Source organism: Macadamia integrifolia, chromosome 13, assembly GCF_013358625.1.
Source record: "Macadamia integrifolia cultivar HAES 741 chromosome 13, SCU_Mint_v3, whole genome shotgun sequence".
Lineage (NCBI taxonomy): Eukaryota > Viridiplantae > Streptophyta > Magnoliopsida > Proteales > Proteaceae > Macadamia > Macadamia integrifolia.
In genome coordinates, this window is record NC_056569.1 from 26,741,614 (window position 1) to 26,812,879 (window position 71,266).

Below are 71,266 nucleotides of genomic sequence, written 5' to 3' on the forward strand. Positions count from 1 at the left end.
TTTTTCTATTTCTTCTGGGGTTCACAGAGAAAATATAGTTTTGAAAGAACATTGAATTTTGAGTGTGACACATTATGTCCTTCTTTGAACATAGAGGCATAGTGATCACTAACCCCACAATCTCTCTCTCTCTCTCTCTCTCTCTCTCTCTCTCTCTCTCATAGTGAAAGTAATTCAAACATAAATAAATTATGAGAGAAAGTATAAGGGCCATGACCCATCCTTATTCTTTGTTGGGTTTAGTGTGGCCTGATGGGGTTGTTTGGGTATTTGGGTGGAACCCTAAAAAAAAAAAAAAAAAAAAAAAACCCCCTTGGTCCTGGTCCCTTTTGGCTACATGGATTTAGGTCATGTTATCAGTTATGGTATTGGTAGCAATAGATATCGATATCGATATTAAACTAATATGTATTATTCATATTCATTCAAGAATCATATTCATACCATAATGATCAATTCATATCAGTCAAGTATTGGTATTGATTTCTTACCCACATATCAAATTTGAATCTAAACGTATTATTTCAAATGACAAATTAGAGCTTTCAAAATAATAATAATAATAATAATAATAATAATAATAATAATAATAATAATAATAATAATAATAGTGGTCAAAATCCGAACAAACATGTATCGTATGTACATATATGAAAATGCAAATCAATTTACGAGAGTATTAGATTGAATTTATATTCTAAAATTTAATGCATCACACTATTCTATACCATGTTATTTCTATCTAATTATAGAAAAAATAAATAAATAATCACATCATTGGTCCACATGACAAAATGAGAAAAGGTCGCAAAAGAATTCTTTGGGTTGTATAAATGAATTTAGGTTTTTTTTTTTTTTTTCAATAAAGCTATCTCTAAAGAATTTTATTCTTTTATACAACATTTAAAATCTTATCCACCTTGATAGGGTTTTGCTACATGAAGATTTTAAATAAGGATGAACACGAGAATTCATGTAAAAAGATTAACAGATTATGACTAATTATAATAAGTGTCGACTGTTAATCTAACACACCACTATAAATTAGTCATAGACTTATAACGATATATTATAATCAAGTATTGAATATCTACCTAACATATCATATAGATCGATCAAATCAAAACGTTATACATTCATTATATCCGCTACTAAAGTAATCCATGAAGAATGAAAAAATAAATACGAAAGATTGTGTCTCCTAATTTTATTCTTCTATTTTAAATATTTATTGAGTGTCAAGTTCTAAATACCTGCAATCATTCAGTCGCGTATCATAAAATAAAATTAAATTAAGTCACATCAGGATCATATGATTAATCACATACGACAATATCAACCAGGTTAGAAATTGAGTGTTGGAATGACTTTTGTCGCAACCGTCTGCCTATGTCAGTGAGATAGTGCTCATTGCTTTTCAACTAATCGGGCGGTTTCAATTGAAATAGCCCATATTCACATGTTTCTAAATCGTTACCTTTTGGAAAGGACTGTGGATAAGGTCTTGGCGTCGGCCAATATTGATAAGATATTGATACAAATTGATGGAAAACATATCAGACCAGTATTAGGAGCAATTTCATATTTGATTAATTTTTTATTGATAAATTCCTTCAATTTTTAGCGAAAGTATACTAGAGGTGAACGTGTGGTTCTGATAATTTGAGCCCGACTCAATCTTGACCAAGGATTGGGGGTTTTTAACCTTAACTCACCATCAAGTCTAGAAAACTTGACTCAAGTCCTATTCAAATTTAAAGTGATATGAGTTTATATAAGAATTTAGAGTTCCTATTGGTATTTTATTTTTTTATAATTTTTTAATGTATAAGATATGAGTGGTAAAAAAATGTCAATCAAAGTTAAACCAATCATTGCAAAAGCCAAGGTCGGGACCCGACCTTGATAAAGTCAATTAAGGCCGGGTTGGGTTGGTTTGAACCCGGTAGGGTTGGGCTTAAACATGAACCCGACAGGATTGGATTGGACCTGAGTTGAAATTTAGGGACCTCGGGTTGGATTAGGGTTTTAAGAAACTCGGCCCAACCTAACCCTGTTTCACCCTTGCTAAATACCCCGTATAAATGATTCTAAACAAACAAGATGAGTCAAACTCAAAACCTCATGCTTTTTAAGATGAACGTTTCCTTACCAACGTAGCTACCCTTGAGATTTTTATAGGTAAAGTTGAGCTCCATTACCCACTTTACAAAACAAAAGGATTAACTAAAGAAATGATATAAGAAAGAAATTCACATTATAGAAAAACAGTTTAAACTTTTGGGACCTTTTTTGCCTTTTTGTTCTTATGGCTCTATTTATTTCAAGGGAAATAAAATTATCATGAGAAATCAATAAACAAAATAGAAATTCTTATAGAAATTTTAAATTTGTGTAGTTTTTATTTTTAAACAAAGAAAAGCCAAAACGAAAGTATTACAATTTTAGGTCAAGTTTTTTTAAGTCACGGTGAATGGGTCTAAGTGTACCGCGGTTCATTGAAAGCGTACAATAAGAGGGGAGGGAGGGAGAGAGATAGGGAGGGAATCACATCTTGAACCTGCCGTGAAAAAGTTTGCCCAAAATTTTATATTCCTCCTTAAATATTTGAAATTTATAGTTATTTGATTGAAGTTATATTACCATTTGAAACTATTTTGTGGAGTTTTGTTTTACTTGACAATTTTCCTGGAGCTGAAATTTTACAAATTTGAATAAAAAGGTTGACATGAGCTACACATTCGCTAACCCAAATTAACTTGCAGTATGGTGGTAAGTATATCTATGTAGTTAATCTTGGTAGCATGGACCACCCACCAACACATGCAGCCAAAGTGATAGCCCTCGTTTCCAAATTTAATTGAGCCTTCTTAAAGGTAATCCCAAGTTGGATTTAATAAGACAAACTCAATTATTAAATCCAGCATGCAAACTAATTTAAACTAATGTTTTTTATTATATGAATATTAAGGTTTAATTAGATTTTTTGCTTATGGTGTCATGTGATGTTTTGTCTATGGCCTATGCAAGAATTATCAACCACATAGTAGTTTTTTTCTAAATTTCACATTTTGCCTATACCCATTGGTAAGCTTCTATTTTAATGGATTTTGTTACAATTTTTTTTTGTTTCTTAATCAAGGTGTCTGGGTCAACTCATGCGCACCTCGACTAATCCTCGGGGAGACTAGCACAGCAACCTACTGCCATGATCTCCACTTCAATTAGAGATGCAGAGATGAGAAATCAAACCTGAGACCGTGCGCCTAATTCACAAAATTCTCAGTTCACCGTAACCATATGGGCAAACCTACGGGTGGGTACAAAATAAATAAGAAAAACACACACAGACTATCCTAGTGTTTGTTGATTTTGCTATATATAAATGTAAGAAATTTTCAAAAATTAGAAATAACAACTAGTATATCAGTGCAACTATTTATTTGCCCCAACTAGATCCTATATTAATGGGAGTTAATGCATTGTTTTTTTTTTTTTTTTAGTGCAACTCTAAATTTACTAGCTAGATTAACTCTTTCTTTAAAATGTTTTAAAAATATGTGATGAAAATCATTACAAAAAAATTGAAATTTATTCGATGATTCTTATATTTTTCAGTCTTCACTAACATTTTACCACTTATCATTGCTTTTAGTGCTTCACAACAAGATCCAGCATAAAAACTATTAAGATAAGGTTATCTTGATGATCCACTTTGTAGTGTTATGTGCTAAGATGATATTGTATTGACCATATTTTTAGTTTTTTCAATATGAATACGATATTGATACTATAGTGATAGTATCGATGCAAGGAAGGATAAAATGATGAAAAAATTTAAGATATCAATATTTTGAAAGGTAAAATAAACCAATCCTGCTTGATATGGCCGATCTATATCAATATTAGTATCAGCATCTGTCTCCGTATGAGTATGAGTATCAAAGTCCAAACTGAAATACCTAAGACTGATAGTTTTGAATTTTTAAAATTTGTTTTGCCACATGGCCAATTCTGAATTAGTTGAAAAACTTGATACAACATTACAATTATTAGGCCAGTGAGATATGTTCATGTGGCAAATGTTGCTGGTGACAAGATAAGCCTCTCAAGGTGGGTATATTTTAATTAAAAAAAAAAAAAAAAAAAACTATATTTGTTCAGTAGTATTTCATTCCATTTATAAATGCTCACTAGAGACAAAGATTTGGGGTTTCAGTCCTTCAAGATTTGTTCAACTTGCAAAAAATCTTTCTAGGGTGTCATTCAGTTTCAATTGTTTTTAGCAATTTGCAGGTTTAATTTGAACATCAAAGCTTCAAATTCACATCCACGCCTCGATTGACGAACTAATTTCCCACAAATCCTTCTGAAATCTGTTTGACTTTGGTGCAAAGTGAAAAGAAATAATCTAATTTTACCATCTCAAATTCAACTTTTCTTTTCCCTTTCTTCTTTTTCTTTTCCAATCTCTCTTTCTTCTTTAAAATCTAGTCTTATCTCTTGATTTCGAATGGTTTTAATATCTTACTTTAACGATTATTGTTTCTAATATCGTCTGGGATACTGTGTTTTCTCTTTCCCCTGTTTCACTCTCTTGGATTCTGGTGATGTTTCTATCAAAAGAAAAATCTTAGTCTTTATTGGATTCTGTTCATGTCTGCTACTACTGTTTTAGGGTTCTGGTATTGCTTTTAAGGGACTCGGGATCTGGGTTCTGAAACAATTCACCTGAAACTCTTGGAACTCTTAATTTTTAGGGGTTCTCTTGGATTCGTCTTCAGAACTTGATTTTCGGTGTTGGGTTTCAGGAATTAGTTTGAAGTTGTGAGTATAGTCTTGGATTCTAGGTTTTTCAAGTTTTGCTGTTGGATTTTGGTATTTGTAACTTAGGGTTTTCAGTTTTGTTTGTGATTCAGTGTTTATTGGTTAGTTACCATGGCTTCCTCAAAGTCGTTCGTGTCTCTGTACGAGAACTCCCCTGTTGTTGGCGAGCCCTTTAGCCAGAGACGGGGTCTTGCCCTCCAGAATTCCGGCAGCTTATCGGTGGGAAATGGCGTCCATGAAAGGGAAGCTGTAGTAGCAGATTCGGAAGGCTTCATCGGTGTTCTTGAAGTTTATGTACATCAAGCTAGGGATATCCATAACATCTGCATATACCACAAGCAAGATGTCTACGCCAAGCTTTGCCTGACTAGTAACCCTGAAATTACTGTGTCCACCAAGATCATCAACGGCGGAGGGAGGAACCCAGTCTTCAATGATAATCTACAGCTCAAGGTTCGGACTCTGGAGTCATCTCTCAAATGTGAGGTCTGGATGCTAAGCAGGGTGAAGAACTATCTTGAAGATCAGTTACTGGGTTTTGCATTGGTGCCTCTGTCCGATGTCCTCGTGGGGAATGGGAAGCTGGCACAAGAGTTCTCCCTTTCTTCCACGGATCTCTTCCATTCTCCAGCTGGGTTTGTTGAATTGGCGCTCTCCTACAGTGGAGCATCACCGGATGTCTTGGCGATTCCGTCTCCGGTGGCCTCTGCGAATGCGAAAACCGCCAATGCTCCAGATTCTGAAATACAGGATTCAATCTCCTCTGAATTCGATAAGATCGAGTTCCCAGATCCTAAGATCGTCAACGAAAACCAGCTGATGGTTTCTGAGTATTATGGTCTCCCATGTAGCCCCTTGGACTCCCAGAGCTCTGAGAGCTTGGCCACTTCAGAGACTGGTAATCAGCTTAGTTCCAACATTGGTGGTGGTGCTGCTGATGTGGTGGAAAGCTTCTCAACAGGTAGCCTGGATTCCCTTGAAGTTCAGAAGAGTGATACTCCTCCGAGCAGCGTTTCGACTAATGGGTCTCCCTCTGCTTCGATTCCTAGAAGTTTTCAATCCACTGATACTGCAGGAGCTACAAAATCTGCAGATGAGGAGCACCAATCTCCTGTGAAAGAGAAAGGAACAGAGGTCGGAGAGGCCGATAGTGAAGCCTCAAGTGGAGTGACAAGCGGCAAAGTTTCGAAACCTCTAGTCAGTGTAAACATTGAACCAGAGCCAACGATGGTGCAGCAGGATATTGTTGACATGTACATGAAAAGCATGCAGCAATTTACAGAGTCTTTGGCAAAGATGAAGCTCCCTCTGGACATTGACAATGAGTCTACCAACTTGGGAACTCCAACTCCCAAGTCAAACTCCGATCAGAAATCACCAGCTTCGAAGGGCACTGGCTCCAGAGTGTTTTATGGGAGTAGGGCTTTCTTCTGAACTTTGAGTTGGGTCAGTTTGATGGATACACAGGTGACTTAGATTTTAGAATCAAACACTAGTAGTAGTAGTAGTAGCAAGCTTTGTACTTCAGTTTGTAGTGGAACCTTACTTTACCTTACTTTTGTATGCTGGAATTCTCCAGGTGACGGGGAAACATCACTTGTATCTGTTGTTACGAACTTTGTTCTTATCACAGTTGCTGTCAGTATGTATTTGATTAGTCTGTCATCATCTTTCCTACCTTTTCTGATGATTTGGTTACTTTTGCATTATCTGGATTGTTATTTGTTTTGATTCAGAAACGTTTAAACCAAATTCTGCATATCGAAATACTTCCACTTGGATCCTGAAACTCCAGTTCAAATGATTATGAATGTCTTAAATCCATCTAAGCTATGATGGCTCACATGAAGAATGCAATAGAAAATCAGACTTGGAAAGGCCAAGCATAAAGGGATAATTAGCTTTCCTTTATTCCGATATATTTAAACTGAGGATACAATGGAGTCGATACAAGTTCATCCAATTCCCTTCAGATCTTTCTCTGGTTTGGCTAAATTTTTTTGTTTGGATAGAAACTTGGAATCCTGGTTATTGAAATACATATCCAACAGAAACTTAGTAGGCCTGAGAAACGAGGGGACAGAATGAGGTTCTTTTATTGGATATACTGCCCTGCCCTCTCTTTCAAATAGGCACTTCAGTTACTTCATTTGCTCTTATTTGCATATGCCTCCTACAAATCCATGCAATCTGCCCATCATCTATGTATCTCACTCTCCAGAGGCCAAACTTCTCAGCAATCTGTCTTCCTGTTGTGCATCCTTGATCCTTCAAGAAATCCACAAGCCATTGCTGCGCCATTCTTAGATCTTGTTGGAAGTCCCTTGAGTTTTGTCCACCCCTCTGTCTTGCACCCTGCACCCGTCCAATTGCAGCAGCACCCATTGCTCCAGCTGCCATCACCCCAGCTGCCCCCGCCCCCGCCCCAGATGCCCCATAAAGAAGTGAAGAGTCAACAAGGTGAGCAACTTCCCTGCTCAAGTCGGGTATCAACCCTCCCATCCCTGCTGCTAAATGTGCTCCTATCTTTAGGGCAAAAGTTAATAGTGTCATGAATTTCTTCATATATGGAACTAAGCACTTTACAGCACTGTTATCAACTTGCATCAGATCGCACCCTATCTGATCTTCGACCACGTGCATTTCTCCCCTGTATTCACATAGCATTTGAAGACGCAGTGCTGACATGCCAGAAAATATGCTGGTAACAAGTCTCCTGGAGTAGTTCTCTGCTTTTACGAAGTAGAACATATGTGGAAATTTTCTTTCTTCAAGTTGAATATTGTAATTCACAATGTAATTCACTTTGCGATGAAGCTCAGTCAGTAGTCTGTGCTCATAATATCGCAGCCCTTGTATCTCCTGTTTTAAGTCTCTGATTTCCTGCTCAATTATCTTCAGCCTCTGAAGAACTGCTTCAACACCCTTAGCAATTCCACCAAATGTCGGTTCCACTATGCCATCTGGTTCATCACCTGCCGCTGCTGAATTAGGGTCTGGATCATCAGGGTTGTTTTCTGGTGTGATTGCCAATTCCACAGCAAGGTGATAGAGGTCATGATATCGTCGATGCAGTACTTCTCGGAAGTCATCATCTGATAGGAGATCCCTGGCATAGTCGAACCCAGCTCCTAAAATGGGTTTTCCTCCATCTGATACTGAACTCCAAGTATGCTGATAATCGTACATGCTATCCGCAGGAACTGATAGCAATGCCTGTTTTAACTGTTGGAGAGGCACGAACTGTGTTTTCCTGTATCTGGGAGGTGTCAGATATTTCACACATTCTGGCCGGAGAACATTTTCGTTCAAGGTCACACCTTGGCAGAGACTCTGGATTGTTGGGATTATGAGCTCCCTGAATATTTTGAGAGTTTCTGTTGGATTCTGTGTGGAGCATGCAAGGACATCAATGAAGTATCCCAACTGCCCTCCAAGCTCCACTCTAACATTTACTCCATTGATGGTTATTGAGATGAGGTACTTCTCCAGACTGTAAGTTGCACCATGCTGGTTCCTTGACCCAACAATCTTGTTGTGGAGATGCACCTTCACAAAGCAGATGAGGTTTGGGGGGGAAGAAAAAGTGAGTATATCTGGCAAGCAAATGAGATCAGCTTGAATCTACAGTTCACTAAATTGTTTCATCCATTTAGTTTAGTTTTAGAGGCACCAGGCTCCTTCAAGGAGAGTCACAGGGGAATATAAATTAACCTTCAATTGAAGTTTTGACCAAGATACGCACCCAATTTGAAGGTTGAAGCTAAGCAGCTTGAAATGTAATATATTTTCAAAAGCGGTGATAAAAAGGAAAACAGAAAACCTGTCATCCCATATAGCAGCAACCTAACAGTTTTGTTCTTTAGTGGCACAACAAATTCCTAATTGAATTTGATTCTTTTGTCACATTATGATATTTCAACCACTCGAATAGACCCCCATTTGAGAACAATTGGATTATGACAAAAAAGATTGGGTCTCCTAATTTTTCTTGCTATTCAACCGTGTATGAACAGTTCTTTAATGTTGGATAGGTGATTGCTGAATTCTTGCCTTGAAATGAAAAAGAGATCTGATCATGCCTTAACAGATCGGTCGTATCAGCTGATTCGTATTGGCATTGGCCATAGCCAGTACAGATACTTGATCGATACAGATCAGCCAATATGGCACAGATGTATTTTTGATACTTGATCGATACAGACCAGCCAATATGGCACAGATGTATTTTTGATGAAAATTTCTGTTTCCTCAACTATTGATTTTCCTAACTGTACCTATCATATGTTATAATGTTCTTGTTTGAGTAGAACTCACTTCCCATGGTTATGTGGAAATGTCAGAGGGGAGGAAAGGAGGGGGGGGGGGGGTGGAGGGAGAAGAAGGCTATTACCTGCAAACGGGGAAAGAAGCCTGGTGTGAGAAACATGTGGCTTGAATCAACACACTCCAGATGCCTCCCCACATAAATGCAGCTGGGTGTGCTTAGCTGCCATCGTTGTGATCTTCCCCTACCCTCTTCAAGAATAGAAGGAATCAGAAGTAGAGAATTTGGATCCCCTGGATCTTGTTCATAACACAATTCAAGTTTCTGCATCATTTTGACAAGATCACTGGCCTCCAAATTATCAAAAACCTTTGAACCCATTCCTGGAATGTAACTCTGTAAACTAGTTTTAAGAATCTTCTCCAACTCTCTTCTGTTCACAAATCCGTTATTCTCAGTTGAGCCTTGCCTTCTTACATCTAATTTTATCAGTTGGCCAAGAACCTCTCCACAGAACCACTCATAATCTAAGATTAAAAATCCTAGATCTTCAAAATAGATCACCTCACCAATATGATGAAGACATTTTGCGACGGCCCGCCTCCTAGTCTCCACCTTCTCCACATTATCATGCCTTGATCTGATTCTTAATGCTGAAACCTTAACCTGACACAGATCACAAAACTCCTTCCACTTCAATGCTGGCCTGTTGTAATTCTCTGATCTCCAATCTGATAAAATTTGTATCAGATTGTTGCAGAGCTCATAAACCTGAGGAACTCTTCGGAGTATGGTCTTGCTCGTCTTTCGAAGGTGATGAGCAAGTTTACTCACTGAACCAGTTGATCTTGCATCAATTGTAAATACAGTTGGATAGAACTCGACGAAACCTTGGAATCTCTCTCTCAATCTCTGAATTGAACGAACGGTGACCTGCAAATTCTCTGAAGGTTGAGTGATTTTGTCGAAGTGAGTGAGGACTACGGTCACGTTTGGTAGCATAGATTGTGGCCCAGCTTTTCTTGAGTTTGAGACTATGAACCTGAGCCAATACAAGAGGTCTTCTTCTATCTCTCCAGAGTTCTTTGGTTCTCTGTTGTTGGGCTTCTTAAACAAACTGGATATGATCAGAAAGAAGGAAGCACTTCCATGCCCAGGAAACATGAGATCGTGGAGGGCATAGAACTCATGCTGACCAGCCAGATTCCATATTGAAATCTTGGTATCCTCATCTTTGAAAGTCTTAATCTTGATTCCACCTGTTCTCACAGCTTGTTCAACTGGGTTTACGAGAGTTCTAACCTGGTCCAAGTAAGGAAGCTTTGAAGAAGAAAAGTTCTGTGATACAGAATTACAAAGTGTAGTTTTACCTGCAAATTAGACTTGAATGAGTTTCTCTGTTTTTCCTATTGAACTTCCAAAATCAGGACGGAGAGAAACAGTTTTTTCAATAAACCATTTCTAACCAATTCGAATGGAACGACAACAAAATTCGGTAATTAATTATGCTTGAAATTGAAGTATGCTAAATTTAGGTTTATCATTCAAATCTTACCTGCAAATTCTTGCCCACAGAAGAACACTCTGCAACTCTTAGGTGCCATCAATTGCATGTCCTTGAGTAAATCAATATCTTGTTCCAACTTCCCGTTCTGGCCCAGTTTCTGATAAATCGTGTCAGCTTTCCCAGAATTCTGCAGAGGTGTCCTGTTGAGATTGATATCTTCTATCCAAGGATTAACCTGTAATATCTCCATTATTGTCTGCAACACCAACTCCCCTTGAACCCCTTTGCAACCCTGTAATGACAAGAATCTCAGAGTAGCATTTGTTTCCAAGCTTTTAAAGATTCTGATAATATCTTCTGGTCTCAAGCTCGCATCATCATAAATTCCCAAACGAACTAAGCTTTGGTTGGTTGTGAGCATTTGCAAGATTGCAGAGAGCCCATCTCTTCCTATCCTGGTTCTCCCTCCTCCAAAAGTTACTGACTTCAGTGTTGTGTTTGCTTGGTATTGCAGAGCTGAGAACCTGCTCAATGGGCAAAGCAAATGCTCAACCCCTACTCCACTAAACCAATTCCCATCAAGGTATAAGCTTTCCAAGCTTTGGTTCTTGAAAAGCCCAGCTGCAACATAGACTACTCCCTTATCCTTAAGGCAAGTGTTTGATAAGTTCACCTCTTTGAGACTTTGGTTCTGTTCTAAAACCCATCGGAACTCCTTAGCCCACTTCGATTTCAACCAAATTCCAGTCATGTCCAGGGACTTGACTGTTGTGTTCCACCCCAGAGCACAAGCAACCCTGCAAGAGCCTGATGGGTCAAGCCTGTAAATGCGAAGCGTGCTGTTCTCGGGTACAAATTCTACAACCTTGTTGCTTTTTCCTCCGTTTTCTCCACTCCAGACATGAACTTCCATTGCCCTGTTCCTTGCTAATACAGCAGAGATCAAGGGGGTCGCTGTGATTGAGCTTGAATCAAGTATTATCAAGAGCTTCAGGGTCGAATTAACCTCGATCATTTTCGAGAGCTCCTCAGCCCCTTTTGACCCAATTGAGTCCTCCCATAGCTGCAACTCTTCTAAGGTCTCATTCATCTTCAAAGCAGAAGCAAGGAACCCAGCCCCCATGGATCCAATAGCTGACTCAGATAATATGACTTCTTTAATTCCTCCATTGCTCTTTAGCATTTCAGCTAGCTCCATTAGACCCTCCCTACTGAACCTGTTCCTCCTGAACACCATTTGCTTGATGTTCAAGTTCTTCTCAAGCAGAGCATGGAGACTTTGAAGTTGTTTTAGTTCCCATTCAACTCCATGGAATTCCAAGTTCCTGAGAGATGCTTGGGTGTTCCTTCCTTCCCCTATTACTATCAGAAGCTGTGAGAAGAGTAAGAGGCTGTCTTTGTTTGTTGAGACGTTTATGTTCATGGAATTGTCTGTTTCTTGGTAACAGTTTGAAATGGGCTGAGAAAGAAAGAAGGAAATGCTGTGCAGGTTTTTGCTTTCTGACTTGATTGATTGGAGAGCCCATTGGAGATCTCTGAGGTTGTTGTTGGATGCCATTAAACTCTTTGGGTTCTCTTAGCAGACTGAGAGGGCAAGAGCTAATTTTTTTCTTGCAGGAACTGTGGAAGTAGCATAAATATATGTCAAGTGTTCTCACTTCTCACTACTATTGATTTGTGGAATCTCTATTTTCCAGAGTTGTAAGTTATCCCTTTGGGGTTGTCTGTTTCAAAGGTCCAATATTTCTGATTATGTTTGAACTTTTTCAATGCAATATGTCGGTGTAGATTCCTACTTTATGCATCAAGAAGCCCATTTCACATTCCAGTAGAAAGAATCTGATTTTAACCAGGTTGCCTTACACAATTATGTGAATAGCAACACTTTCTATTTACTCATATAGCTGTTTGCCACTTGGATCCTTTCATAGAACCCATTGCCATAAAAGTCTAAAAGATAAATTGGGTTATTATGGGGTCACATGAGAGAGAGAGAGAGAGAGAGAGAGAGAGAGAGAGAGATTCCCCTTATCTGAACTTTTGGGCTGTATGCTTGTATGGAAGAAATTCCTTCTCTCTTTTTTTTTTCGTTGCCAAAGGAACAAAGAATCCTATAAAGCAAAATGAAAGGTAAATGAGTGGAAGAGACAAAATGGCTAACAGTTTAAGGTATATTAGTTGAGCAATCAATTATCTTGATTGGGATTAACAGAGAAACATGCAGTGTTGTGTGCGTGTGTGTGCTCACGTGTGTGGCTGCGTGCATGGTCATGGCACATCTCTCCCGATCGAAAGGTAGTAGAAAGGGGAATTGGCCCAAAAATTGAATAAGGAACGAGATGCAGCCGGGTGGCCCAGGCCACGGTGGCTGACTCCAGTGCCCCTCAAATTGTATGAATGATCTCCTATTACACGATTCACTAACTTTGCATGTGTGTACATGAATGCGCTTTCGACTAATCTCCTCGTGTGTATGCAACAACACACACATAATTTCATCTCTATTTTTTCTTTTCTTTTTTTTCTTTTTTTTTTTTTCTTTTTTTATCTCTATTGATTTTTATTGCATTATGTATGGTAATTAAGTGGATTTGGGATACTCGTTTTTGTAATTCTAAGTCTAATCCGAATATTATTAGGGATTTGCATTTAATGTGGACCCAAGTGCATGGATTCCTTATATTTCCAGCACTTTATGTATTACATGGTTAAATTTGATAAGTTCTATCAATAAGATATCATTTAATTTTTATAATGACCTAGAGGCAAACAACAGTTAACCATATCTTTTACTAGAGGTGCCAATCCATCAGACTTGATCACTTTCTATTGGGTCTGATAGGTCTCACCATTTTGTTATTTGAGCCTCATAGGTTAGGCATGAACACATACATTTATATTCATTCTCTCAATTATCTATCCATAATCGGGTTCATATTAATTAGACTATAAATCCAATATTTGGGTTAATCCGGGTTATAAGCAGTCTACTCAAACCATAAATAGGCTAATTGAAATATAAATCTTATGGATTATTCATGCGCTAAAATTAGTATCTCATCTTAATCATATGACCCATATATATTAATTTTTTTTCTCCATATTTTCAATGATAAAAAAACACGTACATTGTTGAAGTTGAAATTTTAACTAGTTTTTACAGTTTTTGTTTCTCCATATGAATAAATTGGATCAGACCGGACCTTACCATATTAAAAGATGATTACGTTGACAGATACCTCCACAAAATTTAAGTGACAATGGTTTCGCCACGAGAAATATTGAACCATTTTGATTAGCATAGTAGAGTAGATTGTTCAAGAAAACTTGACATAAGTAATAAGTACCGTATTTTTCTTTAGGCGCGGTCAAGGGAGCATAGGTGAAAGGATTTTTTTTTTTTTTGGGGTTAATCAAGGTGTTCGAGTCAGCTTACGCGCACCTTGACTAATCCTCGGAGAGACTAGCGTAGCAACCCACTGCCACGATCTCATCTTAAATCGTAGATACATAGATAGGGAATCAAACCTATGACCATGTGTCTATCCACACAATCCCTAATTCGCCCTAATCAACTGAGCAACCCACGGATGGGTGCATGGGGGAAAGGATATTCTCGCCTGATCAAGAAGAATGAGATTGAGGGGATATCATGCTACAGATGGTTGTATGGTGGTGAGGTTTCGTTTGATTGTAAGGAAAAATGAAGTGAAATGAAAATTTTCAAACCTAAAACAGATTAATTGGTGATCATCATTTAAAATGATTGTATAAAATACTTAAATTTGTTATCATATATATATATATTCGGCAAGAGAACTCTATCAGTAGGTGGCTATAAACACTAAATTGAAGGTATCGTACTAAGAATTCAAGGTTTGTAGTTGTCCTATAAATATAAAATCCTTGTTCCCAACCTTGATTTCCACTTTAGTTAGAGAGAAATATGGCTGACAGCAACTTTGGAACAAAAACCCTTCAAAAAATCGTGTTTTCTGAAAAATTATCCATCTTGGCCATTATAAGACCGATACGTATCGATACTCACCGATACATACTAATATATATCGATACTCACCGATACGTGCCAATATATACTGATACATACCGATTGATACATATCGATACTCACCGATACGTACCAATACATGCCGAAACGTATATTTTACCTCAATTTTATAATTTTCATAGTCGTATTGAGGCATATCGTATCGCATCGATGTGTATTGGTGGTGTATTGATGCATATCGGTATGCATTGTAGGATATATATCGATACGAAAGGATTTTAAAAATTTCATGTATCGTATCGATGTGTATCGTATCGGTCGACTAAATTTAAGATACGTATCGGAGGGTATCGTATCGGTATCGAAGATACTTAAAACCATGGTAGGTGCTGTCAATGGGAGGGTACACTTGAACATATTCAGTGTTAGGCAATACAGTCTTTTCACACCTATTGTGTCTAGGTGTAGACAAACACTAGTGGATAACATTCTTTCTTTCAAATTTTATTTAATTTTTCAAATCTAAGAAATTTAGATGCAAATTAAAGTGAATTTTTATAATCAAATATGAAATGATTTAAAGTTAATAATATAATAATTATGATTATAATTTATTTTTTTTTCCGTAATACCTTGATCCAGTAAAAATCATAGCATACATCCAAGGATTTAAATCATGATATTGAGATGATACCAATATGGATCATCCGATACAAGCCATATCTGGCGGTTTTTGCCCCTTTTTTTTTTTTTTTTTTCTGGTTTAGACCCTTTTGCCTTCAGGATGGACTGATACACCATACCAACATCAGTATCATATCATATCAGATGCAAGTGATACCGATACGTATCGACTAATATGTTACTTATACCTTAACCCCTGTATAACCATTTGGGGCACAGGCTTGCTTTAACTGGGCCCTGCCATCCCTACTCCAACATGAGGCCAAAAGGAGATATCCAAAGCTTCCACTCCTACGGCCTAACCCCCAGATAGGTAAATAAATAAATAAAAGGCTGGGATTGCTATCTAAGCGTGTGGCCATTATTCCAGTGTGGGAACCAACTAGGAAGTAGGGTGGTTTCTTTGCTACCCTCATGTTAAAGTGTTATGATTTCAACTACTGGTATCGGATCGGCTATATTGGGTGATCTGTATCGTTTTAACAAGTCTCTGATATCGATACTTAGCCAATATCATATCAAATTAAATGATACGAATAAGGGGTAAAATGGTCAAAAAATCATCGGTTCTTTTTTTTTTTTTTTTGGTCTCATATAAATGATACGATATCAATACATTCCAATACCATATCGGGCTTGAGGATAGCCAATATCGATACCATGCACTAAAACCATATTGGGTGTAGGAGTGCACAATGAAGTTACGTTATTTTCCCTAAGGGTGTCAATCGGTTAGGGTCTGAGTATTCGGTTCGATTTTGGTTTGGTTCTAAATGATGATAAGGTAGACCAGAATCAAACCAAGAATCGACTCAGTTCCGTATTTAAATACTCAAGCTGATTCAATTCAGCTCGATTCAGTTTATGTTCTAATTCGGTTTTGTACCGTAGTTTTAATTCGGTTATGAAAACGGTTCCGCTTTTGGACCATGACTGTGATTGACCAAAAACCATAATGGATTCAAGTTATGGGTCTTATGGTCATTGCCAACTCCAAAATTGTCTTAGTATGAAAATATGTGATGATAAATTACAAAAAACACTTACCACCTAAAAAATCTCTCTTAATGATACTAGGATTTTTTTCATTTGTTCGATTTCAGTTCGAACCGATGGTTCTTACACCCTAAATCGAAATCGAGCCAAATCAAGATCCATATTCACATATTCAAATCGAATTTAAACCGATTTGATTTAGTTCAGTTCAATTAATTCGGATTGATTTCAGATTCGATATTCGATTTCGATTTGAAATTGACACCCACACCCTTCATTTTCCCGATCTGCCTGGCCTTTTTTCGGATTCTCCCATTGCATCGTCTAGGGTGCGATGCGGACACCACATTGCCAGGTAGGGTTTTTTTTTTTCATAAATAAATAGCTAAAAATCCAAGGGGTCAATCACAAGTCAAAAGATGGAAAAGATTTTCCACCAATTCCGGGGTTGGGTCAGCTATTTCCAGACCGTCGTTGGCCGATCACCAAGTGTCCACAACTTTTTTTTTTTTTTTTGGTGGGGGTAGGAAAGTAGTCCACAACTATATAAGTGAAAAAGCGCAGTGGTAGGGTCATATATAAATAATGTCACCATTGGATGTGACCCAATTCCTCTTAGGCTCCTACAACAGATATGTGAAAGTGAAACCAAAGAAGATCCACCACCAACATGGCACCATCAATACTATTCCTTTTTAGTTTGTACTGCCTAAATAAGAAACGACATTATGGAACTATGAACAGAACAAATCAGAAAAGTTGGAGCAATTGGTTGGTGCCTGCCATTACGGTGCAGGCTCTTAAGGGGTCATGGGTTTTACTCTATTTTCTTTACCTTGTGTTTTAAGATACATGATTTAGGCTATGTTCGGTATGCGTTCTTGGAATGCATTCCAGACCTCCAGAGCATTTCGAATTGTAAAAAAAGTTATTTGGTATGTATTTTGTTCTCAAATACACGAAATGTGGACAAGAATGCAATGTATTCTAGAATGGGTATTTTTGTTCCCATTTCACGTTCTCATATGTTAAAGATATATGATTTAGGCTCCTAGGAGGTCATGGGTTTTACTCTATTTTCTTCACCTTGTGTTTTCATTCTCGAAATGCATTCAAGAAATCATATCAAACACAGCCTTAGTTGCAAAAAAATCCACTATAAATTTCCAAATGCTTTCAAGGCTGTTGTATAGTTCATTATCTTTAAACCATGGTTAAAAGTTGAGATCTTTAGGGAGTAAAGTGCTCACTACCCACAAAATGTTGAACTAAAGAAGATGAGATGACAACTATACGTTAAATAAATAATGGATCCAAGTGTTTAAGATCATGGGTGGAAGATTAGGGGCCCATTTGATAATGTTTCAAGAAACGTGTTTCTATCGTTTTTGTGTCCAGAAACGGCAGAAATTGAACAAAAAGCATTTGATAAAAATATTTCGTTGCACTTGTTTTCAGAAATAGAAATAGAAATTTATTTATAGTTCAAGAAATGACCCATGCGAAACAAATAACTTGTTTCACCGTTTCTGGAAACGACTCGTGGCCATTCTTTTCGCTGGTTACTATCGACTTCCAGAAACATGACTATCAAACACCTTCAATTCTGTTTCTATTTCTAGAAAAGAAAATTTATGTTTCCATCGTTTCTTGAAATAGAAAAGCAGAAACGTTATCAAACGGACCATAAGGCTATATTTTGTGTATGATTTCTTAGAATGCATATATCAATGGTCGATTTTGATACTTGACCAATACCATATATTGGTCTTGTCGAACCAAGGAGAGCAAAAATGGTCCAAAAAACCTGTATCAGTATTTTTTAGGGGCAAAACAGTCCAATCTGGTTGATCCGTATCAGTAACGGAAATGGAAACCGATACCGGTGCCAATATTGTGCACTAAAACCCTGTTAAGCACACCCTCTTCCTCAATCCCCCCTGAAGTCTAATGAAAAAAAACAAAAAAAAATGGAAGGATTGATCATAATCCAGTTATGCAGATAAGCACAAATAACAGTTCTGAAACTAAAGTGGGGAACACACCAAAAAAAAAATCAGATGCAAAACTGAGCCAGTGTTTAATATCTTCCAACCTCAAAGCATAGGAGAGTGAACAATTTGTAAGTGGCAGTCAATATCAATCTCATACACAAATTAAGTTTTAGCCTTGCCAAAATGAAAGAAGATTTTTCCATAGGAACTGAATCAGAATATTTGGTAACTTATTATTGGGGCCCCATATGGGAATCCCTCAAAAGTTTCACACTAGTAATAAACCAGATCCTCTGGGACAATCTGAGAAGAAAACCCAGAAGAGGAAAAGAAATGAAAAGAAGAGGAAACATACCTGACAAAAACCAACAACTTTGCCAGAGACATTACAGCAGAAAAAAAAAATTTAAGAAAAAATAGTCTATTGAATACGTATCGCTGCGTCACGAGATGCACGATACAGTAATTGGAACCACTCTTTCTGAATACATCCCGCAACTGATTTTACATCTCAATCAAACCCCAATAAGGAAAAGAAAACCTAAATTAAAAACTCAAACCTTACACAAAATCCCTTGTAACAGCTTCTTTCTGAATTCAACTTCTTCAAAACAGCAATCCAGTTAGCTCTAGATAATCAATTTCCTTTTTACTGAAATATATTAACGATGGAGATGTATGAAATTCACAGTCATTCACCTGGTTCACCGGATTTCCTTCACCTACAATAAGTTCCTGACATCCAAATGACAATACTCCTAGGCAGCAATTCCTGAAGCAAGCAATGACCAAAATGTGTAAGCACCATGAGGTAGCACTACCATTGATCACAATTATGAACCAATGTGAAGATCAGATCATTCACAAAGTGCACATTAGAAGAAAAAAAAAGGGGGGGGGGGTTATCATGAGTACATTTTACACTCAAATCCCAAATCCCAATGGAGCTCTTTATTTCTAATATTTTTTCCTGGTCAGTAACCTATCATTGAACTGGTGGCACAATCACAAGTCCAGAACAAGTAAACCTCACCCACAGAAGAAATTTTTTCTTTGGGTGGACAGTCTTTATACCACTATCAAACAAGGTAATCCTTCACCAAAAGACCAAGAGACCCCCATGTTAGGAACCAGTTGAACAACATTAAGGTGGTAAGTGTTCACATAAGATGCAGATCCACCTCAAAGAATTCTTATCAGACACACATGGACTAGTTCTGGTAGAAAAATATCTTTTAATACAGGCGGCGATGACAGATAAGAAAACCAGCCAATCTAGAAATTACATGACCCAACCAACTGGATGACAGCAAAGGTTTATACATGTATTTGAATTTCAAAATCAAGTGAGCTCATTGTTGGTGCAGAATGCACCCACCTACGTCTCCTGAATTAGTTAAGTTACAACTGAAAGAGTAGGTTTTTTTTTTTTCCCCCCTTTCCTTTTTTTATGGGGTGGGGGGTGAATGACTGAAAGTGAAGTTTCACATTGGTTTATTACTGATGAGGTACTACCATAAGAAATAATGAAATAGATTAGACATCAATAAGGGTGAGGTCAAGATATGAGTGTGGCATCCTTAGCATTGGTCTTTTGAGGCCCGACTGTACAGGGTGGTGCACAAAATGAATGAAGTTAGCTCTAATCAAAGGCTGAATTGTCATTTTTCATGTCCTAAACAATTCCAATATTCATAACCATTTAATCAAATAGCATGGCTTTAGGTGGACAACAATGAAGATCTTATATAGAGTTGAAGGGAAAAACAGGATCCATATAGCCATTTCCATTTGGTTGGGAAAGAAGTCCTTGATGAGTTGATGTTAATCCAATAGCCATTTACTTTCTTATATTTCCTTTTCCTTTTGATGGACAAAATGGAACGGTAGCATGGTTGCAGTTCCAAATGCCAACCTCAATTGCCTACCATTGAACAACCAACCAATGAGTCAACATGTACAAGAAAATGGTCCAATGTAAGGCTTTCAGATGGTTGGATTATAGGATTGTGTCACACGAATTACATGATATGGTCCAGGTAGAGGACATCTTGTATCACATGTCAGGCAAGGACTCAGAATCCCACAACTCGTTATGTATCAAATAAGTCTACAGACTTGAACATGTTTTTTTCTTATTGAGATTGGTTTTCCTTAATGTAAATAAAACCAAAATAATTTTTTTTTCTGGAGGGGTGGGGGGGTGTCTGTGTTAAAACAAAGATAGTTTGCACGTACACCTCTTTGAATTTAAAACATGAAGACAACAAAGAAGAAGATCTCTTACCTCTATTTGATTGTCTATTGGTAACACTGTAACTACCAACATAGCCTGCAGAATTTTTAGTGGAAACATCTGATGCTGCATTGCCAAGCCCATAACCAAACGAACCCGACACATCTAGCTCTGAAGATGCAGACCGCCAAGTGGGGTCTCCATAAACTGAACTGCCACCATAAAAGTCTCCATATGCTCCATCATAACCACCATTTGATGCAGCATAAGATGATGTTGGGGCCACATTAGTTCCACTGTTTCTTCCATATCCTCCCCCACCCAAACCATAGCTGCTATCCCCACTTCCATAACCAAGATTCCCACTAGAATAGCCAGAACCGATCCCTCCACCTGGAGCCAAAATAGAAGGAGATGAACCCCAATTTGCTCCAGTACTATTGCCAAACGAACCTCCTCCAATGCTACCACTTCCAGATCCCATGAAAGTACTAGAGGTTGCAGAGTTTGTGGCATAATTAAGTCCTCCATTACCCCACACATTTCTACTAGTTGAATTAAAAACAGAACTGCTTCCTCCATTGCCCCCGCTAAAGCCAATAGGACTGCCAAATCTGTTTGAGTTCCCACTGTAATATGGATTCAATCCCCGTCCATAGCCGAGACTGTTACTGAAGCTTGTGCTGCCCCCATAGTTGGGGCTCAACCCTGGCTCAAAATTCAAACCCATTCCATAACCAGGAGGACCAAATGAGGGAAAGCCACTCCGACTACCAGCAACTGGACCAAATCTACTATCCATCCTAACTCCATAGCCACCAACTGAGCTTGGATTATACCCCTGATTGTATCCAGTAAGGAAGCTATTCACCCTACTCAATCCATAGTTATAACCGCCGAGTGGACTACGACTAGGCCCTGGGGACAACTCTTTGGGAACGGCCCTCTTGACCTCAACCATTTTACCATTCAGTTCATGAAAAGTTTTCAGCAACACCTTCTCTACTGCTTCCTCTGAATCATAAGTGATGAATCCAAAACCTCTTGGCCTTTGGGTGTTGTGATCATACATCACCACCACATCTGTGATTGTCCCAAACTGATCAAAGTACTTTTTAAAGTCGCTCTCTGTAACTGTGGATGCTAAACCTCCTACAAATATCTTTTTAGTGCGGGCAGGACCTGGTGATCCATGAATGCTACTGTTGTTTCTATTCAGAATGTGTTGATCATCCCTAGGGACAGCCTTCTTTGCCTCAACCTGAGAGTTCAGAACCAATGAATACACTCTGCATATTTCTAGTTCCTAAGAAAAATCAGAGCTTCACTGACTCCTTTATTTGCAGGACAACGTATAGAGTTGCAGCAAGATGCATGTTGCACATGAGAGAGAGAGAGAGAGAGAGTGTGCACGTGTGTGTGTGTGTGTGTGAGAGAGAGAGAGACTTTTTGCCTCAATTAGGAATTGGCTAAAATAAAAAATCAGGACGAGAAACCAAAATTCTATGACAACAATTTTGACTCATAATGCTGGAAAAGAGATTTAACTTTTTGGCACTAGTCAAGGTGGTATGGATATGTAACATTACTGTATTGAATATCAACATAAGTTTCCAATTTGTGTTTTCCTTTTCATGATCATAATGTCATTGTTAAGTGACGCAGAATCTAGTTACTTACTGTTCTACCATCTATCGTGTGTTTTTCCATTACAACTCTCTCTGCAACAGCAGGGTCTGCAAAGACAACAAAACCAAATCCACGAGCTCGACCTGTGGTCCGATCCTTCATGATGACAGCCTCCACCACTTCCCCATAAGTTTTGAAATATTCCTTGAGACGATCTTCATTTGTGTCCCAAGAAATTCCACCGATGAAGAGCTTGCCAAGATCCGATTCCATTTTCTGCAAACCCAAATATAAAATTCTCTCATCGTCCAAAATTTACAGTTTCAAACACACAAACTCAACAAGTCCTTGATACTCCATTCAAAATTAAAGAAAGTGAAAACAAAATCAATTTTTTTCCTACAATCACAAAACACCAATTTACATAAAAATGAAACGCCATCCATCAGATCCAATCCATAACATATAATTCAACATAAAAATAAAAAATTAACCACAGAATACAATTAATAATAAACCAAAATTATCTAAGCCACTGAATTGAAATGTAGATAAAAAAAATCAATGAAGGTAGAAGAAGTATACCTTATCCGAGAAATGACCCAGACCACTGTTAGATAGTATATCTATATCAGATGTGAAATGGGTATTCTCGAATTCAATCCAGGAACATCGGGTCCTTCATGGATCAATCAACTCGTAATACAGGATTCCTGAAAAAAAAAAAAAAAAAAAAAAATCCCACCAAATGAAAATTAAGAGCTGAATCCAAAAAGATCCATTCGTTTTAGATCGAGATGCAGAGCTAAAACCCAACAACCAAATCAAACAAGGTAAAAATGAAAAATTACTCACCGATTGGAAGAACCCAGATGCGAAATCCCGGCAATCTAAGATCTGAGAGGAGGCATAAGAAGAACAGAGGGCGTGTTCATCCTCCCCGAAAAGGCCCCCTTTTTTCTCTTACTTTGTTCCTCCAATTCGATTGAATCAATTAAAAATTGAAGATTTTATACAAAGAGAGAAAAGGTTAAGGTGTATAGATGGGTTTCGAATCTGTGAGAGGGTGGAAAGTATATAAATAGAGGAGGTCGCTAATCCTTCTCTCTGGTGTAAGAAATTAGGAGGTGGATGTGGGTGATGATGGTTTTTTTTTTTTTTCCTTTTCTTTTTTCTTTTTTTAAAAGTTAGATTTGAAAAATAAAAATGTCTTTTTCTCTTTTAAATTTGTTGGAAGAGGATGTGTAATGGACGGAAAGGATTGCCCACTCTGCTAATCTACATTTCATCCCTTTTTTTTTTTCTTTTTGTCTGACTACTTGTACACAAAATGCTGTCTCTAACCCATGATCTGATTACTTTTTTAACACTGATTTGCAGATTTCTCCATTAACTTTAGAAGATAAATTTCTTAGTTCAAATCCAATGGAAGAGATCTTTTCAAATGTGGGGACCTTCAATTTTGGGCCCACAACATCTAGGGTGTCAATTGGTTGATTCGATTTGATCCGATTTAATCTGATTGAAATGTTATCAGGTAAACTTAAAACCAAACCATTTTAAAGAAGGTTTTGGTAGGATCTAGTTTCGATTCGATTTGATGTGGTTTTTTTATCAGTTCTTTGTTTTCAATTTCATATCAGGTTACTATCAGTCTGGTCTAGACCTTTTATTGGGTTCAGTCTAGTATTTTGTTTCGGCCATGTATTCGATAGGTCTGGTTCAATTTTGATTTTTACTAGATCCATAAAACCAACCGATGAGGGTTTTCCAGCCATGGGTTGCCCAGATTATTAGGGCAAATTAGGGATTATGTGATAAACGCATGGTCCCAGACAAGGATTTAGGGGGTGATATCAGTCTATTTTACCCCTGCTTTTTCTAAACAGTATTATTTTTTTTACCACTTTACCCCTGAAACGATATGGAACACCAATCCAAATCAGTCTCATCCGATACCGATTCGATACGACCGATATGGTCAATACGAGATAAATAATTAAAACCATGGTCCCAGTCCAAGGTTCGATTCCCTATCTGTGCATCTAAAAGGAAACACGTGAACCGCTTGATTCATGGGCTTTCTAAGACAACCAAATGGTTGTGGATCATTCCATCAAAAAACAACAGTTAATCTTGGCTTAGGGGTGTGTTTCTTTTGACTTGTCCAAGTCGTGGTTTCATGCTGGTAATTCAATTGAATCGGACCTTAAATTTCATGTCTACGTCTGTGAAATGTAGTTGGTGGCTCAGTCTATGGACTCAGTGAGTCCCTTTGGGTGGCAACTGTAATTCAAGCATTATACTCCCATATAAACTTTATTTTTTATTATAATAATATGCTCAAAGCAAGAAAGAGAGAGAGGATGTTAATATAGCCTTCATGGTCAGTTTAGAAAATCTTTTTCTAAATTAAAGTATGACTTTATTTGTTGGTGAGTCAAACAATGAACTCGGCCCTTCACCTTACTTTTTAAATATTAACTTAATATTTTAATCAAGTATTAGACTTATTTCGGAACCAAATTTCAGATTGAATTGTTGGACGGTTCAACAAATCAACAAAACTAGCCAATAGCCATCCTTTATTGTTTTTAAAACTAAAAAGCCTACCCATCTATAAGCCATACAAGCAAAATTTGATGATTGCTGAATTCATGAGGTTTAATAAAAATGAATTGTCCAAACCAAATTGGTATCTCTGTCTCTCTCTCTCTAAGAAGGGCCCTATTAATAGCATACCCATAAGGAAAGGAACACAGCATCCTAATTAGATTCAAAGAACAAAACATCATTCTTTTCAGGGAGTGATTTTCTATCCTTTTGTGCCATTGTCTTAGTCTTTCTTATCTTCCAAAATAGGAGGTAGGGATATCTTTTCATAGGGGAAGGAGAAAGAGAAAAACCCCAAGGGGAGAGTTTTTCTTCCCTCTTTTTATTGGATCTGGATCCTTTTTGGAGCAATGATCGCCTAAGTAGAGAGTTTTTCTTCCTTTTTTTTTATTAGATTGAGATCTTCTCCGATACAATGATTGTTCAGGTCTTGTCCATATCTTCTTGGACGATCGACATGTGTCCAAATTGAAATCCAACGGCCCTTAACGTGGTGCCTCTGTTTTGATCGGTGGAAGCACAACCATTGAATCATTGTTTGACCACGTGTCGATCGTCCAAGTAACTATGGGCTGACCTAGGCAATCACCGGTCTGAAGAGAAACCGGATCCCTTTTTATTTGAGTTCTGACATGTGGTGACAAATGATAGATAGTATATTTGATTTGGACATGTGGAAACTGAGTTGGCATATGAGCCCACTTGGAGATAACCTTTGGTTGTGGTATTGTTGTATCAAGAGAAGAGGGGGGACGGGGGACGGGGGACGGGGGACGGGGCGGTTTGTGGAAGCCATTATTAAATTATTATTTAATTAAGAAGATAAAGTATATCCAACAAAATAAAATGGTGAAGATCTAATTGGATAATCTACTTTCTAGATAAAAAAAAAATAAAAAAAAAAACATGTCATTCATGCTTCATTCTTCAAATCCTATCTTCTCATGACAAGTTGAACTTCTTCTTCTATTTTTTATATGAGAAAGAGTTCTTTGTATGAGAGCGTGGCCTATGCTCGTACTTTTTCTATCTATATCTGTCTTCGCCCCTCAATAAAATTTAGATATTACATAAAGATGAAGGAGAGAGATAGATACATGGGAGTGCTGGCTTAGTCACAATTTTGAATAATGAATCCTCGGCATGTGCATTCGCCTAGGTGTATAATATGAGGATCCAACACATGTCCCTTTTGCTTTCATATATACCCTTCTTCACCCTATAAATGGCAGAAAGTCAGACAATTGTTGAATTCTCTTTTTTATTTTCCGATAAGAGATAAGTGGGATGGCTTGGAGGTGTTGCATATATCGTTTTATTTCAATTTTTTTTTTCTTTATCTTTTCCCCTTTTCCCTCTTCTTTCTGTTATCTGTTTCTTTGATTGGTACATGTAGCCGACCCCATTAAAATGAAAAAAAGTTGAGGAGTTGTAGATTTGTGTTGGATTTTCACATGTACGTCCAATTGAACCTACGTATAGAGGATCCAAGTTTGCTCATTTGGACAAAAAACCTTTGCCCTTTTGTTTTCTTATTTATTTATTTTTTTCTTCTATTGATGATATATGTAACAATGGAAGATGATATTTCCAAAATCACAAGACAATCGGAGTCACCTTTTCTTTTCTTTTCTTTTCTTTTCTTTTATTTATTTATTTATTATTATTATTTTTTTTTAGTCTAAAACCTTTCACTAAAATTTGTGAGAGTACACAGTCATGTTTAGAGTACTGGTGCAAATGCATGGATATACATGGGATGTGTGTCGATACAAAAGAGGATATTTGATTGACTTAGACTCTAAAAATTGACACGTGGCTAATTTAGACCATGCACTCTCCATTTAATAATTGAAATGAACATATCATTTGTCCACATGATAGAATAGATGTTGTGACATTTGAAAAATTAACAAAACTTTGAGTTAATTTTACATAAAATTTTATTCTTTTCAAGGGTTCAAAAGCAGAGTCATTGGTAATCTATGTTAAGATTATGGGAAAAGATTCTTTGAGCCAACTTCTATCTATCTTCATCTTCTTCATATAAAATAACCTTGCTGCCCTCTGATATATATGAAACCATTTCTTTGTACTTCATTGTTACGCTCTCTTATCTCTGAAAACCTTTTTCCTAACTTTAATACTTTTTATTTATTTATTTGGAAAAAGTCAATCACTTGGTCCTCCAGTCAATAAAAGATGAAATTACAAGAGGTTATAGACTTAATCAGTGGTTAGACTAAGATTCTTGATTCATGCATCAACGAGATCAGACACCTAATCCCTAATAAGTGATAAACCAATTAAAAAAGAAAAAGACTTGGAAGTTGACTGTACTATCCCTTTGATGCATTCCATGATTTTTCTGAACGATTTCAATCTGGATCAGAATAGAATCAGCATGGATCGACCTGAATCAGCCATGAAATTGGCATATTTCAATCTTCTAGGTTATGTTTGGTAGTCAAGAGAAGAACAGAAAAGAAAAAAGAATTTAGAAAAGAAAAGAAAAAAAAATTCAAATAAATTAAATTTTAAGAGAGAGATAAACAAATAGGAAATCATTGTGTCATCATTCATTTTTTGTCATATTATCTTTTTAAATTTTCTCATGTTTCCTTGTGTTTTGGTAAGAAAATTTTTGGGACGAACAAAGAAAATTTCACAATTCCAAAAAAGAATTTTGAATTTATAAAAGAGAATCTCCTCTTGGATGAAGACATATTAAATATGGAGAAAAATTCTTAACTAAGATTTTTCTTTTCTTTTATTTTTTTCTCTTGGCTACCAAGCACAGCCCTAAGGTTTTTTCATTCAAATCGGCCGGAGTTGAATTGAAACCGGCTGATCTAATCCGATTCTTAAAACCCTGCCCTTTTTTTAATTGACTTGCTACTACTCTTTTGATGGATGTAACATATATATGGGGTCCACAATATGGACGTGTTAGATTGACTTGGGCTTCTTTATCTACGATGTTTGTGTATGTATAGTAGTATTGTTGCAGAATTAGAAGTAGTCTAACGTTCCATTTTAAAGTTTAAAAATAGGGGAACACGAGCAACCGTTAATATTAATTGGGAAAGGCCGTTAACTTACAACGACCCCGTGGCGGGAGAAGAAGACAGGAGGGACCGCACGAGATTGCGCTTGGGCATTTTGGTCATTTAGTAGGAAAATAAAGCTGTGCTGCCGCTGGCGTTCAAGTTTCACGTGCTTGGCTACCGCTTGGAGAGTGGAGACTTTGGGGTTTAGAAGATGTTTTTATTCTAATTTTCCATTCATCTTCGTGTTTGTTAAGTAGGAAATGTGTAAGACTAAAAGGGGTTTTGTGAATCCTAGAATAGAGTGAACTTTATCATATGATAAAAGACAGTGACCATCAAACTGTACTGATGGTTATGAATAAAGGATTATGGAGAGTAGGTGTGGGAAAACTCAATCTAATTTTTTATTTGTTGATAAAAAATATATATTCTTCTTGTTTCTTTCTTATTTTCAAAAATATATTTCCAAATTTGTATGTATTTTATTTTTTTAATTTCTTATCTTGCTATGATATATATTCCTTAGTCGCACTCTCTATGTTCAAACACAATCAGGTGTGAAAAGATTGCCTTGCCCCTCTAACCACATGTTGGTTCAGTAGCTTTGAAATTAGGGACCATTCTATTACCTTTTTTTTTTTTTTTTTTTTTGCCATTTAAACATCATCATACTTAGTGAAGTATAATGTTTTATTGTTTGATACTTGGCATTACAGAATTTAGTCTATATGATAGTATCTATTTTAATGGTTAAATTCTAACCCAAAGTAAGTAAGTGGCTTAAACACTAATTTAAAGATATAATAAAATCATGAAAATGACATCAGATAAAAATTAATATAAAATACAAATGACATCTTTTATAATTTTGGTCCCTTCACCAACTCATTTGGACATGAAATTGTACTAATGAGATATTTGCTTGACCCTAACAACCCAAGACATAGGAAAAGCAGCTCAAACTCTTATTCAAGATATATTAGAAGGCGCATGATTCTTTTCCCAAAAGCTTTTGTGTACTGTCTCTCTCTCCTCTTCCAAACAAGGGATAGAGATGTCTTTTACATGGGATAGAGATGTCTTTTACATGGGAAGAGATATAAACACATGGATAGTTGGTGTAAGCACTTCATGACAAACTTCTTTTTCATATATTAAAATTATGAAGAAAGTATTTTGAACCCTTTGGGGAGGATATGCTAGCTCATTGTCTATCTTTCTCTTTCCTCTTAAAATGAAATGACCTTATTGTCCTCGATATATGAAACTGTTCCACCACACCTCATTGATGTGCTTCCTATATTGCTTGTTTAGAGAGCCCTTTTTTCTAAATTTATAAAATGAAATAAGATTGAAATAAATATAAATTACAAAATGACATCTTTGAAATTTTAGCCACTTTATTGACTTGTTTTAAGCTATTGTACCAATGAGAAACTCGATTGGTTTTTATTTACAAGTTACAATCCAATATAAGTAAGTGACTTAAACTTTGATTCAAATATATATTACAAGAGAGAGGGTTCCTCAAAAGGTAGCATGGTCCTTGCACCAGCGAGGGAGTTAATGGGAGAACTAGTAGAAATATCAATAGAGGCGGGATTTTTGTCTTTCATTTGGAGTGGGGCAATCATTTCACCCCACTATCTGTAGATGCTAGGGCTACACCACCTTTAAGGATTATTTTTCCTAGATTAAAAGGAAAAATATTTTCGATGGGGGAGTGTGGCCTCTGCGTCTAGACATATAGGGGCCGAAATGATCAACCCATCCCTCATGAAAAGGAAAATAATTTTTTTGTGTATATTTTCTTGTACACTTCCATTGGCCCTTACACGTAAGAAATGGACTCCCCCATATATTAATTACAAAAATGTCTTCAGTTTTTCCTTTTTTCTTTTTTTCTTTTTGGTAAAGAAATGTCTTCAGTTCAGATGAATGTGAAATACATAATGACATATCATATTTTGTAATTTTAGTCAATCATATTTTATTAACTTCTTGCCAAGTAAACACCTATTCACAATCACAAGTTTATGATCGCACCAATGACAATAATGAGGCGTAGCCTGTAGGGGCCAGTGGGCCATAGGGGTTTTGGGCTGGACATGGTTAATATCAGCTATTATCACATGCAAAATACGAAAGAGAACGAGAGCTGGGATGGCCCACAAGTCGGATGATCCATCCAATCATTTGGGCTGTTGTTGGTCTTTTTGGCCCACAGTTTAAAGCCCAAAAAAAATAAAAGCAAATTGTTGAACCTCAGTCCGGTTCAACCATCCGGTTTGATGATTATTCTACCCTTTTTCTCTTCTTTCTTTTTGCTTTGATAATCATTCTACCTTTTAAACACTACATTCATGACAAAGGCATGAAAGAGGGAATTTTTATTTTCTCTTTTAAGAGCAGAAGACAGGCAAATTTGAAAGGCATGATTTGTGCTGCACCAACAAGCGACTATCCCTTGGACTTTGGCCAGCGCTTTATCCCAGTTGGTCAGCCACTACTACATCAAGAGGTCACTCTCTCTTTGTTATATGGCACAAGGGGTCTGCAGTAACCATTATACCTTTTATGGGGCACACATTCTTATGTCTGTGATGGAGGTGCCTCTCACGGACATAATACACTTGCCCATTTTTTCATATAGATCTAGTTAGAAGTCGATCCCAAGACCTGATTAGGAGATAATCTGATAGAATCTTAAGACGATCATTATGTAGTATGCATATTCCTTCCCACACTAACGGTGTGAGAAACCCTCAACTTTTGGAAGAAAGAACTCTATTGTTGTGGTGTTGTCGTTAGACACAAGTGGGTGCGAAAAGATCACGCTACCCCATATGTGCTAGCTGAAGATGCTTTCGTGTACCCTCCAATTGGCCCGCATGCTAGCATAGGCAACGCTAGACCGACAGAGCTCTTTCTCCTCTAACTTTTATACTCATCAGGATCAAAATTTTGTTTTGTTTATTTATTTATTTATTTAGTTTTTGGTGAGGATCAAAGTTTTGTATTGAAAACTTATTAAATGATGTAATTAAATTTTATTTCATTTTTAATCAGCATATTTGGTTAAATAATCATGAGTACAAATTTTGCAGTTCATTTTCTTTCACTTGTAATTGGATGGAACCTATATGAAAAAAAAAAAAAAAAAAAACATAAGCACTAGAAGTTTGACTAGATTATCCATCTTTTATCTGTTTAGGTTTAAAAGGGTTGGGGAACAATGGGAACAATGGATGGTGGCTCCATGGATAAACACGGAAGGAATCTAAGTGAGGAATTATAGTTGGACAAAGGAGCACAAATGTGGAGGTAAAAGTGTTTAAAAGTAGAAATTAAACTGAACTTAAAGCACTTAAGCACACTATTAAATTCCTAGATTATGGAAGAGAGAGAGAGAGAGAGAGAGAGAGAGAGAGAGAGAGAGAGAGAGAGAGAGAATCACCTTACCCTTCCTTTTGGCTAAAAGCTTGAAGCTAGTAATCTCCAAGTTCCGTTAATTCCAAAGTTGCAATCCCATGAGCAATGCAACCCTATGACCTATGTTACTTATCATAGATAACTTAAAATTATCCAACCAAACACAGACCTTGATTAAGCTGAAGGAATCCTACAAGAATTATTGTCCTTCCCCTCCCCTCCCCTCCCCTCCCTAATTGTCAAAAAATAAAACAGCAATGACACCTTGAATTATTTAAAATGACTTAGAACTGGAACGAGACAATTAAAAAGAGAATTTATTGAGATAAAGAACACTAAGGTTCTGACTCACAGAGATAAAAAAGCCACAAATTGGGAATTGGCCTTCTGAGCAAGAGAGTGAGCAATACAGTTTGAAACAGCTCAGTCATATGACGGATGTTACAATTGGCCCTATATGTTAGGGGCAAGGTCTTCCAGACAATGTAATACAGAGCACCATCTCATGGCAATCAGCTTTGACTAACATACGAGTGAAGCCAGATTCTGCTATAAGAAGAGGACCCTATAGGTAGGGCTTCGCCAATCGATACTTCAGCAAAGAGAAAAATGCTTAGAGAGGGCAAACATTGGTGAGCCACAATCCTAGTATTCCCCTAGCCACCCTCTTAGGTCACCATTCTAGTGGCAGCCTATATGCCCTTGTTAGAAATGCAAAAAAAAAAAAAAAAAAAAAAAAGAGGAAGAGATTATTGTCATATCAAGTGCATCAACTAAGGATGTGAATTTGAAATCAAAACCGTTTATCAAAATCAAATCGAATTGTTTACACCAAACCTTAAAACCATTTATTAAATGATTTGAATTTAATTTTAAAATTGAAATCGTGATTCAATTTCGATTTTAAAATTTAAATAATTGGTAAATTATTTTAATAAACCATTAAACCGATTAATATATTAATATTAAATGATTATTAAACAAAACATATAATAAATAATTTAATTCAATATTAAGTTACATTCATTTAAAAAAAAAAAATATATATATATATATATATATATTGTTTGGATAAGAAATTAGAAAACATAAGAAAATCATTTATCCTTAAAATAAAAATTTATAAGTGATTTAAATTTTAATATATGAAATCATTTATTAAAATGATTCTTTTTTTTTTTACCTAAAAAAAGAATCTTACATGGAATCGAATCAAACCATCTATCCTAAATCGGAACCGAATGGATTAACACCCTTCGCCGGCAACGTGGTTAAAATTTTTTGATTTTAGGGGAGGAGCGACGCGACGAGGCAGATTAATACGCACGCTCGTTCCTCCCTCTACCTCTGTCTCTCTCTCTCTCTCTCTCTCTCGAAAATGGAGAACCCTTGATAAACCCTACCCCTCCCTCCTCCTGCTTCAATCTCCGAAGCAATGGTAGCGAATTTTTCCTAATTCAAAGAAGGGTTAACACCAAAAATACTATTTTTTCATGTCATGCTAGTTTTATTTACGCGCAGAATGAATTCCCTCCTCCACCTCTCTCCCACCCTTTCAACTATCATCCCTTCTCATCTAACCAAAACAACCCCATCACTCTTTTTTGAGATCTCTCGAACCCTTTCTGATAAACCCTCATCTCTCCAAAGCCCTAACTTTCTCCGCCTGAAGCCCTTCTCTTCTTTTAATCCCTCGGTTTCAACCTCCATCGAGAGCCCGGGCTCGGGAATTGAGGTGCCTCGATTTTCATATGGCGAAATCCATGTCATCGTCGGCCCCATGTTTGCTGGTAAAACCACCGCTCTCCTTCGCCGGATCCAGACTGAAAGTAATAATGGCAGGTTTGGTTTTCTACTTCTCTCTGCCGCTATCCGATAGGGATTTTGAAAAAGATGTTCAAATTGCTCTCTTTTTATGGTTTAGTTTTTGTATATTCTTAGTTTAGATAGGCACAGTGGTCGTTTGGTCGGAGGCCATCAAACTGATTTTATGTTCATTTTAAGCTAACTGTTTTTTTGACAGAAGTGTAGCAATAGTTAAATCAGACAAGGATACAAGATATGGATTAGAGTATACTGTAACGCATGATGGGGAAAAATTTCCATGCTGGGCTCTATCTGAATTATCATCTTTCCGGCAAAAGTTTGGAGTCGATGCTTATGAGAAGGTATTTCAAAGTTGAAAATATGATCCGTTTGAATTCTGTTTGAAATTGATTTCCCATTTTATTTGTTTTCTTCAATAATTTTTTTATTGTCATGGTTTTTTGCTTCAATTCACCTCAAACAACATCTGATTTCTAGTTTTCCACACACATCAACCCCCTACAACCCCCCCCCCCCAACCAAAAAAAAAAAAAAAAGTGTTAGGGGATTAAATTTTAAGAAGGGTTAAATTTTGAAATGGTGAATCAGCTGATTTGTTTCTCACTTATTAGTTGTTCATTTAATAGTCATGGTTCTTGGGTAGCTATGAAACAATTTGTTGGAGGAGCTCATTGAAAAGGCTGGGAAGTTTTTCTCATTTCGGACTGTACTATTGATTTCTGTTAGGTAGTTGCACTGCTGATTTCAGTCATCTTCATGTATTAAGAAATTTTGGTGCTTGTGGTGGCAGCTAGATGTGATTGGGATTGATGAAGCTCAATTTTTTGGAGATCTATATGATTTCTGTCGTAAGGCAGCTGATCATGATGGGAAGACTGTTGTTGTTGCAGGCCTTGATGGAGACTACCTGAGGTACAATCTGATGTTAGTTCATCTATAATTCTACATATGCTTCCTTATTTGAATACCTCTCTATCTATCTACCTGGGTCTCTGTGCCACTTTCTTGTCCCTCCTGTAATTTGGTACTGGTGCAATTCTTGCTACAGAACACTACCCAACGGAGCAGCTCCTAAGAACTCCCCAGTGGAGTAGTTTCTGTGCCCTTTCTTGTGCTGTAGGTAGGGTAGTGCAAGAACTGTACCTGGACTCGAATCAGTCAGTGTATGATTCCTGCATCTGTCATCTATCTTGATATATATATATATATATCTATTTGTGTCCGTGCGTGCATCCCATTGTGTGAAGCACTTCTACCTGCTGGTCCTAAGTTCATGGGAAATTTGTTGGCAGAAGGAGCTTTGGTTCAGTGCTCGACATTATACCATTAGCTGATTCTGTGACCAAGTTGACTGCTCGATGTGAGCTATGTGGCAAGCATGCTTTCTTCACCTTGAGGAAGACAAAGGACAAACAGACAGAACTGATTGGCGGGGCTGATGTTTACATGCCAGTTTGCCGGCAACACTATGTCAATGGACAAGTAGTTATTGAAGCTACCAGGATTGTTCTGGAATCTCAAGAGAGTCAATGTGATTCATACCTTGAAGCATCTCCCCTACCGAGTTGATATGGTCTCTTTCTGCTAATTTATTGTATTAGGTTATGTTACATTAGGGCACTCAGCTGCCCGTACAGACTTCTACTTTTGAATCTTATCCCACCTGCTTGGGTGAAGCTGTGTATTTTATGGTTTCAAATTGTCACACTGTAGTGGTTTTGGTGGCTCCCACATTTCTCTTTCAAGCTGGGAAGCAGCACACCTAGCAGGGGAAGATGTGCCTATGTAATTTTTGCTCAGACCAAGTTATTGTAATGTGTAAACTGAAATCAACATTAACATTGATTATCTAATCTGAAAATATTACAGAAATGTGTAATATCTGTGGTTGGAGGTCTTTTGAGGAAGAGTTGATAAAGAACCTGCAACACCTCTGAGGACCATGAATTTGCATCCCACACAAGAATCTTTGCCAGATGGAAAGTTCTCTTTTGCCAGTAATATACTTTTCTTCGCATTTCTTGGGGTTAGATGTGTGAGATTGAAGAAATTGTTCGACGGGATGAGGAAATGAGTTCCTTAACAAGTTTCCAGGAGTCAAGCCTTCACCTCTGGGCACTAATAGGAGAGCTCAAGGCTTTTGAGTAAGCAGTTTCAGACTTATGATATGTGGTGAATAGTGTGAGACTTGAGATGGTGCATAAGCCTAACACGGCAAATTTGAGAACAACCTACCTTTTCTACAGTTAAAATGGCCAAATTGGCCTAAATGTAGAAAACTATGGCCGGAGGAGAGCAGAAAGGTCAGTCTCACAGAACAGGAGGGCAGCAATGTCATTTTTTGCGAAGAGGAAAGAGACAAGACACAAGTGCTAGCATGCCCTACCACAGCGGCCTAGAGAACCTTTATCCTTATGCTATATACATGGTACTTGTTACTTGGCCATGCTTTACAAATCAGAATTCATTATGTAGGGTGAGAATTGAGATATTGTCGAGTATAATTCCATTTCCACTAGTTCTAAATTTCACAAGGATTTCATGATTGTAGAAAGTCATTCCTGCTACAATTACTTGGCCATAGGCTGGAGGGGCTTTTCTTTGTCTTGGATTTGCCTTTGCCAAAGAGGACAAACCTCCGAAAGACCTTAAGTAGGCTATTGGCATACTTTCTTTGGGAAGTAAAACTCACAGAACCAATGCAACCGGTTACTTGTCCAAGAGGATTCTTCTTCTTACTCATTGTTCTACCCTGCAAACCGTATGGTCGCATGCTCTGTGGTTTGTCACAGTTAATTGGCTCCGATTCTTTTGGCATCATTTGCCACTGAAGGCTTCTTTTCAGTGACATGAGTTCCTGTTCAAGGCTCTGAATCCTGAAGCTTGTGGACTCATAATCCTTTCTTGAGATGACATCCTTTTGTAGCAAGAAACCCAAAGGCCTACTAATGGACTCTCCTCCTACTGCTTCTTTGTATGGACTCTGATCTCCTAGGTTCTGGCTATTGGTGTTTGGATATCTTGAACTGGGAATGCTTCCTGAGAAATCTCCACGATGCACATACGTGAATGAGTCAGAACAATCTTTGAAGGCCTTGTGTGTGTTCAGTTGCTGAACAAATAGTGCTTGGACAATCAGACGCAACGGCATGAATTCATTTTGAACAGCTTCGATGCAAGTCTCTTGTGACAGCTTCTGGCAGTTCAGGTGTTTGCAGACCGATGCCTTCTCCTCTTGAGATAAATTCGGGTGCTCCTACATGATTACAGAAAAAATTCTTCAAACGGGAAAAACTCAAATCAATAAAATTGAGTAAATAATGGTGAAGTTTGCAAAAGATTACCAATAGGAAGTTGCTCATTGCTCTGTAGAGATGATCATGGGTCTGTCTGTGAGAAATTGGTATGATCTTCGTAAGATCCATGAATCTTCTTGGCTCCATTTCTGGATCAGAAGCTATTCGAGAAAGATAAGTGTCCCACAGTCCTGCAACAATGCTCGTCTCCTGGTTTGATGATAGTGATACATATGATGAAACTATGCTCTCCATGGTAACCAATTCCATGCTGGATGAAATTGCTTCTATGCCACTTCCTGGGAGCAGAAAATCATCCACCTGTGCCATCTGCAATAGAGAAACAATCTGATCTTGCAATGCGATCTTGCTTTCACTTTTTAGACTCATATGAAGAGCTTTAGAGAGTAAAGCAAAGTAGAATCCGACTGGAATTACTCTGCTGGCCTTCTCTCCCATGGGCAGCAAATCGAGTATACCTTGTAGTATGACAGAAACCTTACCGGTAGCGTCTACAGCTCCATCACTATCATCCATATTCAACCAAAACTGATTGGTCTTCTTTGAAATAACCCATTTGTTTGCATAGAAGACTACCAGGGGACTCACATACTTCTCCTTCATTCCCTGTCTTCTTAAGGACCCAATTATCCTTTTGAAAAATTCAAATGGTAGAGCTATAAAATCTTTGATCCAAAGATCCTGGCCTGCAATTTCCTTCACAGCCTCACAGTTCCAAGCTTGATTTGCCAACGCATCTAAGGTTACAACAGGCCTTTCGCGTCTCCGTTCTGGATCAAGAATCTCCATGCAAGCCATGAAAGCCAGGGATTCAAGACATCGACACACAATCAGTAGTTCTTCAGACCATGGGAGTAGTGTCTGGCACTTTTGAAGGACAATCAGTGTATCATCCCAGCTCTGTAATGCAACTTGGTTTAGATACAGATCTGTGCGCTCGCAGAGGTTGCCACAGCCGTAATCTTCTGTCATTTCGAGAAACTCTGCAGCACATCGCAGGGCCGCTACATTGAAGGGGTCTATTGGTGCTGAAAAACCATAGGTAAACAAAGCAATCATCTCAAACACTTTGGATCCTCCAGGAAAATTACCCGGTAGCTCTAGCTCTGTTGATCCATTCAATGCCTTCTTGAAGTATCCACTCTTTGAAAGCAGAGGGTGCTGGCATAGAACAGAAACACATAAGGACAGGAATAAACTTATGTAATTCACAGTGACCTTCAAATTCTTGTTTCCTTACCTTGTGCAGTTCAAAGACTTTGTCATCAACCCGCACTCGAACCGACACTGGCAAACCAGTCTCTTGGCTCCTGAAAAATGAAGATTATTAGCCGATGCACAATTAAATATTGAAATAGAAAGACATTAAGATTTGTTGAGATATCTAAATTCTTACCATGCAATGATTTTGATCTTGAGCAAAGCAGCAACATTTGGAGATGAGAAGGGACTTGGTACCAGAGGATTTGTTTTTGGGCTTGCAACATCCATCATCAGAAATCATAGAAGGTCATTAGATGATCATCAATCTATAATGGAAAATCTGGTACTACCCAACTCATAAATTGGCTAAAAACACAGTAGCCCTGCACCTTGCAGAACTCAAAAAGTAGAAGGAAGCATGGAACAGAGGAAAGAGGTGAATTTATCGGTAATCCACTCGTGCAAAACTAGTCAAGAAGTCAAACCCACACGACGGGAAACTTGAATCCAAATTTTAAGGCTTCAAAAGCGTTCTCGGGCATTGGATAGGTTGAAATCTCGAGCTATCCTTTCCTTTCTAGCCTCGGACGGTAGAAACAGGGAAAGCTTTCCTTTTTCTTGGACTCAGAAGTAAACCAAGTTGGCTCTGTTCATATGGATCTGTTCTAACAAGTTCAATCTGTGATCAGCCATTGAAGGACATGGACCCATTTCTTAGATTTGAGAAGAAACAGATTGATCAAATGATCTGAGCCATTAGTTCATCAAAAGTAGTCAAGTTTATACAGGGGAGCTCTTATGGATAAATTATAAAAATAAAGGAAGAAAAGAAGATGACGTAGCTTGAGGATGAAGCTTTGTCTGCTAGAAGCCAAATGCCTTGAACACCCAAGACGGCACGGCTTCTGAAAATTTGAATTTTTTTGGTAGAAGAGTCTCTGGACGCTTACTCCCAGCAAATCTCCATCTTTATTACAATAATTTTCTATTCATATACAACCAACCACAGCTTCTGCCTCCAATTTGATCAGTGGGCCACGGATATTTGTCCCTTACCCATCAGAAGTGAGTGAAAATCTACCTCTTAGATATTAGTGAGTGGCAGTATAGTTCTAATCCCATAAATTTTTGGTTCTCCGATGGGATTACAGCTTCAAAGCCTTGGAACTTAAGCAACATATTACTTGCAAAGGTGCGGCAATGTATATAATAATCTAAGAAAAGGTGTTCATATTCCTTCATTTACATTCAATCTAATGGAGTATCACATTTTATAGTTTTTGGGATCTAGTGGCTGGAAATACCATCTAGGAAGATTGTTTCTTCACTTTAAATTCCAAGTGGAGAGAGAGAGAGAGAGAGAGAGAGAGAGAGAGAATGTGTGTGTGTGAAGTAGATTGGAATCGAGCTGATCTGGACTAAAAAGAATTCGACTCCATAAATTGGCTTACAAGCTTAGGGGACCCAAGATCATATTAACTAACATTAATTCTCTTCGAAAATCAATGTGAGATGGGATCAACCCTCTATACGGCTGATATGGGACTGTAACAAAACACTATGCTTCCAAATCAGATGTCCACGGCAGCCCATTCCGGATCAGGTAGCCTTTTATAAGGGGTTCTCACTTTGTTCCAAGGTTTTTGCCTGGAGGCAAATAGTCATTTCCTAGCGGCTGTCACTTTGGCATCAAGTCGTCCCTTCGGATTGGGCCGAGGATCGGCTGCTCTGATACCACTGATACAGACCTAGAAAAACTTGACCCCATAAACTAGCTTATAAGGTGAGGGGACTCAAGATCATATCAACCCACATTAATTCTCTTTGAAAATCGATCTGTATTAGGTTTTAAGGGTTCAGACCAATTCGAATCCAGCTGACGGATTCGGTGGAGACCATTCTATTGCCGATTCTGCTTACTTGAATCATGCTTGTGGTAAGACAATGATGAACCCTTCTCGCAATGAGATACCTATGCAAAGTGCAAACTGTCCAATGAACCTAATACGATCAGTAGATCAGGGATTCAAGTATCCATTTGATCCCATTTTGGCCGATCTGGTTGGTCCGATTGTTGTATAGAAAAAATTAGATCACAAACATAGATGATTTTCGAAATTGCATCCGTCAACAAATATACCTACTTGTAGGATGATCCCCATTGTGTAAATAGATCAATGTTTAGTTGGTCATGTGTCAAATTTGAGCTTTAAAATCAACCATTTACCTTCTCATGTAGTGGCACGTCTCCTCCCGTATATATATATGCACACTTCCTACTCCCATGAGTCTCCATTATAGTCTTGAATATGCTAATAGTTTGTTTTGCAACTACGGCATATTACATTTATGCGGAAATTTGAAAAGTGAGCAGAGGGCCTTGGGAATTAATTGTTGAAATTATCGGCACCATCGGAGCTACCACATGGTAAGTATGTGATGAATGCCAAATGACATTTCTTGAATACATCCTAATAGGTGTCAACTGACACGTCATTTTTTTTTATTGTACTAAAAGAAAAGCATATCCATTATTAGTTGAGTGCATCTTGTTGTAAATGAATTGGTGACCCAAATTTCGTAATCTTTTTTTAATTGTCTTTGGTCTTAAACTTATAAATTCTTAATTAGGGATAAAAACGAATTTTCAAAAACATGTCCATTATTAATTGGATGCATCTTGTTGTAACCAAAGTAGCAAACTCAAATATCGTAACATTGTTTTAATTGTTCTTTATCTTATTCCTAAAAATTCTTAATTAGGAATAGAAATGAATATTCAAAATAGTTTGAAAATGAGTTATCATTAGATCGTTCTCAAGAATTGTCATGATCTTGCATATCTTCAAATATACATGTGAGATTCTAAGATATTACCATCTAGGAAGAAGCGAATTACACTAAATTAAAAAATAAAAACAATAATAATGTTTTTCGTCTCAAATTAAATATAAAAAACACTCGTATAACTACTTTCAAGAAAGAAAATTTCCTCCTTTTCCCGAACTTTATTTAACGATTACAACAATTTTCCATTATGAATTTGACCAAATTTCTATTCATATTATGGTCAAATAACATGTTACTGTCGTGCACATGCAAAACACTTGCCCCATTATAAATATTAAAAGAAGGTCAACAAAACTAAGGACAGATGGATTGATTAAGCCATTGTTTTAATGAGAAATGCTAATATTATGATTATGTAGTCTTCAGAACTCTATGAACCACCTCTCCCACATAGACATGTCAAAAAGGTAGATATATCAACATCTGCATTCAATCCGCTTGTATTGGGGGTTTTGATGGGATGTGATTTAAAGGGTAGGAGAGTTATACTTATTTTTTCAAAAGTACGATAAAATAATGTGTTTAGATATATTGGGATAGAAAATACCCTAAACAACATTAGGAGATGAGCTTTTCATCAGCTTATGTGGGGTGAGAAGTTATTGCAATTAATGACTCTCTTTCTTCATTCTTTTATTCTCTCTCTCTCTCCCACAATTCTATGTTAAACAAACAAGGTTGGAGTGGGAAAGTCCGACTTTCCTCCAACTTTACTTTCTTTGCCTTTAACTCCACCAACATGTGGGACCCAGTAGTTAAGCATTTCCACCCCAAACTCCCTTTTACAATCTGAATTCAAATCCAAATTTACCAAAATATAGGAGAAGGTTTTCTAGACTTTTCAATAGAGTCATGGTAACAAAGACCTAATCAAGTGCTTATTGTTGCGGCATTGTAAATTGGATAGGGCTAAAATTATGTGGATAAGTAGACTCTTGGGTTTCTTACTCACATATCAAGTTTCAGTCCAAACACAGCTGGCATTAAATAGATTATTGATTGAAAAAAATATAAATTTGATAGAAGTGTAAAGGATTATTTAGGATAAAGATACATGGGAGGTAAATTATTAAATCTAACTCTAAAATTGATATTGGTCTAGCCAGACCATGTTGTAGGTATTTAACGATCTAATTTACCATTTAACCCTTCCATGTGGTGGAATTAGGGGCCCGTTTGATAATGTTTCAAGAAATGCGTTTCTGCTGTTTCTAGACAGGTGGTGGAATTAGGGGCCCGTTTGATAAGGTTTCAAGAAACGTGTTTCTGTCGTTTCTGTGTCCAGAAACGGCAGATATGGAACAAAAAGCATTTGATAAAACTGTTTCTCGTTTCATTTGGTTCAAGAAATGACCCAGGAGAAACAAGTAGAAATTGTTTTACCGTTTCTGGAAACTACTCGTGGCCATTCTTTCGCTGGTTATTATCGACTTTCAGAAACATGACTTATCAAACACCTTCAATTCTGTTTCTGTTTTTAGAAACGGAAATTTATGTTTCTGCCATTTCTTGAAACAGAAACGACAGAAACATTATCAAACGGGCCCTAGGTGTTTTAAGTAAGAACTCCTTTACACGGTTTGTCAACCAAAGATGTATTTGCCTATAAATAAATCAATAAAAGAACCGCTGTAACCTTTAGAAATATAATTATATAGTGAATATCAGGTATGAAATTATTATTAAATAATTATTTATAATCTTATATTATTATTATACTAGATCATCCATACTCAGAATTTGTATGTGACTCCCATTTGAAAATCAAAAGGTATTTTAATTCATAGATAATATCCAAATAAATGCACATGGATCCAAATCAATCCAGGGTTGCAACTGCCAGCCTTTACTTTTCAAAGATTGCGTATAATTGAGATTGACCAATTCATTCTCTTTAAGGGAGACAATATAGTTATTGACTATTAACTAGTCAAGAGAACCATAGCACGAAAAGGAAGCTGGCAATAAGACTAAAGAAAACAAAATCATATAATTTGAGTATTTGACATTTCAAGTTAAATTCCACACAATTGGATTTTTCCATAGGAAATCGATTATTAATTAATTTGAAGAATTGAGCAATCAGCTCCATGACAATTCAAATATATAGATGTGCATTAGTCTTTATTTTTCTAAAGGTGGATTCTTGACACTTGTAGATTTTGAAGCAATTCAGCATATAACAACCACATGGCAATTGCGTAAATAAGGCTTAGGGTTAGTGAATATATGTCTACATCATCTATGATTTTGACCTCTCCACCATTGCAAGATGTTGGGTTTTCCTTAAATATATATATATATATATATATATATAATAAATAAATAAATAAATAAAATAAAAAATCTAATCATGAACATAATAATAAAAAAAGGGGGAAAAAATCCATACATGATGGACCAAATAGTTTAGATGTGCCATAATTTTTTTACTAGTGGTTATATTGAGTGATTATAATTGAACTAGATACTTTTCCTATTAACAAAGAAAGAAAATTAATGTATGATACTCCCATTTATATTGTGTCTACAAATTGAACCACATAGTTTAGATACCATTAAATTTTACGTGTGGTACTCCCTATCTATCCAAATGGTTGATGTTCCATCAAATCTTATTTGTAGTGCTCCTCATTTATTCAGTAGCTACAAATGAACCACATGGTTAAGATGTACCATCGAATTTAATATGTGGTATCCCCATTTATTAATTGGCTGTAATGTTAATTCATGGATTTTTTTTTTTAAATGATAAAAGGGAAAAAAAAAACGTTTTATAAAAAATAACTAGATTTTTATACATATCTAGCTGTGATACCCTACTAGAAAAACCTGGTCTAATTACACGGTTGACCAGGTTTAACCATGCAGGATCCGAACCAGAGAGGGTTAAGACGGGTTCCTTATGGACCATGATGGCAAGGGTGACTTTAAACATAGGTTGGCCAAACAAGTCTGAGTCAGTGCCAGAGGAGAGGGGTGTACCCAAGCCGTGCACATGTCGTATCATAAGGCTACGTACGGGTAATGCTGGTATGTAGTCGTATCCTAAAGTGTATACGTGTAATATACCTTGTGCCAAGAGTGAGATACATGCCGAGAGTCGAATTCCATTAAAAATCTCACTTGTTGGCTAATTTTCGGCTCTCAGGTGGTCACAGGCAGGCGCATCCGCCCACCTGAGTGACCCACCCATGTGGTTACTAAATACTTTAAAGTATAAATAGCATTTATTGTGTTTTTCATTTTCTCATTATTACACTAAAGAGTTGGTGAGAAGAGTAAAGAGGAGAGAGAAAAGAAGGAAGAAAAGAGAACGAAGAAGAAGAAAGGGGAAGGAAGAGAAGGAAGGAATGACTTTGAGCGATGCCAACGTTTGATCTTCCCATTACGATGCCGGAAGAGTGATCCCCAACACGAGATCTACGATTGGAGGTGAGCAAAGGTTATGCTTCTTAAACTTTCACCAAACCCAAGTAAAACCCTTGATTTGGGTAGAATTCCTTGAGATCTTGTAAATCTCACTTGAGATGAAGAATCTAAGGTTTAATAAATAGTCTATGTGTTGATTTTGAAGGATTTGAAGAAGTGTTTACAAGATTTGAGAAGCATTGGGGATTTCTTGAGCCAAGAAGTGATTTTGGGGTTTTAAAAGAGTTCTTGAGCAAAGAAGGTAAGATGTTTTTCAATCCTTAAATCTAACTTAGATCTAGGTTAGAATCATCTTATAAGACCTTGGATGTGTGGAAAATATGATTGAAAAAACCTCATTTGATTTTCCAAAGATTGGGGAAAGTTTCAAAGAAGAAGGCAATTTTCTGCCCCCTTAGGTGGGCCAGGATCGGCCGGTCGACCAGCTCGCCTGAGAAGACCGGCGGGTCAGCCCGCCCACCTGAGAAGACAGGTGGGCTGTCCGACCTACCCGTGAGGGCCCCAATGTGATTTTTGTGTCTGAATGGACCCAAAACGGATGGGCAACCTTCTTTTAGGATTTTAAATATGATTTAACTATCAAATATTGTTAGTTTTTACCCCAAAGTGGTGAAATACTAACCCCATTCACTTATGATAGGTTCACTAAAATTTACGTTTCTCGTGCCGGATCTCACCCTTACTGGGCGTGAGTCTTTGTACACAATAGGTAAGTGGGGAGAGGACGTTTGGCTTTATTTTAAGGTTTGTTTTGCATCATTCAATTGTATCTAGACTAGCCATGTCATTATGCAAATTATGTGTAGCTTAGTCATCCTCATATGATTATGACATGTGTGTTATGTTTTACATTCTTAATGCTAAATGATTGATGTGTTTATGTGATGAATGATGGGATCACTGTGCATAATGCACTATTAGACTAAATGCCGTAGTCGACTTGAAAACGAGTGCATTGGTGACCCGTGGAATGGGACGTGGTGGCACTATGCAATCGTACTATATCATATAGGAGTATGCGGTTTAGGATTATCATCTTCCCTTGCTACGACCCTTCCCAACAGGGGTTGAGGTGTTGGGTTATCACTTGGGGGGAAACAATGGTCACGATTATCGGATCACTGTGGCGATTAGACATACGCCCGGCTGGTCATTAGGACAGTCGACAACCTTAGTGGTATATTCAAGAAGGCCAATCGTACTACTTTTAAATTATTGAAGTCAATACCTTTACTTTTTTATCATTTACTTTTATGTTGAGAGTTGGTGGTCGGCATGCTTTACTTTTCTGAGTACTCACGGTAGGCCTTCTCCGACAATCCTATGGGCGTATCGCGGGATGGAGTTCGCAGCTCATACCCGGGGCATACACGCACTATGGTTGTAGTAGCATCAAACCAAAGAATTAGTAATGTTGTTTAGGTGGATGAGATTTAAAATGAATTGCATAGCATATAGTGCATATGGATGTGATTGTTGTGTGGTCCTTCTTTTCACTTACTGAGCTAGTGAGCTCATCCCATGTGTACACCTCTTTTAGATGATTTTACAGGTCACCCGCCTGAAGATCAAGGGTCGGGCCCCATAGTTGAGTTTTTCGATGAGGATTGGTGGGTCCCCGAGGAGTATGATCACGGTACAGATTGCACGTGCGAGGGCTATGTTGTGGGACCACAGTATTGATGCCATACAAAGTTTTACTTTTTGATTATTTTGATGATCCCTTTTTTTGTACTTGATATGTGAATTGTTATTCTTTTGTGTAAATATCATGCCTGCGGGCCCACATGTATTTATCTATATACTATAATTTGGGTATCAAGTATATTGGGGGTATTTACAGGTAAATTAAGTCTTCCGCTGAACTTTTGAACGTTTATCTTAGATGTGTGTATGCTGTGGTTGGGTACTGTATCAAATGATCCTGGCAGGTTTGGGTTAATCGGAGTTAACCCGGTCACCGATCCGGTTCTGTGTGAATGGGGTGTGACATCCTTCTTGTGGGCATTCCCCCTGTCCCTACCTCCTTGAGCTCCTGCTCTCTGAGGTACATCCATAAGAGCTTGGAGACCCATCCTTTGTAGGTTTCCCCTGTTAAATTTGTCCGTTGGAGTCTTTCCCTCCTCACCACTCAAATCCACCCCAAAAAACTCAAAGATTCTGGTGAGGGTCCTACCATATGGGAAACCTTCGTCCTCAGGGTGTGTGGTATGATACTCCATAGTCTTAAGTATAATGTAGGGCAAGCATAAGTGCTTGGCACCTCCCTCCAAGGCCTTATAGATGCAGAAGGCTATGTAGGCCACCATGAAGCCTACTTGGTTCCGGTGACCTCCTTTAGGGAGTAAATTAAACTGAACCAAGCGAGCAAATACAAGAGCCTCCGGTGAAATGTCGTCTCGAAATCTGGACACACCTTACTGCCATAAATGGTCTCATAAATGTGGTCCTGCATCTCCAAACTTAGGGATGGGCCCACGGGCTTACTCCTTGGGGGACTATAGAATTGATGCCCAACTGATGAAATATCTAAAATACTAGTAAGGGTGTTGACAGTCAAGCGAATGTTCACCCCCTTCACCATGCTAGTGACTGAGTACTCCCCATACTGGTAAGAGACCTCCAAATTATAGTAGAATCTTTGAACCAGGTGTTCATAGTCGGGGCATGTCCTTGTTGCCTTGTGCGAAGGGCTGGGGAACTAGTCCCTACATTTTTTCGCTTTGAAGTGGTGGCCCTACGTCGGTTGGAAGAGGATGCGGGTTCCTTGCCCTTGCGAGAAGACATCCTAGTAAGAAAAGAGAAGAAATAATGATAAATAAGGATGTTGAATAACAAAGTAAGCAAATAGGTGGGAGAGCAAGAACATGTAAATGCACCTAAATACATAATGTGGATCATTGTAAAAAAGAGGAGTGGTTAATCCATGGAAAAATGAATAGGAGGAAGCCCCCAAAATATGACATTCGCTAGCATGTTGCAAAATAGAAAAGTAACAAAGGAGTATAAAGCATGACAAGTGAGAAGTGATGGAAAGCCTCATGAGAATTTTCTCAAGTGGGGTAATTGGTGTCAAATGATGGAAAACCCCAAATTTCAATGTGCAAGTTCAATCTAAGAAAATGAAAAATCTCATAAAAGTGTAGAACTTGAAGCTTACATGTCAATGATAGTAATGCCTACCCTTATACAATCAAGAATATGCAAGAAGATTTTTATTATGACATTGAGGTGCAATTAATGATAAGTGATTCAAAGTTGTTCACAAGTATGAAATGATGTGAAGAGAATCATAGAAACCCAGAAATTTTTTTCAAGAAACCTAACACAAAAGAGATGGATTTTCATGGAGATGGATTTTCATGGGAAAGAGATTGGGATTGCAAGCATATACAAGTTTCCATGATCTCTCCAACATTGTAAGTGCAAATCAAGGATAAGAAATTTCATTTGAGTTGTTAGTTAGGGAGAAATGGGTAGAGATAGAAGAAAAGCCCAAATTGGAGAAATTAGGGCATGGTTTGAGATTTTCTCTCATAGATTGGGTAGTAAAGCCCAAAACTATGAATGAGTCACAAAGGAAGCATCATATTCTCATGGAATGATTGTTCTATGGAAAGAAACATGAAAAAGATCAAGATTTGGGGAGTATAAATGGATTTAACCTCCAAAATACATGTTCCAAGAAGAGAAATGGAGAAGAGACTTACTTGAGAGTGAAAGAAGCATGGATCTTTCAAAATCTACGGAATCGTTGAGTGAAAACCCAAGTGGACGCACCAAGAAACCTCCAAAAGTTGCCCTAAGTAAGCCAAGAGAAGGAATGGGAGAAAGAGGAGGAAAAAAGGGGCTTAAAAGCCCCTATGCATTTTTCACCTCAGGTTGGACCGACGAGCCCGACCCGAGCTGCCCGCCGGTGGGTGCCTGCCAGTGGTAGCCCACCAGTTGGGAGAAAAAAGGGGGGGGGAGATTACTATATATATATATATAATATTAATATGTAATAATGAAGAAAAAAGGAGGAGTCGAGTGGGACCATCGTCCTACTTGTCGAAGCACTAGCACCATATTTTCGGGATTAAACTGTAGCTAGTTGCAAGACATCATACACTACAATACCCTGTGTGTTGGCATATGATGATATGCCTATGTATATTCTAAGGTACTTAACCAATGTTTTGTGTATGGTATGTTCCAGGTGCAAGGACACGATGGTACGTACTAGATCCGGTAGGAATGCACGAGGTACCTCACGTGGTCCTCGTCTGGTCAGTCGACCATCAAATCCTAGAAGGTACCGCTCTGTGGGGCAAACCCCACTCCCACAACCTCCAGAAACTGTTGATTAGGGTGTGGCACAAGGGGACCCACCTATGGCTACACTCCCGGATCCTCCACCTGTTATCACTCCAAGTGATGTGGCAACCATAGTCCAGCAGTCATAACAAGCCTTCCAGCAATAAATGCTCCAGCAGCAGCAGGCATTTATGGCTGCTATACAGCAACAGTTAGACCTTCCTTAACCCGGTCAACATCCCCGGGTAATTACTCCACAAGACCCACCTGTAGGGTCTGGTATGGGGCCACAAGCTGGAGGTACACCTCCAATTCAGCCACTCAGCACTCCTCCATATGTGGTGCCCCCTCCATACCCTTACTATACGGAATATGCACCAAATTATCTGTCGATGAATAATACGACAAGGGTAGTGGAATCTTTCAAGAGGAACTTGCCACCTGTATTCTTTAAGGTGGGGAGTGATCCTCTAGAGCCGGACCAGTGGATCAAAGAGCTGGAAAATATATTTGAGGTAATTGAGTGCATTGAGGCACAGAAGCTTATTTGTGCGGGGCTGCAACTCAAGAATGAAGCCAACTCTTGGTGGCAAGCCTCTAAGCCTAGATTGTTGACCGTGTTGTTTTATGGTTGTCCTTGTTGGCAACTCGGCCACGTGGCGGTGATGACGTGGCCAGTTTGGGTGACGTGGATGAAAATGATGATATGGCAGTATCCAGTGTCACCGATGAGATAACAGAACAGCTTGGTATGCATGGAGTGGTTTAATACATCATTAATAGGTGGTGCGGGTTTCTGGGTCAAAACTGGCAAAATTGGCCTATTTACGATCGAGGGCATTTTCAGCAATGAAAATGACATTTTTGGAAGATCGGTTCTTCATGAAAAATATAGATTGTAATTTTCCTAGTCCAGTGCATTTGATTTCGTCACATTCCGATACTGTATGAAGAAGTTACGGCATTTATGGCAGTCAAGGGCAGTTTCGGCATTGAAGATGAATTTTTTAAAGGAAGTGTTCTACATGTAACAATACGAAAAAAATACAATCTTTCCAACGGTTCTGATTTCATCGCATTCCGATTCCGTATGAGAAAGATACGTCATTGGAAAGGTGTAGGGGCATTTTGGTCTTTTTACATGGATGATTCAGATGATTGAGTCTTCTGAAAAGTCGTAGAGCATCCAGTTACGATTCCAACGCACTTCGTTTCATCTCGATCGGATATCGTATGAAAAAGTTATAAGCGTTTCCGTAAAGTCGGTTCGAAAATCCAAACCGAAAATCCATCAGTTGCTCTCGGTGTTGGGTGGATTTTTCGGAATTTATTTTTGAAATTCGAAGGGCTTTTGTGTAATTTAAAGATTTTGAAGGTCTGAGTTGCAAGGGGTCTTTAAGCACTGAAACATATGGAGGCAGGGGCTTGATTGTAATAAAGAGGAGTAAAGGGAAGTGAAATGGACGGCCAAGATTCGACCACGTAGGCTTGATGCCCATCCAAAGGCTGCTGAGATTTTGGTGTGATATGGACGAGATAGATGCTTACGCGTGGGATTTGATTGGTTAGATGCATAATTCTTGATGCACTGGCGCTACACTATATCAAGGTATGTTATTGTGTTTCGCGCGTGTATAGAAGGTATAAAAAGGATTCCGATCTTAATGATCTCATGAAATCTGATTAAAGCCATCATGGAAGATTCGGATCCAACGGTCAATATGCATTTTCACTTTTGTGAGTGGGAGACAAGCTCCCTTAAAATCCGGAAAAGCAACCAATCATAGATCGACAACACTTCTGACGATGTCAGCGCCTACGTCATGATGACGTCATCGAGATTCAAATCTAACGGTTTGGATCTGTTGTCCGTTGGTTTAATCGGACGGTTTGGATTATAAGATCTCTTATATGAGATCTACGGTCAGATTTCGCCCCTGTTGCGCGCGCCGCCGGTGTAGCCTACGCCACCCGTACGAAGATTCCATTTCGGGCTATCTCATTGCTCCAACTTCAAAAGGTCATATCTCCCTCATTTTAAGTCGGATTTGAGTGATTCAAGTTGGAGATTCTTCATCTCTCCGAGCTCTACACATCTGAGGGAAGAAATCAGGCAGAGAGGTTGCTGAGGTGGTCGGAAAAACGAGTTGAAGCTCGTGGAAGGCTAAATGTTTGAATGAAACACTTCCATCCTCTTGCACTTCATCCATAGCCACCATTAGAGGCTTAGGAAGCTGCTGGAAACCAAGGTAGCAAGTCCTATTGGTTGTTGCCAAGAGAAAAGAAAAGAAAATAGAAGAGAAGAGAAGAAGAGGGAAATAGAGAAGAAGTTTTTTCCTCTCTTTGTGTGTGTGTGAATGTGAATGTGAATGCCATTGTTACTCCATGAAAGTAAAGACAAGGAGAAAAGAAAGAAGAAGAAGAAGAACCTAGAATTTGGTTCTTGTGAGTTGCTTCAAGAAACCCAAGTGCCAACCGGGGTTGAAGCATTGGCGGCACCGAGACAACGTGATTGTGGTCCGCATCAAGTGGAGATCGACATTATTGCATCTCCGACGGTTACTCCTTGCCAAGGTAACCTCACTTTTGCCAAATTTCCATTATTATAAATCATTGTAGGCAAGATGTTTGATAAAATGCCTAAGTGATAGTTGTAGTCTATTTGGGGGAAATTTGCATGTATGAGTGCTTCACTATAGGGCATTGTTATAAGCCCAACTTTATTTTATTCGTGTTCAGTGGGTGCTGGACACAGGGGCTATGTGTTCCTTGGTAGGTACAACTACCTAAACCTATTTGCCGTGGGTGCGGCCTCTCAGATCATTCTGAGAAAACTAGGGTGAAGACCTAGCCATTGTATGTCATTGGTGGAAACTGGGAATGTGTTCCCTTGGCTGTGGGTGCAGTCATAATTAGTATTGAGTAAATGCTGAGCCCGACAGTGGGCATTACTCCGTGCATGTAGGCAACTGGCCGAAGCACGTATTTCTTGTGTTGTGGATGTGTATGCTCGTATTTGTATTGTGGATTGGAGTGCTTGGCTGCAGAATGGGTGTGTACATCTGGTAGACCTGACCACTTGGTGGTGCAGTGTGGATGTGCATACGACTGTGTATGTATGTGACTGTGATTACTGTGTGAGGTTTATAAGACAGCTCTGGGCAGCAATACATGTTATGTGAGTAAGTTTCATGCAACAGTAAGAATGGTCAGTAGTATACATAGCAGCTCTGGGCAGCATCAATAGACTGTGCTATTGAAGTGAAAATAGTGATTGCCACATCAGGGGTACAGTTGGAAAGTGAAAAAATATTTGGCACACTGATTCACCCCCCCTCTCAGTGTCAATCGGGACCCAACAATTGGTATCAGAGCAAGGGCTCTAGAGGCAGCTTAAACAGCTCAGAGTGATCCGGTTGGTTGAAGATGGCATCAGGTGTTTGGTTCAGTAAGTCTACTTCTGGAGCTTCTATTTTTAATGGATCAGATTTTATCTTTTGGAGGAAGTTGATGAAGTCACATATAGGTTCATTGGGGTATGATCTATGGAGTGCAGTGGTTAATGGGAGTGTAGACTCTACTATTGACTCTAAGGTTAGAGAGATCATTTTGGATGGATTAACAGACAGTGTGAGTGTCAAAGTCAGTTCATGCATATCAGCTAAGGCGATGTGGGAGAGATTACATAACCTATATGGAGGTGAGCCAGCTATATCAGAGTCCACATTAGATGTTGAAAGCAGATGTTCAGATGAGTGCTACACTAGTGAATTTGAGTGTGTTGAGGCACATATTACTACAACTCAAGATGAAATCAATATTGATTTGAGAACACATCTGAAGGAGTGCAACTTCATTATTGCAGCATTAGAAACACAAGTCATCAATAGAGATGAGAGATGTAGAATCCTTGAAGAGGCAGCCAATGTGTTGAGAGCACAATTGTTAGAGCTTGATGCTTCTTGTATCTCACAGATGATGAAGTCCAGAAATGACCCTCAGGTTATAAAATCTCTTGAAGATCAACTGAGAAAGCAAAGTGAGGTGTGTACCAGGCTTGAATCAGAGAACTTAGCCTTGAGAGAGAAAATAGATGTGCAATCTCGAGTGATTAAAAGAGGTAGTGAAATTTCAAATGATTTTAAGAAGTTAAACAAAGAATTAGAAGCAGAGATCATTTCACTACAAACACAGTTGACTGAGTTGCAGAGGAGACATTCAGCCACTCCACTTGTGGTTACAGAGATGGATAGACATCTAGCTCAGTCTGCAGAATGCCAGAGACTACCCATCATCAGCTCTAGTTCTATAACAGAGCAGGGTGAGTCATCAGGGAAAGCTATAGAGACAGTTGAGATCAGACCACAGAGACAGACTACAGGAAAAACACAGAAGAGAGCTCAGAGGAGACAAAGGAAGAGAGAGGAGAGACACAATAGTGAGATGAGATCTCCTACACATCAGGCACAATGTGGAGGTAGTCCACAAGATACAAAGAGTAGAGGTAAAGGCGAACAAACAATCCAAATAGGGAACATAATCAGAGTTGGTGGTTATGACAGAGCTTACCAGCAGAGACCAGTTGAGTATGGCAGGTTCAACAAGTTCAATTATCAGAGACCTATGCAGATGATTCCCAGGCAGAGTCAGATGGCTCCCACCAATAGACATAATGCTTCACCTAGTTTGCATAGACAGTTACCAATGATGCAGTCATATTTTCATGGGTATTGTCACAGGTGCAGTGAGTATGGACATAGGAGAGCAGAGTGTATATCTAGACTAGACTCCAGCTATGAAGGGAGGATTCCTATAGCACCACTGGGTAGACAACTAGTAGAATGTCTTAGATGCCACCATCATGGACATTGGGCCAAGCATTGCAAGGCAGTGCTCTCCCCTCAGCTTGTACAAAAGGAGAGAGACTATCAGATCTCTAGAACCAGAAAGTTAAGAAGTGGTTGTAGAAGGCAAGTCAATGAAAGACATTCTAAGAAGCATCAGTCACAATCTAGTGGTGAGTCTCAGGTGGCTTTGTATAGTGTATGGAAAGTGAAGGATATACAAAAGGCTGAGACAACAGTAAACAGAATCTGGAAAACAAAGGGAGATGTCAGTTCTACAGTTGTGCAGGAAAGATTCAGAAAGGGAAGACCATCAGTTGGAAAGGTAAAAGAGAGGTCTACAATTGGGTTGGTTGGACAGAGGCAGAGACTGAAGAAGACAGTAAGTGAGCAGAAAGAAAAACAGAGTAGTAGGAAAGCTTATGGTGAGAAGCAAATGCATAGGACCAAGGCAAGTGGTCAGTTAGTTTGGAGAGAGAAGCACATAGAGGTGTGTGCAGTCACAGTCATCACCCTCCCACCACCTAGACAAGGTATAGGAGTGGGCACACCTCCCAGGCACTAGGTGTACTCTGGTGCACAAGAATGGGGGAGCTCACTATATGGATATTAGGCCCCCAGCAGGACTTAGATTATGACAGTAAAATTCCTGCAATAGTGCTTGGATTAGAGACATCAGTTGAAACTTAGTGTAGTCCTCTTGAGTATTTGCATCTTAATGGAGCAATCACCAGATGAGCAGTTCAGTGTCAGTCAGAGGGCAGAATAGTTGAGGATGTCAGTGATGGTCAGAGGTATGCAGTTGTGAGTATGACAGCCAATAATTCGCTTTTGTATGCATCAGTATGGGTCAGAGATTCAGTTGGTATCAATCTCAGTGGTAGTTGTCAGAGTGCAATTTTGTGTGATCATGGTGATTGTTTGACTTCGACAGAGTTAAATATTTCAGCACTAGTGACAGAGAGAATGATATGTTGACTGGATGAAGAGATTTATGACAGGAAGCTCAAGAAGCTGGTGAGTTGAGCAGTTGCGTACTGTAATTTGTAGTTCATGATGTATATCCAGTCGAGGCAACACTTATCTGATGAGCAGTGTTGAAGCAGATATGAGGTCAGTTGAGTAATTGAGATTTCAACTCATAGGATAGGGAAGATGCGTATGGGCACTCCTATGTAGTTTGAACTCTCACATCTGTAGGATTGGAAAGATGCATATGGGCATTCCTATAGATGCTTGTATCCCACACTGGGAGAGATTACTTTAGAGAGAGATATTATAGTTCTTTGATATTGAAGTCAAAGAGGGAGAGTGCTCAAGTGGAAGGCATTGATTTTGAGAAAACTTTTGCTCCAGTGGCAAGACTTGAGGCTATCAGAATGTTCTTGGTTTTGTCAGTGTACAAGGGGTTCAAGGTCTATCATATGGATGTCAAATCAGCTTTTCTAAATGGAAACTTGGAAGAGGAGGTTTACATAGAGTAGCCTGATGGGTTTTAACTGAGTGAGGACCCCACTCTTGTGTGCAGATTGAAGAAGGCATTGTATGGTTTGAAACAAGCTCCAAGGGCATGGTACTCCAGATTGGACTCTTACTTGTGCAAGTTGGGTTTCAAGAAAGGCTTAGTGGACAGTAATCTCTACATCAGAACTGAAGAAAGCAGTCAGCTTGTGGTGGTTGTGTATGTAGATGATATCATCTTTGGGGGTCACAAAGCTGAGTTATGCAAAGATTTTGCAATAAGGATGCAAGATGAGTTTGAGATGTCCATGTTGGGTGAACTATCATTCTTCTTGGGTTTGCAGATCAATCAAAAGAAAGAAGGTATCTTCATATCTCAGTCCAAATATGTGAGGGAGATGTTAAAGAGATTCACCATGGAGGATTGCAAGCCAGTTAGTACACCTATGATGACTGGGTGTAAGTTGAGCAAGGAAGATGACTCTCCATCAGTTGACCACACCTCGTATAGGTCAATGATTGGTAGCCTATTATATCTGACAGCTAGTAGGCCTGACATCTTACAAGCTGTGTGCATGGTAGCCAGATTTCAAGCAGGACCAAAAGAGACACATGTGGCAGCAGTGAAGAGAATTTTCAGATATCTGAAAGGGACTAGTGAGTTTGGGTTATGGTATCTGAAAGTCAAGAGCTTTAGTTTGTCAGCTTTTTCAGATGCAGATTGGGCCAGATGTGTAAATGACAGGAAGAGCACCAGTGGTGGTGCATTCTATTTGGGGAGCAGCTTGGTGGCATGGCATAGTAAGAAGCAAGAGTCAGTCTCTCTTTCAACTGCAGAGGCAGAATACATTGCAGCTACATCTTGTTGTACACAAGTGTTGTGGATGAAGCAAATGTTAAAGGATTTGAGTGTGGAGGTTGAGCAGGCAGTGCCACTATATTGTGACAATACTAGTGCTATCAATATCTCCAAGAACCCGGTGATGCATTCTAGAACGAAGCACATTGCTATCCGGTATCATTTCTTAAGAGACAAGGTGATGGAAGGTGAAGTAAGGATGGAGTTTGTTCCCACAGCAGAGCAGGTGGCTGATATCTTCACTAAACCGCTTCCCAAAGATCAGTTTGAGTTCCTCAGACAGAAGCTGGGAGTGGTGGTTCTTCCAAAGCACTAGTAGCATTGGGAGAGGGGGAGCAAGTTGCTTGATGTTGCTACCCCCATATTGGACTCAGGGGGAGTCCATTGGTTCCACCCTTTGTACTTGTTGTCAAAGGGGGAGAGAGTTACTCATCGGAGCTTTAGAGTGTATTAGTGATGAGGTGGTTGCCAACAACTCCAAAGGGGGAGATTGTTGTTTTATGGTTGTCCTTGTTGGCAACTCGGCCACGTGGCGGTGATGACGTGGCCAGTTTGGGTGACGTGGATGAAAATGATGACATGGCAGTATCCAGTGTCACCGATGAGATAACAGAGCAGCTTGGTATGCATGGAGTGGTTTAATACATCATTAATAGGTGGTGCGGGTTTCTGGGTCAAAACTGGCAAAATTGGCCTATTTACGATCGAGGGCATTTTCGGCAATGAAAATGACATTTTTGGAAGATCGGTTCTTCATGAAAAAGATAGATTGTAATTTTCCTAGTCCAGTGCATTTGATTTCGTCACATTCCGATACCGTATGAAGAAGTTACGGCATTTATGGCAGTCAAGGGCAGTTTCAGCATTGAAGATGAATTTTTTAAAGGAAGCGTTCTACATGTAACAATACGACAAAAATACAATCTTTCCAACGGTTCTGATTTCATCGCATTCCGATTCCGTATGAGAAAGATACGTCATTGGAAAGGTGTAGGGGCATTTTGGTCTTTTTACATGGATGATTCAGATGATTGAGTCTTCTGAAAAGTCGTAGAGCATTCAGTTACGATTCCAACGCACTTCGTTTCATCTCGATCGGATATCGTATGAAAAAGTTATAAGCGTTTCCGTAAAGTCGGTTCGAAAATCCAAACCGAAAATCCATCAGTTGCTCTCGGTGTTGGGTGGATTTTTCGGATTTTATTTTTGAAATTCGAAGGGCTTTTGTGTAATTTAAAGATTTTGAAGGTCTGAGTTGCAAGGGGTCTTTAAGCACTGAAACATATGGAGGCAGGGGCTTGATTGTAATAAAGAGGAGTAAAGGGAAGTGAAATGGACGGCCAAGATTCGACCACGTAGGCTTGATGCCCATCCAAAGGGTGCTGAGATTTTGGTGTGATATGGACGAGATAGATGCTTGCGCGTGGGATTTGATTGGTTAGATGCATAATTCTTGATGCACTGGCGCTACACTATATCAAGGTATGTTATTGTGTTTCGCGCGTGTATAGAAAGCATAAAAAGGATTCCGATCTTAATGATCTCATGAAATCTGATTAAAGCCATCATGGAAGATTCGGATCCAACGGTCAATATGCATATTTACTTTTGTGAGTGGGAGACAAGCTCCCTTAAAATCCGGAAAAGTAACCAATCATAGATCGACAACACTTCTGACGATGTCAGCGCCTACGTCATGATGACGTCATCGAGATTCAAATCTAACGGTTTGGATCTGTTGTCCGTTGGTTTAATCGGACGGCTTGGATTATAAGATCTCTTATATGAGATCTACGGTCAGATCTCGCCCCTGTTGCGCGCGCCGCCGGTGTAGCCTACGCCACCCGTACGAAGATTCCATTTCAGGCTATCTCATTGCTCCAACTTAAAAAGGTCATAACTCCCTCATTTTAACTCCGATTTGAGTGATTCAAGTTGGAGATTTTTCATCTCTCCGAGCTCTACACATCAGAGGGAAGAAATCAGGCAGAGGGCTTGCTGAGGTGGTCGGAAAAACGAGTTGAAGCTCGTGGAAGGCTAAAGGTTTGAATGAAAGACTTCCATCCTCTTGCACTTCATCCATAGCCCCCATTAGAGGCTTAGGAAGCTGCTGGAAATCAAGGTAGCAAGCTCTATTAGTTGTTACCAAGAGAAAAGAAGAAGAAAATAGAAGAGAAGAGAAGAAGAGGGAAATAGAGAAGAAGTTGTTTCCTCTCTTTGTGTGTGTGTGAATGTGAATGTGAGTGCCATTGTTACTCCATGAAAGTAAAGACAAGGAGAAAATAAAGAAGAAGAAGAAGAAGAAGAAGAAGAACCTAGAATTTGGTTCTTGTGAGTTGCTTCAAGAAACCCAATTACCAACCGGGGTTGAAGCATTGGCGGCACCGAGACAACGTGATTGTGGTCCGCATCAAGTGGAGATCGACATTATTGCATCTCCGATGGTTACTCCTTGTCAAGGTAACCTCACTTTTGCCAAATTTCCATTATTATAAATCATTGTAGGCAAGATGTTTGATAAAATGCCTAAGTGATAGTTGTAGTCTATTTGGGGGAAATTTGCATGTATGAGTGATTCACTATAGGGCATTGTTATAAGCCCAACTTTATTTTATTCGTGTTCAGTGGGTGCTGGACACAGGGGCTATGTGTTCCTTGGTAGGTACAACTACCTAAACCTATTTACCGTGGGTGCGGCCTCTCAGATCATTCTGAGAAAACTAGGGTGAAGACCTAGCCATTGTATGTCATTGGTGGAAACTGGGAATGTGTTCCCTTGGCTGTGGGTGCAGTCATAATTAGTATTGAGTAAATACTGAGCCCGACAGTGGGCATTACTCCGTGCATGTAGGCAACTGGCCGAAGCACGTATTTCTTGTGTTGTGGATGTGTATGCTCGTATTTGTATTGTGGATTGGAGTGCTTGGCTGCAGAATGGGTGTGTACATCTGGTAGACCTGACCACTTGGTGGTGCAGTGTGGATGTGCATACGACTGTGTATGTATGTGACAGTGATTACCGTGTGAGGTTTATAAGACAGCTCTGGGCAGCAATACATGTTATGTGAGTAAGTTTCATGCAACAGTAAGAATGGTCAGTAGTATACATAGCAGCTCTGGGCAGCATCAATAGACTGTGCTATTGAAGTGTAAATAGTGATTGCCACATCAGGGGTACAGTTGGAAAGTGAAAAAATATTTGGCACACTGATTCACCCCCCCCTCTCAGTGTCAATCGGGACCCAACAGACTCTCCATCAGTTTGACCACACCTCGTATAGGTCAATGATTGGTAGCCTATTATATCTGACAGCTAGTAGGCCTGACATCTTACAAGCTGTGTACATGGTAGCCAGATTTCAAGCAGGACCAAAAAAGACACATGTGGCAGCAGTGAAGAGAATTTTCAGATATGTGAAAGGGACTAGTGAGTTTGGGTTATGGTATCCGAAAGTCAAGAGCTTTAGTTTGTCAGCTTTTTCAGATGTAGATTGGGCCGGATGTGTAGACAGGAAGAGCACCAGTGGTGGTGCATTCTATTTGGGGAGCAGCTTGGTGGCATGGCATAGTAAGAAGCAAGAGTCAGTCTCTCTTTCAACTGCAGAGGCAGAATACATCGCAGCTACATCTTGTTGTATACAAGTGTTGTGGATGAAGCAGATGTTGAAGGATTTGAGTGTGGAGGTTGAGCAGGCAGTGCCACTATATTGTGACAATACTAGTGCTATCAATATCTCCAAGAACCCAGTGATGCATTCTAGAACGAAGCACATTGCTATCCGGTATCATTTCTTAAGAGACAAGGTGATGGAAGGTGAAGTAAGGATGGAGTTTGTTCCCACAGCAGAGCAGGTGGCTGATATCTTCACTAAACCGCTTTCCAAAGATCAGTTTGAGTTCCTCAGATAGAAGCTGGGAGTGGTGGTTCTTCCAAAGCACTAGTAGCATTGGGAGAGGGGGAGAAGTTGCTTGATGTTGCTACCCCCATATTGGACTCAGGGGGAGTCCATTGGTTCCACCCTTTGTACTCGTTGTCAAAGGGGGAGAGAGTTACTCATCGGAGCTTTAGAGTGTATTAGTGATGAGGTGGTTGCCAACAACTCCAAAGGGGGAGATTATTGTTTTATGGTTGTCCTTGTTGGCAACTCGGCCATGTGGCAGTGATGACATGGTCAGTTTGGGTGACATGGACAAAAATGATGACATGACAGTGTCCAGTGTCACTGATGAGATAACAGAGTAGCTTGGTATGCATGGAGTGGGTTAATACATCATTAATAGGTGGTGCGGGTTCCTGGGTCAAAACTGGCAAAATTAGCCTATTTATGATCAAGGGCATTTTTGGTAATGAAAATGATTTTTTAGAAGATCGGTTATTCAAAACAAATATAGATTGTAATTTATCTAGTCCAGTGCATCTGATTTTGTCGCATTCCGATTTCGTATGAGAAAGATACGTCATTGGAAAGGTCTAGGGGCATTTTGGTCTTTTTATATGGATGATTCAGATGATTGAGTCTTCTGAAAATTCGTAGAGCATCCAGTTATGGTTCCAACGCACTTCATTTCATCTCGATCGGATATCGTATGAAAAAGTTATATGTGTTTCCGTAAAGTCGGTTCGAAAATCCAAACCGAAAATCCATCAATTGCTCTCAATGTTGGGTGGATTTCGGAATTTATTTTTAAAATTTGAAGGGATTTTGTGTAATTTCAAGATTTTTGAAGGTCTGAGTTGCAAGGGGTCTTTAAGCATTGAAATATATGGAGGCAGGGGCTTGATTGTAATAAAGAGGAGTAAAGGGAAGTGAAATGGATGGTCAAGATTCGACCATGTAGGCTTGATGCCCATCCAAAGGCTGCTGAGATTTTGCACTGACATGGGTGAGATAGATGCTTGCGCGTAGGATTTGATTGGTTAGGTGCATAATTCTTGATACACTGGCGCTACACCTTATCAAGGCATGTTGGTGTGTTTCGCACGTGTATAGAAGATATAAAAAAGATTCCAATCTTAATGATCTCATGAAATCTGATTAAAGCCAACATGGAGGATTCGGATCCAACGGTCAATAAGCCTTTCACTTTTGTGAGTGGGAGATAAGCTCCCTTAAAATCCAGAAAAGCAACCAATCATAGATCGACAACAAAAAGAAGTGCATGCTGACCGATGACATCATCATAACGTCATTAGTTGACTATTTTATTCGAATCTTGTAGTTGAGATTTACTATCCGTTATTTTAATCGGACGGTCTATATTAAGAGATTCTTCTTAATGAGATCTATAGCCAGATTTGCGCCCCTGTTGCACGTGCCGCCAGTGTATCCTACACCACTCTTACGAAGATTCCATTTCAGGCTATCTCATTGCTCCAACTTCAAATGGTCATATCTCCTTCATTTTAACTCGGATTTGGGTGAACCAAGTTGCAACGTCTTCACTTTTTCAAGCCCTACACCATGGAAGTAAGAAATATGAGGTTTGAGTGAAGGAAGGCTACAATTTTGGCAAGAGAAGCTTCTCGCTCTTTGTTGGTCCTTGAATGAACATAAATACTTGATGATAAATGTTCTTAGGCCATTAAATGAGGTAAAAGAGGTGGTTGAAGTGTGTAAATGGTACATTAACTCAAATCCAAGGAGGAAGAGAAGAAAGCAAGGATGTGTTTGCTTTAAAAAGCAAGGATGTGTTTGCTTTAAAAAGCAAGAAGCCAAGGAGAGAGAAGGTGTAAGCACCAAACTTGTTAGTACAAGTTTTCAGTCATCCCAGGCAATCGATTGTGAGATTCTCTAACCTTTAATTTACATTATATGCATATATGTATATTAGGATTAGTTGTGGATGAATGTATACATGCTAGGTTAGTTGTGGATGAACTGTAAGCATGCTAGCTAGTTGTGGATGTATATGCTAGGCAGAGCTTGACTGTAGGGCATTGATATAAGCCCAATTACTTGTATTATTTATTGAGTGCTTAGCAGGTGCTAAGCATTGGGAGTGGGTGCTCCCGTGTAGTGGGTGCTACACATTTTACCAACACTGCGAGTGTCATCTCAGCTTCGGCTTGAGAAAATTGAGTGTGGGTGCTCCCGACTGTGGGTGCAGTCAAAAGTAGTATATTGAGTAGGTACGAAGCCTTTACAGGCACTAATCTAGGGATGTAGGCAAATTGCCGAACCTCGTAAAAACCTTGTGTTGTGAGTGCTTGTTGTTTGCATTTTATATTGAAGTGCGTGGAATGTGGAATGGGTGTACACACTTGAAAGTGCCTCTGAGAGGCTGAATGTGCATACGACTGTGTGAAAACAGGGACAAGTATATTAGGTTTTTCTTGGCCAGACATCAGACAGGTTTTTGAGAATCGAAATTGGACTCACTGATTTACCCCCCTCTCAGTGACTACCGGGTTACAACACTTTGTGCGGTGATTCAATTATTGGTGCATTAATAGGATCGCACTAAGCGAAATAGTTATATCCATGCAACTCTGGGTACCTGTAAAAGAGTCTGTTTGGATTATCGACTGTTTCTAAGATCCTAATGACCATTTCTGTTACATCTATACTTTATGCAGTACAATAGGGCTGCTGTAATTAAAACTTGAACTAAATATTTATCTATCAAATATTAAATAAAAGAAAAAAAATGGACTAGAAACCATTTCATATATAGTTCTTCCTTCCTCCTTTGGATAAAACTTAACAAGAGGGAAGACAAATAGCATCTTTTAATTGCTTGATATAATTTTGGAGTTGAAATGATTGTCAATCCAAGTTGTAACAACTTGAATACAAACCTTTTTTACTGCACCATTGTCTATTGTGACTCTCAGTGCCAACCCTATGCAAATCTGAAATTGGAACTCATAAATAACCTTTCATAATGGGGTCTTCATTTGTTACTGGGTTTCAAGGTCAGCATTCATATTTATGAAGAACACTGTGTGCAAACCTTCTGTGAAGTGAGTATGATTGCTAAGGATTGTATGCCTTGAACAAAGCTTTTGCGAATTTCTTCTCGCCTCTAAGTCGGTCATGCCTAAAAAATTATTCTAAAGGAGAAAAGATTAGAATAGGAACCTTAGTGTCCATCCATGCTGAATAAACAGGAAAAGAAAGAACAACACTGACTAAAAGAATAACAAGCAGACTCCCTAGTCCTGGTTATTGAATTTTTTAACAATTTATTTTGTTCAAAGTGAATAATAGATCAGAATCTCAACTCGAAAAAAAAATCTATAATTGGTACAAGTCAAAAGAATGACTCCAAAAGGATTTCTCAGCTTGTTCAGTCAACTTTCTCTAAGAAAACAGTAATTTTTTGATTTGAAGGTTGTGGATCCAAAATCACTTGTCATTATTCCTCAACCAAAGGAAATTAGCCTCTCTAGGGCCGTCAGAAAGTATAAGAAGCATAGTATTTTGGGGGAGATAAAACCCTTAGTGAAACCCTCACACTAACCCTAAAACTAAGAAAAGAGGTAGAAGAGAGATGAGAAGACTTAAATTGAAGAGGGATCGGAATACCTAAGTTGCAGGTGCAATTTCTCCCATACCCGATGAGTTGCAGTCTGTTACTGCTCTCTTTTTTTCTTCTCTACTTCAGAGGATCATGAAAGCAGGTATGGTATCAAGGTTTGAAGTCTAAATATAGGGAAGATGAGTGAAAGGGGAGAGAAAGGAGTGGTATTGCACACAAGGGTGCTATTATCTTTTTAAATTCCATTTTTAACACCATCAATGATTAATGGGATGATTGGTAGAATCTTTTAAACTAAGGGGAGGGGAGTGGTATTTCTCAAAATATATGGGGGAGAGTGATATTAAGGCAAAGTACAGGGAAGTGGAGTGGAGTGGAGTGTAATTTCCTCCCACATTATTAATGTAAGGATATTTCTAAGAAAAAAAGAGGAAAATGGTTCAAGGAAGTTGCATAAGGAGAGTAGTGGGTAGAGAGGTCATTCATGTAAAGAGGAGAGAATTTAGGAGTGAGAGTACCGACATACCTCTGCGATCGGCTCAAAGAACCTTTTTCAAAAAAAAAAAAAAAAAAAAAATGCATGGACTACCACATCAAGCTTACAACTCTTCAATCTTACAGAAAATTGTTATTGGTAAAGTCTGATCTTAGTCTAATCTAGGAACTACTGTTTAATTTTGTGGAGATGTAAATATTGGGGGCCAATTTTGTACTTTTGTGGAATAAGGGTTAGTCTATATTGTAATGCGTCATAATGTTATAAAGAGAGATTGATCTCATAATGAGCTATGTGAGTGTCTGTAATTTCTTCAGCAGAATAATATAAGTTCTGGTTTATCACTAGACGTTTTGGATGTTGCCCATCTAGGATGAACTATGTAAAATCATTGTGTTCTTTTTGTTCTTTCTTTACTATCATTATTCTTCTTTGTTGTTAATTCCTAACAAAATTTACTTAATGTGAAAATAGAAAAATACTTCACAGTTCAAACATAACACAACAACACCCTCTGGGTTTGGAGGAAAATGATCAAATATAGAGATAAAATGGAACCCTTTGTCAGTCATGCTATTGGAGATGACAAATTATCTAGGCTTTGGCTGGATTGTTGGCAACCTATGGAAATTCTATTACATAAATCTAGAGATGAATTCGCTATGATGTTGGTTCAAGGTGGTTAGCAAGAGTGGAGGAAATTTTGAGGAAGGGGGAGTGGCATCCAAGGCCCACAATTTCGTTGGATCTTATGCAAGCTTGGGGGTGCTTCCATCAATATAACTTCTTCATCATTTAGAATCAGATCATCTGGTGGTTTGGAACGGTCATCCTTCCGATTAATTCACATCTAAGACAACATAAGAGATAGTGCGAAGAGAAGCTTCGAAGGTGGAATGGGTGGCATCGGTTTGGTTCAATGGTAATATCCCAAGGCATTCCTTCACTACATAGTGTTGTATTATGGATGCTCTTCTTACTAAGGTTGTGTTTGGTATGCATTCTCAGAACGCATTCTGGGTCTAGAATGCATTTTGGAATGACAAAACATTATTTCGTACACATTCTCATTCCAAATTCCTAGAATGGAATCAAGAATGAACCTTGTTTTGGAATGGAAAAAAACACATTTCACATTTTCATTTTCCTTTGTTTCGACTTCGACATGCCTTTGAATAAGAAAGCAATCTTAGAAGTTCCAGAGAAGTTCAAGCTACGAGTTATGAGAGCAATGCTTGTCCGAAAACCTAAAAATCCTTGGTTCCTTCATAGTTGCCTCTTCTCCTCACTCTCTTTCAGGGAAAAACCCGGGCAATGCAAATCATGGTTTCAAGCTTTAGTCAACGGATGTTTTAGAGGTAAGACATTAAAGCCTTTTGACCATCTCCTTCTCTCTGAGTTACTTCCTATCGTATGTCCTTGCTATCTCTCGATTCTTTGCTTCTCTATCTCCGACCTCAACACTCTCTCTGTTGTGTCTTGATCCTAACCGTGTCTGTCTTTTGGTCTTAGAAACTCTCCCATTCAATAGGATTCCCTCCATCTCTATTCTCTGTCTCATAAACATTTCTTTGTAAAATTTGATAAGAAATTCTCATATCAATTTTTATGTGGAATGTTCCATGATGGTTTCCGAGGCTTTTGTGATGGCCCCAGGCCAATTTTGAACTAGGGTTCATGGCCCTTGCCTCTTCACCCTGCAGCTCTGGAAGAGGAGCTTGAAATTCAACATGAAGAGATACAGAGAATTCTTGCTGAGAATAGACAATTGGCTGATGACCATTTGATTCTACAGAGGGAGCTAGCTGCTACAATGGATGAAATCCACAGGTTGAGTTAGTGATGCCCAAACTCCGGGCTGACAAGGAGGCACATAAATGAGAGCTGATTGAGAGAGCACTGAATCGATCTTGGAATTTCCATCTCTTTTATAGTTACTTAAGGATTGTTGTTCAATATTTGGTAGTAGCCCATGAAGTGTTCGATGAAATGCTTAAGCATTCTAGAAAAAAGAATGCACTTAATCAAACATGCATCCAAACAGTGATCTCATTCTCAGTAAGTAACGCATTCGATGTTTTAAGAATGGGAATGTACATTCTTAGAATTGGAATGCATACCAAACATAGCCTGCATTCCCATAATGAGAATGTGCATTTCCATTCTGAAAATACAGAATGTGTTCTTAATTGAGAATGAGAACATTGTTTGGATAAAATGTTTGTTTAAAATGCCTTTTTTATGTGAGAATGCTCAAACATTTTATCAAACATCTCATGGGCAGAATCTCTTTGGAGGAAATCCCAGACAATATATTACATCAATAACTCACAAATAAGAAGATAAAATTTAATTGGTTCCTTAGTTGGTATTGCTTCCATCAAACCCATAAAGATCGCAAGGAAAATAGGAGATTCTAGGATTTTGGATTTAAGAGGAGATCTTAAGAAGGAGAAAAAGAGAGATTTGGGGCGAGAGAAGTAGTTTTTAGAAGGAGAAAGAAAAGTAGTTTTTGGAGATTTATAAGAATGAGACGCTTGAGAGAGAAGGTGCATTTCATAAGATTAGTAGCAGAGCTACTTTCATCGGGGCTTTGCCAAGAGCTGGAGAATAGAGAATGCAGAATGGAAAAATGTCCATTTCAGAATGGGCTGCATTCTTGACCGTGTTCTAGAATTTTGAGAATGGAATGCTTACCAAACAATGTTTTTAACAGTCCAGAATGTATTCTTGGTCCAGAATGCATACCAAACACAACCTTAACTCTTTTTCCATTACTGATCTACCATTTTGATTATATATATGAGTTTAGTGATGAAAATCTTTTAGAGGTGATTGGGAGGCTAGCTTTTATGTTCAACAGTTCAACATATTTGGCAAGAAAGGAATGCAACGTTATTTAGTTCAAGGGTTGAAACCAAACCACAACTTTTGGCAGCCATTGTTGGTATGTATCGATCACTTTTGTTCTTACTTTTTGAAAAAAAGTACATTTTTTGTAGTGTTTTACCCCTGAAATGATACGGGTAATAGATCTAGATCGATTAGGTATCAGGTATCAATCTTAGCAGATACCAATATGATACAACCAATATGGCAGATACGATACCAATACTTAAAACCATGGTTCTAAAGGGTATAATGCTTTTAGTGGACAGCAACCTTCTTGACATCTTAGATCTGATTCAAAATTAGCAATTGACATTCTTAATAGAGTGATCAGGGGGCCTTAGGAGATTTAGTTCTTGAAAAATAAAATCCTTCATCTTTCAAGTTTTTTTCCTAGGAAGAAGTTCAAACATGTGTAGAGGGAAGTTAATAGACCAGCTGATTTTATAGCATCCTTTGCTACAAGTGCTGAGGAGTTTATAGCATCACTTTTTAAATAGCTTGTATTTAGAATCAAGAAAACATTTATAAAACCTTGCAATCACCTTAGAACTGCCCTAATTCTATACATAGACAGGTAAAAGGGGCAATCAAGAAATGAAGCACTCTTCTTCATACTTTGATATGTTTTATAAATAGGGGCTTAAAACCTAAAAGGCCTCTACTACACACAAACACACATGGCTACACCTAGGATGGGTTAGGTGCTTATGAATTTATTTATTTATTTTTGGCACAACACGTGTTGTTTTATAATTTACTTGATATTGATAAAATCTAACTATCACTTAGTAAACATAGCTAGGTTCATGTGATAGAAAACCTCATTTATATTGATTTTTTTGGGCAGTTTTAACCAAAAAAAATGTGTCTTTAAAATTCAATTAGAAAAAATGATGAAAATTAGTCTTTAAAAAGAATTAAAAAAAATAAAAATAGTAGCTTCTCTTTTATCAAATGGCTTTCTTATACTTTTATTAGACTTTACACTCATTTTAAAAGGCAAAGAATGGTGACAAGCTAAATTTCACGACAATGATTGCATATAGACAAAACTATTAATAGTTTGTATGCTTTAATGGTCTCAATTATGTATTTACCGCTTTCCTTCTAGGACTTTCTAACATGTAATCTTGGCACTTGATCTTACGCAAAGCATTACTTTGAGAATGATATTAGCCACACGATTATGCCCACTTGTTAGGGAAATGTGGTGGCCTTTCACGAAGATTGGGCTAACATGGAAAATTTCTCTAGCCCTTGCATCCTCTGTGGCACAATAGGATTGGCGCATATTTAATGTTCAAAAACACCTTGGGCTGCGTGTGACGCCTGGACTCCATGCCGAGCATTTTTAGCCGTTAAATGTACGTCAAACGCCCTGTTGCGCCACAAAGAAATTCAATCCCTTGGAGGGCTTTCATCTATATAAACGGAGAAGGCAAATAAGCTAGAAGGCACCATGGTTGAATCTCCCCCATCAATCTCTGATTGCCTACATTCTTAATTTGTTATTGCTAGAGGAATTCAAATCTACTTGAAGGTACGGAGTTCCTTTTTCTACTACATCCCTCAATTTTATTTTAGATAAGAATTTTTATATTTTGTCTTTCATCAGTCGTGTTTTTATAATGATCTTGACTATTTTGTTATTTTTGTGCCATTTCTTGTTGTGCCCTATCATTTTTTTTTTTTTTTTTTTCTTTCCCTCATAGGGAAGGGGGAATTATATTGAGCTATATTTGGTAAAAATGGTCATGTTACGCTAACTAGGTTACAATTGTAAATTATATATATCCTATCTTCAATTTGTTGGAAAGGAAGGAGGGGGAAGTGTTCTTTTATAGGCAATTTTTTTTTGTGTGTTGATCCATGTAATAAACAAGTTGTGTTAGGTCAGGAAATTTTCCATTTTGTCTCTTTACACACTATTGAATGAAATCGGAGTCATAAATTTAGGGATCGGAAAACAAATTTTTTGTATTGGTTAATTTGACTCAAATTTGATCGAAACTTATTGAACTAGATTGAGCTACATAAGCCCAGGCCAATCTGACCAAAACTTGGTAGGTAACTTAGGATCATATAGAGATTGATAGTGGTTGATCGGTTCCGGCCAAGCCCTAATTTCCTGTCTGTACATTTATGATAAAACTTTAGCATCCATCAACATCTATGGTGCCCTAATACTTAAATTATAATTCTATTGTTTTAAGTGGATGCATCTTTTCGTAATCAATCAAGATCACCCTCATCTCCTCCTTTGATTTTTTTTTTTTTTAACATCTCTGTACCTTAAAATTAGGAAAAGGTTGGGTATGCCACCAGTATACCTAGACTTGTATCTATCTCTCTTTCTTTCCTTGAAAAAGTCTCCTTTGCCCCTCTCGTCCTAGTTTTCCCAGTTGAGTTGCTAGATCCAAAAAAGCTGGCGGCATACCTAATCTCCACCCTTAAAATAATTACTTGTAATACACCTCTCTGGTATGTATACTTCGAAAACAACTCTCTATTTTCCCTTGGGTTGCTTTCTCATGTCACTCTCGTTTTTTCTAATATATATTTTTTTCTCTTAAAGTTAAAAGATTAAAAAAATGTGATGTATATATGTTCTAAAACCATGCACTATATAGATATGAGTTGATAATAAGGGGTAAACCTTGGTTAAAAAAAAGGGTTTTTGTTTCAGCATCATTTATGATATTTTAGCCATAGGCATGATATAATTGCATCTTACCATTGAACTTCACACCAAACTCTAATTCTCCCTTGAAGCCTTTATTAATAGGATTTGATAGTATTGATTTGAAATTTTTAAATGCAAGATGAAAATTTTAAATACAAGAAAAGAGGGGGGGGGGGGGGGGGGGGAGGGAGATAAATGCCAACGCAAACTTGGCATGGTGTTCGTAATCCCCCATTTGGCTCAAACTACTCTTGAGGTCATCCTGGTATATGGAATGGTATTATAAGGGGGATTTAATAGGAACTGTACTTAATTGAAGCATGTCATGATCCCATACAAGTCATATAGGGGGTTGATCACACATCAATTACAAAACCCTACATTTCTCTTTAGTTCGAGCTCTTCTCAATCATAGGAAATGGAGTTTCAGTTGCATTTCGAAGATCCTTTGCCCAAAATAAATATATAGTAAGGCATTGGTTGAATCACATTCCTTGTTAAGTCCTCCAATATTGTTTTGTCACATGAGCAGTTTGGGAGCTCAGGTAAGTCAATTGTAGTATGTCAGGTCAAAAGATAGGCTATAGGTGCAATTTCCGCAAATGTGAGGACCTGCATCACAATTTGTAGCATTTTTGTGCTTCATGTATTTGACACTTAAGATTAATTAGCATATTTCTTTCTCTCCCTCTTAAGAGATAATTTTATTGCAATACAATGCCTGAAGAGCTCAAGGTTTCCTAATTACAAAGATCCTGGAGCCAAGAAGTAGAGAGTGGCCAATCTATCTTACATGCCATAGACAGGGCCTTTTAAACTAAGGTGTGAACACAACACTATTTTCTTCCCTAGAAATATAAAAGAAAGTACATTCTTTGATTTTAGATGGTAGTAACTGAATATCAAAAACATGCAAGAAAGATTTGTAGGCATTGGGGGGGGGGGGGGGGGGGAGTGACAAATTGATAAGAGCTCAATTATGTGTCTCCACACAAGAAAAATGTTGCTTCATTTCTAGGCATAAGTGTTGGTGGTTAGGATGGGATTGGGCAAGCTAATAGGGTGCCTTTAGCCTAACCGGATGTCTAGGAGAGCAGGCCCAGCCCTACCCCAACCCAACCTAGGGTTTGAGCTTGGCCCAGGTTGAACCCAACCCAAGGGATACAATTTCAACCCCCAGTTGAGCTTAGGTTTCCCATGTTGGTCTCAGGCTTGGGTGGGTTATCCTAATTAATTAAATAATAATAATAATAATAATCATAATATTAATAACTACACCGACAACTACAAAATCATGAAGACTTTCCCTTTTACATTTTACTACTCACTGATGAGCTATAGAGACCCTGCTTCTACCTTGTTTGATAATATTAACATAATAAAAAGATTTTTATCAATCAAGACACATATAAGAGAAGAGCACTGTCAGGTTGCATGGCCCCTGAGCTAGCATAGGGGCCAATGAAAGCGGGGGCGTCAACAAGGGTGGTATGTTTTCATTTTATGGGGCAGAGTGATCATCTCACCCATTCTTGTATTTGGGTGCAAGTTGCATTCTGCCTATTGTTCACTCTAAACAAAAAAAAAATAAAAAAATTTAGAATTTGAAAAGATAAAAGAGATAATCAATCGTTGTGTCAGTATGATTATTATATTATTATATTTATTATATTATTTTCTTTTCTTTTTCTTGACATCTAGATATATCGTAATTGTGTTTCGTAGCCTAAAGAAGAAAATAAAAAATAATTTAGAAAAGAAAAGAAAAGAAAAGAGAAGAAAAAAGTATAAAACTTGTATTAGTTTCTTGATTTGAAGAATTCTCATGTGTTTGACATGTTCTGATGATGTAAGAGAAGATTCTATTATTTTGAATTTCAAAATTTATCTTGAAAATGATGAAGTTTTCTTTTTACTGTTAAAAAAAAATAAGTCTTACCTAAAACACAATAAAATACAAAAATTTTTATTTTATTTTCTTTTCTTCTATTGATGGCTAAACAGATACATAGTCACGCACCCCCTATGCCCAGGTGTATGGCGAAATGACTACCCAATGCTCCTGAGTACGCTCGAGCACGGGCATAGTCTCATCCCGCGACCAGGCAGTTGGGTTAGGCCAGATTCCCGCTGATTCTGGCCGATTCCATTTACTTAAAATCATTTGGTATTACCAACACATTAATCGCAAATTAAAAATTATACATCCACTTTTGGTCCCTCTTGCTTGGTCCACTCTCCAAGTTTTCCTTTCAGCGAAAAAAAAAAAAAAAAGCTCTCGAAGTTCCCAATGTTGTCTTAATAATCTGGATCGTCCAAATATTTTATTGAGCACGTGGGCCCGCTTCGGAGGAATTCTATGAGATTTGATTACATTTGT

The 71,266-nt window shown here is 38.3% G+C and overlaps 6 protein-coding genes across 7 annotated transcripts in view; 3 read left to right on the plus strand and 3 right to left on the minus strand.

The window, feature by feature from the left end:
• Nucleotides 1-4,208: 4,208 nt before the first annotated feature.
• LOC122058944 lies at nt 4,209-6,495 on the plus strand. The gene is made up of 2 exons (XM_042621657.1): nt 4,209-4,827; nt 4,920-6,495. The coding sequence occupies exon 2, from the start codon at nt 4,939-4,941 to the stop codon at nt 6,259-6,261; it is 1,323 nt and encodes a 440-aa protein (XP_042477591.1). The 5' UTR covers nt 4,209-4,827; nt 4,920-4,938; the 3' UTR covers nt 6,262-6,495.
• Nucleotides 6,496-6,713: 218 nt separating this feature from the next.
• On the minus strand, nt 6,714-12,295 carry LOC122058943 (protein TORNADO 1). The gene is made up of 3 exons (XM_042621656.1): nt 10,650-12,295; nt 9,221-10,464; nt 6,714-8,376 (listed from the first exon to the last, which is right to left on the minus strand). Exons 1-3 carry the CDS (start codon nt 12,157-12,159, stop codon nt 6,952-6,954), a joined length of 4,179 nt encoding a protein of 1,392 aa, XP_042477590.1. The 5' UTR covers nt 12,160-12,295; the 3' UTR covers nt 6,714-6,951.
• A 6,193-nt stretch (nt 12,296-18,488) lies between these two features.
• LOC122060092 (heterogeneous nuclear ribonucleoprotein 1-like) lies at nt 18,489-23,312 on the minus strand. The gene is made up of 5 exons (XM_042623262.1): nt 23,005-23,312; nt 22,735-22,862; nt 22,201-22,425; nt 20,572-21,781; nt 18,489-19,056 (listed from the first exon to the last, which is right to left on the minus strand). The coding sequence occupies exons 3-5, from the start codon at nt 22,420-22,422 to the stop codon at nt 19,043-19,045; spliced, it is 1,446 nt and encodes a 481-aa protein (XP_042479196.1). The 5' UTR covers nt 22,423-22,425; nt 22,735-22,862; nt 23,005-23,312; the 3' UTR covers nt 18,489-19,042.
• Nucleotides 23,313-32,529: 9,217 nt separating this feature from the next.
• Nucleotides 32,530-34,943, plus strand: LOC122060188 (thymidine kinase a-like). The gene is made up of 4 exons (XM_042623385.1): nt 32,530-33,086; nt 33,268-33,412; nt 33,862-33,983; nt 34,364-34,943. The coding sequence occupies exons 1-4, from the start codon at nt 32,743-32,745 to the stop codon at nt 34,638-34,640; spliced, it is 888 nt and encodes a 295-aa protein (XP_042479319.1). The 5' UTR covers nt 32,530-32,742; the 3' UTR covers nt 34,641-34,943.
• Nucleotides 34,944-35,520: 577 nt separating this feature from the next.
• On the minus strand, nt 35,521-38,663 carry LOC122060187 (BTB/POZ domain-containing protein At5g48130). Its single transcript, XM_042623384.1, has 4 exons — nt 37,785-38,663; nt 37,629-37,698; nt 36,416-37,549; nt 35,521-36,327 (listed from the first exon to the last, which is right to left on the minus strand). Exons 1-4 carry the CDS (start codon nt 37,880-37,882, stop codon nt 35,611-35,613), a joined length of 2,019 nt encoding a protein of 672 aa, XP_042479318.1. The 5' UTR covers nt 37,883-38,663; the 3' UTR covers nt 35,521-35,610.
• Nucleotides 38,664-67,611: 28,948 nt separating this feature from the next.
• Nucleotides 67,612-71,266, plus strand: part of LOC122058590 (DDT domain-containing protein DDB_G0282237-like) — a 20,578-nt gene continuing 16,923 nt past the window's right edge. Inside the window, exon 1 of one of the 2 annotated variants that reach the window (XM_042621224.1) lies at nt 67,612-67,743. The gene's annotated coding sequence lies outside the window, so the exon portion shown is untranslated. The remainder of the gene's footprint in view (nt 67,744-71,266) is intronic. The other variant, XM_042621226.1, reaches the window with a different exon arrangement.

What these genes read in the sequence shown, in the direction of transcription:
- LOC122058944 (XM_042621657.1), top strand. Translation starts at nt 4,939, where the DNA reads ATGGCTTCCTCAAAGTCGTTCGTGTCTCTGTACGAGAACTCCCCTGTT.
- LOC122058943 (XM_042621656.1), bottom strand. Translation starts at nt 12,159, where the DNA reads ATGGCATCCAACAACAACCTCAGAGATCTCCAATGGGCTCTCCAATCA. An exon ending in CTGTGGGCAAGAATTTGCAG is followed by an intron (nt 10,465 to 10,649) that starts GTAAGATTTGAA and finishes TCTAATTTGCAG; the next exon opens with GTAAAACTACACTTTGTAAT. An exon ending in GCTTCTTTCCCCGTTTGCAG is followed by an intron (nt 8,377 to 9,220) that starts GTAATAGCCTTC and finishes TGCTTTGTGAAG; the next exon opens with GTGCATCTCCACAACAAGAT.
- LOC122060092 (XM_042623262.1), bottom strand. Translation starts at nt 22,422, where the DNA reads ATGGAATCGGATCTTGGCAAGCTCTTCATCGGTGGAATTTCTTGGGAC. An exon ending in ACACGATAGATGGTAGAACA is followed by an intron (nt 21,782 to 22,200) that starts GTAAGTAACTAG and finishes CTGAACTCTCAG; the next exon opens with GTTGAGGCAAAGAAGGCTGT.
- LOC122060188 (XM_042623385.1), top strand. Translation starts at nt 32,743, where the DNA reads ATGCTAGTTTTATTTACGCGCAGAATGAATTCCCTCCTCCACCTCTCT. An exon ending in GAGTCGATGCTTATGAGAAG is followed by an intron (nt 33,413 to 33,861) that starts GTATTTCAAAGT and finishes TTGTGGTGGCAG; the next exon opens with CTAGATGTGATTGGGATTGA. An exon ending in CTTGATGGAGACTACCTGAG is followed by an intron (nt 33,984 to 34,363) that starts GTACAATCTGAT and finishes ATTTGTTGGCAG; the next exon opens with AAGGAGCTTTGGTTCAGTGC.
- LOC122060187 (XM_042623384.1), bottom strand. Translation starts at nt 37,882, where the DNA reads ATGATGGATGTTGCAAGCCCAAAAACAAATCCTCTGGTACCAAGTCCC. An exon ending in AAGATCAAAATCATTGCATG is followed by an intron (nt 37,699 to 37,784) that starts GTAAGAATTTAG and finishes TTCATTTTTCAG; the next exon opens with GAGCCAAGAGACTGGTTTGC. An exon ending in AAGTCTTTGAACTGCACAAG is followed by an intron (nt 37,550 to 37,628) that starts GTAAGGAAACAA and finishes GTTCTATGCCAG; the next exon opens with CACCCTCTGCTTTCAAAGAG.